General features: G+C 34.2%; 1 protein-coding gene across 1 annotated transcript; it reads left to right on the forward strand.

Moving 5' to 3' along the window:
- The first annotated feature begins 28,658 nt into the window (after nt 1-28,658).
- On the forward strand, nt 28,659-31,818 carry LOC149151116 (peroxidase A2-like). The gene is made up of 4 exons (XM_089437974.1): nt 28,659-28,975; nt 29,066-29,257; nt 29,400-29,565; nt 31,084-31,818. Exons 1-4 carry the CDS (start codon nt 28,733-28,735, stop codon nt 31,581-31,583), a joined length of 1,101 nt encoding a protein of 366 aa, XP_089294100.1. The 5' UTR covers nt 28,659-28,732; the 3' UTR covers nt 31,584-31,818.
- The last annotated feature ends 40,271 nt before the right edge of the window (nt 31,819-72,089 follow it).

A 72,089-nucleotide genomic window follows, 5' to 3' on the forward strand; every position in this document is an offset into this window, starting at 1 on the left:
CATCTTTAGCTTTTTCTCAACTCTTAAAAATTGAAAATGCAAGTTGTGTCAAAGCATCATAAAATTTATTTTAATCGGAATAACGTCATTGTTCCCTCGTTGGTCTTTAGGTTGAGAAATGGAGTCTACCAATCAAGGATCCTAGTCCCTTCTCCTCTTAGGGGGATGTTGGTGCTCCACACATGGCCACATTGTCCCTTCCAGGACTCACAATTGGCCTGCCCGTATGGATTTTCTCAACCTCTATCATTCAAAACACCACAATTCCTCAGCAATCAAATCAGCAACCAGATGATACTGAAGTTTCTCCCCCACCTTCTACATCGTTTGCTTTTCCCTCTCCTTCTTCCTCTTCGCTTGGTGAAGCTAGTAACACTAAAAACCAAGTAACTGAGAAGAATAAGAAAGGAAAGGAGAGGAGGAAGAAGAATCCAACCATGAAAGGGGGCTACCGTGCATCATTTGGTGAAAATCCACACATAGCACCTTCCAAACCTAAATCTCCATGTGTCATTTGCAAGGGAGACCACTATCATCGAGATTGTCCTTACATCCCATGGATCTTAAGGGACTGGTCTCCCCGCTTTCACAGTCCGGTGTCTTCAACCGCTAACGATCATGTTGAGAGTACACGTCAACTAGTGAAAGCGAAGTCAATGGACAAAATGGAAGATCCAAATTTCCTTGTAGACTGTGTGAAGGCGATCATGCCCTCCACCGTTGTCCCTTCCTAGACAAAGCTAAAAGAGTCTTGGATAATCGTCCTACATCACCGCAGTGACTTCCTCCTGAATACAAGAAACTCTTGCCAAGTCCATCGCTAGTTGAAAATCCGACTAACACACCATTTTTGTCGGTCGAAGCACCTATCATTGAAGATAAACCCTTTGAGTCCACACTGGACCAAAGTCAACAGGTCGAGACGGCAGTCGACCCAATCTTGCCTTCAGAGGGTCCACCTTCAGATGATATGGTCACCAAAGAGAATGAGAACAACACCGTTCAAATTCTCTTCGTAAACACTGACTTCGATGAACATGGGGGAAATCTAACCATTCCTTTACCGCAGGAAGGAAGTTCGTCAGAGATGTATCTGGCCGTTTATTCGGTCCCACCTCCAAGCAACCTAGTCATTTCCTTCGATTGGAATCTACTAGGCAGACCTCGTCTACCATCTAATGTACCATTCCAAATCATAATACAAGCTTACAGAATGATCATGGTTGGCACTATCATAGATGAAGGGGCTTCTGTGAGTATCCTTTCCTCAACTGCTTGGAAAGCACTTGGTTCGCCATCCCTTCTATCTGAGATTTGAAATCTGACAAGCTTCAACAAAGGAACCAGTCGACCATTAGGGATCCTTCCAAATTTTCCTATAACTTTGAGAAGGAAAACCATTAATCTAAACGTGATGGTAGTCCAAGGACCTCTAGATTACAATCTACTCCTTGGGCATGACTATATTTATAGCATGGGAGCCATCGTCTCCTCACTCTTCCGAGTGATGTGTTTTCCACATGAAGGCATAGTGGTCTAGTTCGTTTACCAGCCTTCATTCCCTAGTTCAAACACAGTTATTAGTCAAATTCCATCCCTAACTGGTCTTTTTGCACAAGGAATGTCTCATCAATCTCCAGTCCGTCCACCTGATGAGCGCGAGTGATTCGGTGATTGTGACTGAAACCCAGGAGGCATGCGCCTTGGTCTGCTTCGGCAGGAAAACCCTGGATATAAGGTAGGTTTCCGCGTAGGAATATGACTAGTTTGACAATCCTGTCCATTTAGGAAAATGGATCAGACTGGAAAAGGATTCCCCCATCAAAGGTTAGGTGATTGTAGCTAGAATCACCTTCGTCCATTTCGATGGACAGAGCTGAGGAAGCGTTTCATCTTCCGCGCGGATGGAACAATCTTGCTAATGCAAGAACTTCCGAAAGGCAACCTGGAAGCTCTATTTCATTATACCTGGGGTCATGCAATCCTTTTTGCATGCAAGTGAAAAGCGACCATTTATTTTCGTATTTTGTAGGCTCTCAACCCTTTAGACTCGTAGGTTGGTCGTTCCTAGCTTGCATAATGAAAGGCTTAGGAGAAAAGTTGTGCATGGCGCAAGCTCTCTAAAAAATGATCCTACTGATGAGACATCCTTATTATATGACTGGCACGAGCAATTTTATGTGAAGTTCAAGCTCGTTAAAAAATAAACATCGCCATGAGAAATTTTATACAAAGTTCAAGCTCATCAAAAAATAAACCTAGCAATGAGCAAATGTTTCCATAGAGTTCAAGCTCATTAAAAAATGAACCCCACCTTCAATAAATAACCATTCGCATGACTATCAGCGTTTTAACCTTGGTTGTGTTCTTACCATCACCTCCACTCTTTTTTAGTCGATCATACACCTCCATTTGATTGTTTACCCTTTTTAGGAACAGCTGCGACGAGTGATTTTATTAGCTACCCTCTTTCCACTACCATGATTGAGAAGTTCCAAGCCTTTCCTGGAACCAATTGCTATCCAAAAACATCACTCGTTCCTCAAAAAACGAGTCTCCTTTAAGCTCTTTTCATCTGACTAGTAAAATATGAAAATATTGTTGAGCAATTGGCCTCTCCAACTCGTTAAAGTGACTGGAAGTGCTATCCCTCCTCTAGATTTTAATCTTTATGGACCTGAGGGATTATTACACAAAAAGATCGAGCGCTTGTCTTGTTCGACTCATTAAAACAATTGAAAAGTCATCCCTTTCGTATTATTTTACACTTTTTCAGACTTAAGGGATTATATTACGAAAAAGAACCACTGGAGTTGCCTTTACGTCCCTTTTTAGACTCTCTAAAATTGAAAAGGACCGAGTTATCTTTATCATTAAACTCGTTAAAATAATAGCGACAAACTTGTCCATGCAGACAAGATCAAGTTTCACTGTCGCTAGGCTCATTAAAACATAGCAACGCGTTTGCCCGAAGGGAAAATTATAGAACAAGCATATGTTATCCTCCTCAAGCTTGACAAAAATAAAGAGGTACTGGTCACCAATGACTGGAGAAAAAGGGAAGAAAACTTGAATAGCTTCATTGGTAGCAGGTCGCTCTTGAACATGACACTTTCACTCCGTCACCATGATTGAGTCGGGTTGGGTTATTCCGTTCACCGGTCATATGACCATTGGTCCACCGTACCATCCACCTTGGGGTTAACGCTACCAATCCATTTCAGTGTCATCGATATGTTCAAGAGACGTCGCTCAGAGAATTCACCAACCTAGCCAACGTCTCATCCGCTGCAATACCTTCACTCTCCATTTTTAATGACCGCCACCCTGAACCTTGTATCATCAGATCATTTTCACCTCCGCAAAATCATTTTCTCTGTTTCGTGTCGTAGATGTGGGATTCATTAAGGCCCTCCTACGACGGGTCACTTCTTGTTGACATCAGCTCATTATCCAAGAAGTTGACTTAGGGACAACCCTTTCAGTACTTTGAAGCTTGCATGCCTCAATGGAAAGTTTCTCACTTCTGGCGACAGGTTTACATCAATGGCCTTCGACCGAAAGATTTTACGTGGTGTTTGACATCAGCTCATGTATTCACACCACGTGAATTGTACTACAGTACCTTGAGGGTCATCATCATTATCGGTGATTCCTCTCGCGCCTGTTAACAGCTTACATCATTGGCTGGTAATCAGGCGATGTCTTTCCGTGTTCGACATCAGAACATCTTTTCACATGGATCGACTTGTACTTCAAGCAAAGATTGAGCGAGTTTGAAGACCCCGGATCTAGTTTCATCCATCCAGGCTGCGATATATTCAGGAAAATAAAGACATCAAATGTACATCACAGCTGCATAGATAATCATCCAAACTAAAGGATGATGGCTCTACCAGAATCATCAGTCTGCCACACAGACAATTGCCTGTCTTATGTACATGAATATGAATTTATAAAGCTGAGCATGGGAATGCCCACCTCAGCTAGATCATGAAAATATTGTCAAGATAATGTATTGTATTGTATCTTATTACAGGTCACCTTCTAGTTCTAAAAACCTCGAATCCTCATTATAAAGCATTTCGCCCAACATCAAAAGGATTTACGACCTCATGCTTTAGGGGGCAACTGTTATAGACATATTTGGGCACTGCAACCCCAATCACATATGTCCATAAAACAAGGGCTTCTAAACCCCTAAAAGTGTTGTTTCATACCCTAAAAGAACAAGGTCGGCTAATTACATCATCTCCCAAAAGTTCTCCGTGAAAAACTACTCAGAACTGGTCAAAGCAGGACCATACAGACTACTCCATGCATAGGGTGCGATGCATCTCACCTATTACACATGGGGAGTGCAATGCATACTGGAAATCCCTTCTGTAGGGTGCGATGAGTGAGAGCAGACAAATGGCAAAAGCAATTTGCTAGGTGGAAACCCATAGAATCTTCTAGAAACTGCTCATATGACACTTGCCTCTCTGAATTCACCCAGGGATGAGTAAGAGATCTGAAATCTCCAAGTGGAACCAAGAACTATCAGTGAAATGACACTAATCAAAATCCCAGAAGCTGACTCGCTCTCCTGTAAACATCTATATATGGATCCCTCATCCAAGAGATACAAAGGTTGGAATTTTGTAATTTGCAAGGAAGTGTTGTTGGTTTCTCTTTGAAGACATTTTTGGGTGATCTTGCTTTGTATGAGGTGAATAGGGCTTTCATGTTGGGAGGATGGCACTGGGTCAGACCAATGGGTTGTAATCCTCTCTTCTACTATTTCTATCAATAAAGCTATTTGATTTTTCCTCCATATTCTTCTATATCTCTGAATCTTGTATTGATATATGCATTTGTATGGTTAATATACATCTGATCCTATATTGTTTATGGTTATATATCTCTATGCTTTAATGGTATTATGCTTCTTTGACTCTATAGGTGTTATTTGAAGCGGGACAAGCGAGAAAAAGAGTGGCGAAAGCTTCATCAAACGAAAGAGGAAACAAGCAAGGAGACTAGCGAAAGGCTGAGGTTGTTGCTCTCTGCTTCTCTCTCATCTATCTTTCATAAAGTAAAACACAAGTAACTTTAATCTGTTTGTTTCTAAGATAGCTACTCGTCTTAGTGGGACTAGTAGCTCTAAATGGACACTAGTTTTCCTTATAACAATGTACAAAACTAAATTTCCGTTGTAGATAGATTTATAAATCCAAACTTTACATCCAATTGTTTATAGACTAATGTTTTGTAACTTGAATATTTACTAAACACATGGTTTTGTATATACACTTGTATTGAAAATAATTCTTCCTGGGTGGAACATGAAACAATTTTCATGTGTTTTTATTCATGTACTTTTGTATGAAAGGCTTACCTTTTGCAACATTCTCTAAAACTACAAACTATGAGCCTAAGAGAAAATGAAAGCATTGGAGTAAAAACCCTCTATGCCTACAATAACAACTTACTTGGTACACAAAGGAACCAAATGTTGTTGTTAAACCAAAGGAAAATATAATATGGATTAATGTCTAAGAATATTGGAAAAAACACTCACATACCTTAGTAATGGAGATAACATTACTCATTTCCCCCTTTATAACAATTATTTACACTGGAATGACAAATGTACCTTTTCCTAATTTATAACTTATACTTCTCCTTATGCACATATAATAACTTAAAATTGTTGATAAATTGTGTTATATTTTCATTATTTCTAGTTGAGATTTTATGAGAGACCATCTTTTACAACATTCTCCAACTCTTACACAACTTGCAAGAAAAAAAATGGATTTCACTTAACTTGCAACTAGGGTCTAATTTCAAGCATCATAAAATAAAACAAACTCTAGGAAATGGGACTCATGGGACAGGAGCACCCATAGTGGTGTATCCTCTCCTTTTCTCTCTCTTCCCTCATCTCCTCTCTCCCTCATTCCATCTTCATCTCTCCCTTGTCACTCCATATCTCTCTCCACCTATATATCTCAATGTCTTTGTTCTTCCCTCCCTCTCTTTCCCCCTTCAAGTCCATCTCTCTCTCTCCCTCCCTCTCTCCCCCCTCCTCTCTCTCTTCCTTCCTCTCTCTCCCTGTCTCTCCCACCTCTATGTCTCTCTCCCTAACTCTATTCCCCCTCCATCTCACCCTCTCTCTTAAATATGATCTCATCATATTGTATTTAAGAAAGTATCTAAACTATAAAAAAAACATAATTGTTGGGTTGTGTTATATTCTTTCCACGACTATCCCACGTAGTTAACCGGGGGGTTAGAAGGGGGGTGAATCCCCCCCTTCGTTGTGCTAATTACGTAGCGAGGGGGGGGACACAGGGGGTTTGAAGGGTGCAGGGAACCCAACTTTATGGGGTCCGGGGCAGCGCCCAGGAAAATTTTGTTTTTGGACCCATATTAGGTTGGGCGGACCTACCTATGGTTTTGTGCATGTTTTTTCGCACATGGTTTTGGATGCGATGGTTTTCGGTCCATGGTTTTGAACGCGATGGTTTTTGGTCCATGGTATCGGATGCTTTGGTGTGTATAAATATGTATTGTAACATTGAAAGGAACATAATGAAAAATCAAGCTGGTAGTCCCAGTTTTGGGATCCAGGGGAGAATCTCTGTGTATATGTGTTTTATGTGTTATGCTCTCGCATTGTTTATTTTCTGTGTTTTAGAATTCTTATGCAGGTAATTTCTATATGGGGTTAAAGCCTACATTTGGTATCAGAGTTGTTTTGGCTTCAAGGGGATGCCTTTGTTGCTGAGGGGTTTTGCTCGGGCTTGTGGTAGACCCTAATCAGTGGGAGATCTGCGAGATCGATTTTGGTGGTGAAAGAAGATGGCGAGCAGTGGAAAGATAGAGATCGAGAAATTTAATGGTCAGAGTTTTGAGTTGTGGAAACTCAATATGGAGGATCTGTTGGTGGATAAATATTAGTGGATCATGATAGATCCGGGTACTAAACCAACAGGAGTGTCTGATGAAGAATGGAAGAAGTTAGATCGGAAGGCAAAGAGCACAATACGATTGTGTGTCTCAAATTCAGTATTGCTAAATGTATCAGGGGAAGCTACAACTAAGGCTTTGTGGACAAGTTAGGGACTTTATACCAATCTAAGTCTCTGGTGAATAAACTGTTCCCGCGGAAAAAACTGTATAACCTAAGGATGAAAGATGGAGACTCAGTGACAGAGCATCTGAACGCATTTAATACTATGGTAAGTCAGTTATTATCTATTGATATTAAAATTTTAGATGAAGATAAGTACATCAGTTTGTTTTGTTCTCTACCAGATTTGTGGGATAGTCTGGTTATTGCAAGAGGTAACAATACAACTACCTTGCAGTTTGTTGAAATAGTCTCATCCTTGTTGATGGAGGAGATGAGATGGAAAAATATGGAGAGCTAGAATGGTGATGCCTTGTCTGTACGAGGATGGTCCCAGAACAGAAACAAAAATAAGTCATCGAGTGGGAGATCTAAATCTAGAGGCAGATCTAAATCTCTAGGAAAACCTGTAAAGGTGGTGTGCTGGAAATGCGGAAAGGAAGGGCACTACAAAAGGGACTGTAAATTTAAAGCTCCTGATAAAGGAAAGGGATCTGATGATGCTCCTTCTGCAGAGGTAAAAACCACCTCAGATGAAGGTGGGGATGTGTACTTGGCTTCTTCAAGTACACACGTAGATCATGAGGCATGGTTGATTGACTCAGGTGCATATTTTCACTTCATTCCCCATAGAGAGTGGTTCTGCGAGTATGATAAATACGATGGTGGTGATGTCTTCTTAAGGGATGATAAGAAAACTAGAATCGTTGGTCATGGAAAAGTAAATTTTAAGTTGCAAGGTGGAAGGGTTAGAACACTTCTAGGTGTTCTGCATATTCCTGCATTGGCCAAAAATCTGATTTCTGTAAGCAAGCTAGATGATGCAGGTGTAAAATCAGTGTTCAAGATGGATACCTTCAAGATGGTTCGGGGAGCACTAGTATTGATGTGGGGAGTTCGGATTGGAACTCTATACAAGCTACAAGGTAGCACTATTGTTGATGGGTGCAACAGCTCTGTGGTTCCTGAAAGTGAAGCAGAAAATCTGGTGGTCTCTGGAGAGAAGACCATGTTGTGGCATCAAAGGCTTGGAAATATTGGAGAGAAGGGCCTTCAAATACTTCACGGTAAATGTATGGTAGAAGGTATGAGTAATAGCTCTTTTGATTTTGATTTTTGTGAAAATTTTGTATATGGGAAGCAGAATCGGGTGAGTTTCCCCTCTGGTGGTAAGAGGGTGAAACAGATATTAGAGCTTCTGCATAGTGATGTGTTTGGACCTATGAAGGTTCCATCACTGGGTAAGTTTGTGTACTATGTATCATTTATAGATGACTTCTAAAGGAATATATGGATATATTTCCTTAAGAAGAAATCTGAAGTCTTTGACAGGTTTAAAGAATTTAAGGCTTTGGTGGAAACCAAGATAGGGAAGAAGATAAAGGTACTGAGGACAGATAATGGTGGAGAGTTTTGCAGTAAGGAATTTGAAGAATTCTGTAAGAAATGTGGTATAGCACAACAAAAGACTACTCCATATACACCTCAGCAAAATGGAGTTATAGAAAGAATGAACAAGACATTGATGGAAAGGACAAGAAGCATGCTCAGTGGTGCTAGGTTAGGACAAGAATTATGGGCAGAGGTGGTGGAGACTGCATGTTACCTGGTCAACAGATCACCTTCATCAGCATTGGAAGATAAGTCTCCACAAGGGGTATGGACTGGTAAGAAACTTTCTCTTTCACATTTGAGGGTATTTGGATGTGATGCATATGTACATGTTCCAAAGGAGAAAAGAACCAAGTTGGATAGTAAATCTGAAAAGTGCATCTTTATTGGGTATAAGGATGGTTTAAAGGGTTATAACTCTTTGGAACCCAGTAACAAGGAAGGTTGTGTATAGTCGAGATGTGGTGTTCAAAGAGGTGAAAGATGTTATTAAACATGAAGTCCAACCAAAGGAACCTGAGAAGATAGAGTTTGAGCTAAAGGAGGAAGAATTAGACTCTACAGCAGAGGAGGAATCAAAATATGAAGAGCCACAAACTCCTGGTGTGAGAAGATCAGTTTGAGAAAGAAGACAACCATAAAGGTATAGTCCATCTGCTTTCTGTTCAAATTTTTCTTTATCTATTACTGATGATGATCCTAGAACTATGAAGGAAGTAGTAGATTCAGAGGATGGAAAACTCTGGAAAGAGGCCATGGTTGATGAAATAGCATATTTGCACAAAAATAAGGCTTGGGATCTGGTAGAGTTTCTAGAGGAAGGAAACCCATTGGCAGAAAATGGGTGTTCAAGAAGAAGACAAATGCAGAATTAAAGGTGGAGAAATACCAATCTCGGTTGGTAGCAAAAGGTTATTCCCAGGTGCCGGGAATTGATTTTGGTGATATTTTTTCTCCTATTTCCAAGGTAACTTCTATTAGATTTTGAGGTAGAACAGATGGATGTGAAGACAACATTTCTTCATGGGGATCTGGAAGAGGAGATCTACATGAAGCAACCTGAAGGTTTTGCGGTGAAAGGTAAGAAATAACTGGTATGAAATTTAAAGAAGTCTCTGTATGGGTTAAAACAATCACCAAGGATGTGGTATCAGAAATTTGATACATTTATACGGGGACTTGGCTTCACCAAAAGAAAAGCAGATCACTTTGTGTATTTTAAATTAATTGGTGACCATGTTATTTATCTAGTCTTGTATGTGGATGATATGTTGCTGGTTGGAAATGACAAAGAAATTATCCAGGATTTGAAGACCCATTTGTCCTCCAAATTTGACATGAAAGATCTTAGTGCTGCAAACTATATTTTGGGCATGGAAATTAAAAGAGATTGGACAAAGAGGAAGCTCTGGTTAAACCAAAGGAAGTATGTCGAGACAATACTGAAGAGGTGTAATATGCAGGATAGTAAAACGGTGAAGATTCCTATTCCTGTAGGTGTAAAGTTATCTGCTGAACAGTGTCCCAAGACACAAGAAGAGGAAGAGGACATGTCCTATGTTCCATATGCTAGTGCATTCAGTAACCTGATGTATGCGATGGTTTGTACTAGACCAGACATTGCACATGCAGTGGGAGTATTGAGCAGGTTTATGTCAAAACCAGGGAAGGAGCACTGGACAGCAGTGAAGCGGGTTTTTAGGTATTTGTGTGGCACTAGTGATTATGGTTTGTGCTACCAAGGAAGACCAGAATTGGACAGAGTGTTGGATATTAGTGGCTTTGTTGATGCAGACTGGGTTGGAGATCTGGATCAGAGAAGATCTACAAGTGGGTATGTGTTTAACCTATTTGGAGGTGTAGTCAGTTGGATGAGTAAGAAACAATTAGTAGTGGCACTATCAACTACAGAGGCAGAATACATAGTGGCCACTCATGCAAATAAGGAAGCAGTTTGGTTGCAGAGATTGTGTTCAAGTGTAGGGTTAGTACAGGGAGCTATAAGGATAAACTGTGACAGCCAAAGTGCAATTTTCTTGGTAAAGAAACCTGCATATCATTCAAAGACAAAGCACATTGATGTTCAATATCGCTTTGTGAGGGATATGATAGAAGACAAAAAGGTGTTGCTGGTAAAGGTGGACACTTTGAAGAATACTGCAGATGCATTGACAAAATATGTGAGCTCTGAGAAGTTCTCTTGATGTAGAGAAATAATGAGCATTGCAGGGCTGGATAAATGACTAAGCTCTCTTGTGGCCCCCTGTGGAAAGAAAACAACAAGTGGGAGAATTTTGGGTTGTGTTATATTCTTTCCACGACTAGCCCATGTAGTTAATCGAGGGGTTAGAAGAGGGGCGAAGCCCCCCCTTCGTTGTGCCAATTGCGTAGCGCGGGGGGGGGTCACAGAGGGTTTGAGGGGTGCAGGTAACCCCACTCTATGGGGTCTGGGGCAGCGCCCCAGAAAATTTTGTTTTTGGACCCTATATTAGGTTGGGCGGACCTACCTATGGTTTTGTGCATGATTTTTCGCACATGGTTTTGGACGCGATGGTTTTCGGTCCATGGTTTTGGACGTGATGGTTTTCAGTCTATGGTATTGGATGTTTTGGCATGTATAAATATGTATTGTAACATTGAAAGGAACATAATGAAAAATCTAGCTGGTAGTCCCAGTTTTGGGATCCAGGGGAAAATCTCTGTGTATATGTGTTTTATGTGTTATGCTCTCGCATTGTTTATTTTCTGTGTTTTAGAATTCATATGCAGGTAATTTCTGTACAGGGTTAAAACCTACAATAATTGGTTGTAAAATATTAAACCTATATTTTGGATCAATCATCATGTCAAAGAAAATACAATAATAAAAACTTAAAAGAATCATGCACTATTTGTCCTCTATCATTATTAGTCACTTTTCTTTCTCTATTGGCTAGCATCCTTGGTTAAGATGCATCTATCCTAGTTCTTTATATTATTATCTATATTATATAAATTCCACAAATGTATATATAACATCATTCTCATATTTAATTTATTAAAACCTCGATTTAATTTCTATGGGAATGTCTTTAGTAGTCATGAGGATGGAGGATATATCTCAAAAGTAATCATAACCTTTTTGCTTTTAGATTTAATTTAAAAAAATTATAAAATTAAATTAAAATAAAGTATTTGTAAAATATTTTGAGTTTGAAATAAGTTATGGCTTTTGGACATGTAGTATTGATAAGCCATGGTATTGGCCCATGGTATTGTAACGGAAAAATTAAAAGCCTAGATCCATGCAATAATAATCAAAATCCTAGATGGCCCATGGTATTGATAAACCATGGTATTAGCCCATGGTATTATGATTTTCTTCCCTCCTCTCCCGCTCTCCCTCCTCTCTTCCTCCCTCTCTCTATCTTTCTCTTGGGTATTGGCCCATGATATTGTAAAAAAAAATATTTCTCTTGGGTATTGGCCCATGACATTGTAAAAAAGTATATTAGAAGTTAATAATATCCATAGTAAATATTCATGACTAAAAATCTTGTCATATCTTAAATATTAAGTTTTTACCAACTTATTAATTAAATTTATAGATGGTTATGTAATCATTATTTTAATTTATATGGTAGAATTGATGTTAATTTATAAGTACTACTTATGAGTTATATATTTTAATGTGATACGTATATTATATTTTATTTTATCTAAAAAATTATTCGTAATTTTATTAATAAAAAACAAAATTACAATATATAAAAAAATAAAAATAAAAAAAAAATAATATATATATATATATATATATATATATATATATATATATATTATAATAATAATGAATTTAAAATACATCTAACATATCACATCTCACATCTAACACTCACCCATCCACCCTAAACTCGGTTGTAGAGTTATCTTGGTAACCAGGAAAAATTAACTCTAAATCTTATAAATGATATTCTACCTAATTACCTATTCATAATCTAAAATTAAAAATTTATAATTTAAAGGGAGAGAAGAAAAAGAAAGAAAAGAATTTATTTTATTTTTTTAAATAAAAATGATTAAAATAACTTTTTTGAAAATAAATGATTTAGTTATTAAATTTTATTGAAATTTAAAATTTAGTGAATTAAACTAGTCTACCAAACATCCAAAGGATGAAGTTAAGATAGATTTAATATAACATTCTTGTATTCTATAATGGATCTCCTTACTTTTAAATGGGCTTCATCCTAACAAATATCATGGACTATGTAATACCATAAAAGTGTAAACCACAATCTATAAACTTATCAAATGAATAACTCAAATTTACATATAATTATTATTTTATAATTTTTAATTTTTAATATTTACCAAATAAATATAACATTATATTACATATCACTTTACATAATATTTTACACCACCACTCTAAAATGCTTTTTTGGCACAATAATTAAAGTAAGTCGGTATAACATTTTTTAACCATTCTTATTTATCAAAACCTCTTGTTAGATTACTATTTACTATTTTCATCGTCTTATTTGTGGATGAGTTTAAAAGTATATAAGAGATGATAACAGTGATAGAAAATTATTTAGTTAAAATTATTTTTAAAATAAAATTATAATTTAAATAAATTTAATAGTTAAAATATATTTTTTAAATAAAATTTTAAGTTTAAGTTTAAATTTAAAAGACAAAATTTGTACACAGTTATAGATTTTATCTTTAATTATAAAATTATAATGTACATTTTATAAATTTATTATATTCTTAAAAATATTAAATCGAAGTAAATTTTAATAATACCATTTTATTTATAAATATATTATTCTCTTTTATATTTCTATAAATTAATAATAAAATTACATTGTACGAGAGAATATTCAAATTCGAATATCTTAAACAATTCGAAAGGAAACATTTCACTAATAAATAAATTAATCTTCTTTTCAGTGGTGCAGGATGCATAATGACGATCCATCATCTCAACGTTATATAACATACCAAAATCAATTGAGTGCATGCAACAATTAATTTAAAGTCATCTCAACTATATGTATAATGATTAATGTCGAATTTCGATCACCGACCACCCTCATAAGTAAATACTAGTTGCCTTCGTGCTTCTGGTCTACTATGATATCGATTCTTAGAAGCAGCGAATAGAGTTATCATGGCATATTACATGGAGTGCATAGGGATACTTTCCACTGCATATTACACGGGTTGCATGTGTGTTAATTGGATTTCTTAGTGTACAAGTGATTTTTATATATAGTCACTCTCAAATGTATAGTCTTTCTCAAGATTGGATTATATGACTTGTCGAGACCAAACTTACATTGTCACTCTGAGATATATATAGTCTTTCTCAAGATTGGACTACATGAGGAGTAAACCTCTCCACATAACCATTGACAAAACTCCCTTTAGACTCTTTCCTAAGATTGGATCACATGATCTGTCGGGATCAAACCTCCCCACCTAACCATTGAACCACATCATTAGAACTTTCTACCAAAATATATAACTCCCTCTAGACTCTTTGCCAAGATTGGACCACATGACCTGTCGGGACCAAGCCTCCCCACCTAACCACTGAACCACATCATAGAACTTTCTACCAAAATACATAACTCTCTCTAGACTTCAATTTATCTTCGAACTTATTTTTATTTTTGTCCTCAAAACAACCTCTTACAAGGAAGACATCCTTGGTTATATCTTTCATGGATTTTCACCTCATTTATTTTAATTAAAAAATGTATATTTTTCTTGTCAAGTGGTTTGAGTTCATTAGAGATTACATCAGGCTTACCTGTGGCTTGAGAAACCGCAACCCAAGGGCATCTAAGTCATCAAAATCACCCGAGGATCGCATCCGGCCTAGGCCACACCAGCCCTTAACATGACTGGCTTTTTTCCCACTGAGTTTCAAACCAGCAACCTTCACATCACGAAGTGACTTAATAGTACACCCCCATCACCATCTATTCTACGCCATGTGGAATAAAAAGGTGTAATTACATTCTCAAATATGAATATAGATCGAGTAAATTTCTCATTAGATACAATTATGCTATTTGATGATTTTGAAAAAAACATCCTAGAGTAATAAATGTATCTTCTTCAAACATCCTACTATCAATAGAGGCTAACTCACTCACTATGAGGTTAAACATATTAAGGTACTATACTATAGAGCCATTATCATTCAACCCGAGGTACAATATTTTCTACAAAAAATGTTTGTTTTCTAAGAACTTTAACTAACACAATGCCCATAAATTCTCTCATAGCTCCTTAGCATTAGCTTCTCCTAAGAAATTCAGCAACATTGAATCTAGAAGGCATAGCCAAATTGTACTCTTTGCGTTCCTATCCAACTTTTTTTTTTTTTCGAATACAACAACCCACTAATCTTTGTCCACAAGAATATCTTCCATATTCAACTTCATAACTCGAAACTCTTGTCATCAAATTTATCTATCCCTATTCTTGAACTTCTAATCATTTTCCTTCATACATGATAATCTTGCTTGTGCAAAGCTCCAGAGACAATGTGTGCATAATCTAAAAGTGGAAGAAAAATGGCACATCCACACATAGTATACACAAGATTAACAATAGAAAATGATTAACCAAGAAAACCAACCTAGCTTAAATTTTTACGTATGCATTTAATTGTATTTACTTAACCATTCATTGCATAATATTTAGGTATTCTACATCGTCAATTTACATAATATGCTAACCAGGATTATATTACAACCCTAATCCCTTAACCATGGGTTGAAACTGCCCAAAAAATTCATACATATACCTATAATGGCCTCCAAAAAATAGGGAGCTAGAAGAAATTATCTAGGGTATTGACCTTAGACCCAACCAAACCTATCAAGATGTAAAATCTATAACTACAAAGAATGCAACACATCCAACACCAAGCTAAGGTGATGACAACCCCAACTCCTTAGAAAGAAACTATGCAAGTGAAGGAGAGGAGAGCTAAAAACAAGGTAGTGATGATATGGAAAAACTAGCAAAGGTAAGAGACCAAAAACAATGACACTAGGGAACAACTAGTGAAGGTCAAAGGTCACATGAGGGGAAAACTAGTGAAGGTAAGAGGTGAAAAGCAAGGCTACTAAGGTAAAGCTATCAAAGATAAGAGGCAAGAGGTACCAATGCTTATGTAAAACTAGTGAAGGTATAGGTGAGAGGAGGAATATGTTGAAATCAGTGGTCCCATGGATGAAATCTAAAGGATGTGATAATAAAGATCAATGTATAATGTAATAGCAGTAAGGAATAACTAGTGAAGGTTGTAGGTGAGAAAAATTAACATAAGGGAAAAAATAGTGAAGGTAAGAGTGATGCCATTATTGTCATTGATGGCAAAGGAGCAGCAAAAGAACGACAAAGGCATAGAAGGACAAAGGTATATTGCAGGGATATTTGATAGCAAGAGATGAGAGCAACAAAGGCAAAGAAATAGCAGGAACAAAAAAGGAAAAGGAGCAGCAACAAGGAAAGGAGCAACAACAAGCATGTACACCTATGATCAAGGAAAAGAACTAGCAAAAGAGCATCAAAATATGGGATCACAATGGAGTAGCAAGGCAAAGAAGTAGGAAAATAATGTTGATGCTTTATGAGATGGTCGAACATTGATGCTTTCATGTGTATTGTATTGGGATAATTTGAAGACTGGTTAGTTGAAGAAAATTGTTGTGATGCAAGGAAAGACTCCATGACAGCAAAGTCAAGGAAAGACTCCATGACAGCAAAGTCAAGGCAAGACTCCATGACAACAAAGTCAAGGCAAGACTCCATGACAGCAAAGTCAAGGCAAGACTCCATGACAACAAAGGCAAGGTTGTTGAGACAATGACATGAAGATTTTGTGATACAAGTCCAAGGAAAAGGAAAATATTATTTTGATGGGTTAATGGAAAAAGGTGTTATTGATCATGAGAAATGAATGCTCAATTATATAGTCATATGTTATTCCTATAATATTACATGATTTTGGCATTATGTTGATGAATTTAATCATTATGTGTGGATGAAAAATAATATTAGGTGGAGCATTTATTTTTTGTATTATAATATTCAAAATATGAAGAGCTTGGAAACAAATGAGTGGAAGGCAAAGAATCAAGCATGTTCACTTCATATTCTTATGAGGAATACAAACAACCAACAAACTATCTTTATAAAAAAATGTGATTTTGGAATAAAAACAAGTGTTAGAGAGTTGGAGAATGTGTGAGGTCTAATTGAGGTGTTATGCATTAGTTACCTGGTACATATGGAGCTAATGTGAAGTAGATTTGAAGGGAAGAAGAGGCATAAATGAAGATGGAGATATGCAGAATTTATGACCAGGTAAACCAACACATTGTTGTTTCTTGTTTGCTTAAAGGGATTGTAGTCTCCTTTCAAGTTGTGGCTTGATAAATATCCAGTTGGAGTTGGTTTAGGTAGGAGCCTCCTGTGGGTTGTATCCTGTAGAAAACATATGGAAGTTTGAGCTTCCTTGCATGTTTTAGCTTGTAGAAAAATTGAGGCAGCAGCCTCTTGTAGGTTGGAGCCTATAGAAAATCAGATGTAATAAGGAAGTAGAAGCTTGCCTTTACATCACAACAATAATAAAATCGTGATTTTCTCTATTTATGGGTTTCCACTTAAATCTGGTGTCAATATGTGTTGTTGTTATGTGTTGATGTGATGTTTTGGTTTGCTTATTAATTTTTGTTCACATGTTCAATCTGTTGGTCATTATTTGTTAAGTTGCTCATGTAATGTTTCAGTTAATGAGTTTAATAAAAAGAATTTTAATTTCCATGAATGGACTACATTGGTTCACCCCCCCCCCCCCCCCCCCCTCAATTTAGTCAAATTTTCATCAAAGAGGTGAGAGGTGGGGACTTTAAGGTAAAGCTAGAAAAGGTAAGAGGAAAGAGGGGAAATGCTTGTGAAAAACTAGCAAAGGCAGAGGTAAGAGGAAGAAAATGTTGAAGGGCTAGTCAAACAATTGATCCCATAGTCGCAATCCATAAGGTGTGATAACCATGACCAATGTCTAAGAGAATAACTAGTGAAGGCCAAAAGGGAGTAGAGTTGACACAAAGGGAAAACTAGTGAAGGTAAGAGGTGAGAAACATGGCTGCTAAGGTATATCCACCAAAAGGTAAGAGGCAAGAGGTGGCAATTCTTATGCAAAACTAGCAAAGCTAGAGATGAGAGGAAAAATATTTTGAGGGCTAGACAAGCAAGTGATCCCATAGATGTACTCTATAAGATGTGATAACCATGACCATTGTCTAAGGGAATAACTAGTTAAGGTTGAAAGTGAGCAGAGATGTCACAAAGTGAAATCTAGTGAAGGTAAGAGGTGAGAGGTAAGGCTGATAAGGTAAATCTAGCAAAGGTAAGAGGCATGACATGGAAACATTTATGAAAAACTAGTGAAGGGAAAGGTGAGAGAAGGAATAGTCAAAGAAGTGATCTCATAGATACAAACTATATAAAATGAAAAAACCATTACCAATGTATGAGGGAATGCGAGACATGGTGATCAATTCCAAACAGGGAGAAATCATCTCAAGTTGGTCCCTACTCAAAGCAAAGACCTAGACGGAGCCAATCATCTGACGTGGTGACTAATAAAGGAGGAAACCAATGAAGGAGAAGAAAGGAGATAAGATATGGGAGTGAAATGATTACACCAAATGAATTAATGAAGGTGGGTTGGAGAAAAATGATATGGATGAGGCAAAGAAAAAGGAGAATCAAATGAACTAATGGCATCTTGAGGTAAATGATACTAATAACAAAATTCCCAAGTTGGCCCCACAAAGGTCCCACAGTAAAGAAGGGCACAAGAAGCTAAGTTAGAAGGAAGGAAGGACTACCCCATGAAGGTCAAGGTAGGAGAATAAAGCAGAGAGGATCAAGAATATGAGCAACCCAGCAAGGTGCATAGAAGGATGCTCAATACATTTGAGAAGAAAACGCAAGCTCGTCTAGAAGAAAATTTTGGCCTAGTGGAAGTTATAGTTTAATGAAGAAGAGGAAGAGTCTCAAAGAAGCCTACATTCTTCATGGAAGAAATCATTAAGGGATGGTGTTGGCGAAGAGTTTTTTTGTAGGGACCCAGGGTTCAACCACAACGTGCCAACAAAATAGTTCGTCATATTCTAATGCAATGATGGCATTTTCATTCTTCTGTGAGGGAGAAACATCTCACTCGAGGCATACCGAGACTTCAAGTGTTATGTGGCGAATTTAGACAGTAACAGGATTCATTTAATTAAGTAAATAGTACACCAACTCCATAATCATTAATATATCTTCAATTATCTCTTACACAAGAATAATTAGACATACAATAGAGAATTAACAAAGAACTTTAGAAAAAATTTAAAATACCATACTATACATTATCATTCATAAGTGCACATAGGTAGAAGTATGCAACATTATTATGTTATTATCTTTCATGGGACTAATCCATTACAATGTAAATCTACAAAATCTATGCAAGGTCTAATCAAGACTCCTTCATGACCAACCGGATAAGGAAAATTTACTTCAAAATACATAAAGGGGCTTCAGTTTGTTTTCCGACAGCATGTCAGCTTGTTTCTCTCTATCTCCCTTACAACTTGATCTATGTGGCTTTATATAGATTTATCCTTCTGCTAGCATACACGCTCGCTTGATTTGGTCCTGCTTAACCCCTTTAATGAGATCCAACTGCTTTGGTCACTTTCAATTTATTCTTTCAAAATTGACATATCGATCCTTATTCCATGGCCTTGGTGAGTCCCGATGCAATTGCTCTTTTCATCACTTGCTGGTTTCTATTCTTCATTTGTCGCTTTCTAGTTCATTTATCCATTTTTCTTACGTTGCTTGTCTCTGCAGCGCTTTTCTGGAAAATTTGATCAAAACTTATTCAAAAAATGAAGAACCCAATAAATGGACCTTAAGAGTAGCCTCTGGGAGGGAAGATAAAGAAGCAATATCTTGATAAAAAGAATAGCCATGTCTTCATGGAAGAAAAGTAGCTCACCCATGAAGGGGTGATGGGATAGCCATTATTGCATCCAATCAAAGAAAATCGAGGATGGATTTTTGGTCTAAGTCAATTGGAAGTACCAAAAAATGGATGTCCACTATTTTGGGGCCAACTGTCAAAGTGGCCTCAACAAATTTACAAGGTCAAATCTAGGATTTTTTAAATCCTTGAAGGGTTCATGGTGTAGGAAAGAAGCATTCAGTACCAAGGGCATTATAGGGAAGAGTTGTTCTAACATTAACAGAAGTTCTTAGATGGACAATGACTTGTTTCATTGTGAAGTCATCATGATGAATAATGATAAAGAGTAAGTTTACCATATGGGGTTCTAATCCTCTAAGGAAGGACTATAGTAGAGATCATAGGAGAGAGTGAAGGGTTTTGATCTTTGGCAATTCTAAGGGAAAATTCAAAAAACACCTTAATCATGAATATGATCCCTCTAGTTAAGATGTGTTCGAAGAAGTTCAAGTAATACATCCTTGAGACATGAGAGGATAATCTTTAAATAAATAAGTGGAAGAGGAGGTAAGTGGGTGAGGATGAAAAAGACTAAAATACTTTAAAGGAGCTTCTTGCTAGATTTAAGAAATAATTTAGACAACTCTAATTAAGTAAAAAAATAAATGATTATTAACCTTTATAAAATTAAAAAGAACATTAACATCAATCTTTAAGTTCAAAGATAAAAAAAAGGTATGCTGAACTAATAAGTCCTAATTTTAAAATAACTCATAAAACAATACATAAAAAAAAAACAAAAAAACTTACATAACTAGATCTTACACTAAATAACAAATAATGATAAATTAATTCTCTGAATAAATTAAAATGTTAATGTCTCTCTCTCAATGGGTTGCTGCTTTAAATGAAGTAGATTGAAATGTGATTTATAATGCTTGAAAATAAATAAAAGCTTTTATTAAGTTTCTTTTAATGGCATATAGATTCAATATTTTAATGAAGTAAGATGTGAATATTAATTTCAACAATGTTAAAATTAATTTGAAATTTGATTAAAAATAGAATAAAAATATTTCTAGCTATATGAGGTGGTGAGAGGCAGAGGCACTACATACGGTGTAAGTCTTTGTTGTTTTGAAAAGTCGACCGTCGGTCACAAGGAATAGAGTTAGTTGTTTGGGAGTCATCATCGCTCTGGTAACAAAGTTGGTTCGTGAGTTTGGCTAAAATTCCAAATTCAAATTTGTTTTTGGGAAAGTGTGAGGTGATATTATTTAATAAAAATGTGTCGGGTGCTTTTCTAATGCTTTCCTAATGGTGAAAATAATTTCTTTGAGTTTGTTTTTTAATGGAAAGTAAATTGTGTGTGGGTTAAAGGAGAGATAAGGATTTTAAACTATTTTTTTTTGAAGTGGGGAAAGGAGTTTAAGAAAATAAGTTGTTGGTAAAAAAACTATGGTGTGGTAAAAATGTGTGGTGAAAGTAGATTTTATATTTGGTGTTTGGATCAAGGATTATTTGGTATTTATTTGAGATCCGGTGCATTTTTGGAGACATTTAAAAATACCATTGATTCTTATTTGAATAAATTTATTAATGGAGGAAATTATGTGAACTAGAAATTCAAGTTGTTGACAATTCTAGAGGGTTATAATCTATGGCCAATTGTGAGTGGGGATGAGCCCAAACCCACTATTGCAGCTTCTGTTCCAGATTGGAACAGGAGACGAAAGCAAACGTGTTGTTGTGTATGTCTGTAAAGGACAATATAATTCCTCACATTAGAGATTGCAAGACATCAAAAGAAATGTGGGATGTGCTCAAAGATTTGTATGAAACAAAAATACAAACCAGATCTTATTTTTGAAGACTAAGTTTTTGTCTATAAAAATGGAAGCAAATGAAAATATAAGCAATTTCATGTCTCATGTCAAAGATTTAAGTGATAAGTTAGGAGATATTTGATCCAGGTGGATATTGGTGGCCACCTGCCTATTCCACTTGGACCCCCACCATTGTTTCTCTTAGTTTTCTTAATTGTAGCACAACTTACTCTTTTTGGCAGTTTTTCGAGTCCTAAACTTATGGAGCCGTTGTGAGGGCCTAAAAGACATATTTTAGGAAAACGAAGACACAGGAAGAGTGCAAGACCAATTTATGAATCTTATTTTTTCCTTTTCTTGGAGATCTTCAAAATGAGGTGTTATGATAGTCGAACGAAGATCGTACACCACAGTTATGACCCCGGGAAGTTGACGTTCCAACTAACACCAATGGGGCCCACAAGCTTTTGATGCTTCATCTACTAGGGTTAGTTTATTGGATGTTTAGGGTTTCCCATTGTTTCTTAATGATAAAAAATCATCTGAGCCTCATTGTAACATAGTTTAGAAGGCATGTAGCCACCACATCACTTCTCAGAGATAAGCTACCATCACCCGAACTAGTTTATTTCCATTTTGCATGTAACAATTTTCAGTACTTTTTTATTAACGAATCAAAGTCTTGTTTTCGTTGTAGCTTTGTGTTTCTATTTATGTTTGTATTTCGTTTCATTCCTACATAAATCTAGATCAATATTGGTGAAATGGTGTCTAGTACTGACTTGGTCACCATCGTATTAAATGACTTAGTGCAAGATTATCAATTTTTTGTTTCATGTCTTTCAACTAGGGGGAAGCCTCCTACATTTGATGAATTGACAGGAATTCTTCTACAAGAGGAAGAGGGTGGAGAGTTTTAATTTGGGCTCTAATAGTTTATATTTAGCATTTTTAGCCAAGGGGAAACAGTCATACAGAGGCAAGCCATGGGACAAGAACAAAGGAGGCAAATTTCAAGAAAAAAAAAAGGCATGGCACAATCTAAATTTCCAACTCATGATAAGAAAAATGATGATTTTTATTATTTAGAAAACCTAGGCATCACTCTAAAGATTGTTATAAAAGAAAGTATAATAAGTCTAAACAAATAAACATAAGGCATAATGGAAATTTTGTGGACAAAGACACCTCATCAATGATGGATTTAAAAATATTAGATTGTTTGTTTCTGATGTTGCATCGTCTACGAAAACCGATGATGTGAATGCTTGGTTCATTGATTCTGGTGCATCACTTCATATGGCTTGTAATAATGATTGGGTTGATGGATATTATGAGAACATTGATGGAACATATGTTTATCTAGGAGATAAAAAATCACTTAAAGTTCAAGGTTATGGAGTAATAGATGTGAATTTTCCCAATGGACAAGAGAGATGGATCCATAATGTAATGTATGTTCCTTCTATCAAAAAGAATTTAATTTATGTTTCTACTATTGCCGACCAAGATTTGAAGGTGGAATTTGTTAAATCACAATGTGTTGCTAAAGACATTCAAAATCACTACAAGTTTATTGCCATAGGTACCAGAGTTGGATGGTTGTACAAGTTGGATGTGAATGAGATAGTCATCAAGTGTTGTCATCTACAGTAATGTCAATAGTAGAGTTATGGAATCAAAGGTATGGGAATTTAAATCACAATGATTTAATGTTACTTCAAAAGAACACAATTGTTGAAGGTCTTCATGTTATGAAGAATGATCATGTTGAATATGAAGCATGTGTACTTGGAAAGCAACATAGAGAAGAATTTCTTGTACATAAAGAGAAAACACAAAGGGAAATACTTGAATTGATTCATATTGATGTATGTGGACCTATGAAAACTAGATCTCTTGGTGGAGCATGGTATTTTCTTTTCCTTTTTTATGATAGATCTAGGTATACATGGGTCTATTTCATAAGAAAGAAGAGTGATGTTTTTTAGTACTTTAAAGAGTTCAAAAATATGGTGGAAAAACAAATTAGCAAGTGCATCAAAATTCTCAGATCTGATCAGGGGAGAATATAAATCAAGAGAATTTAATCAATATTGTAAAAGCAATGGGATTCTACAAAAATTTACAATGCCACATACACCTCGGCAAAATGGAGTTGTTGAGAGGAAAAACATAACACTAGTAGAATGTGCACATAGTATGCTTCAAGGTAAAAATGTTTATAATGGTTTTTGGGATGAAGCCATTAATACTATTATTTATTTGAAAAATAGGAGTCTAACCAAAATTTTAGATCTCAAAACACCTTTTGAAGCATTTTATGGGTGTAAACCAAAAGTGAGTCATTTAAGATTTTTATGATGCAAGGCATTTGCTCATATTCCAAAAGATGAAAGAATAAAACTTGATGCAAAGTCAATTAAGTGCACATTTATTGGTTATTGTGATGATAAAAATGTATGCAAGTTGTTTGATCCCAGTGCCCATAGATTGCTTTCAAGTAGGGATTTGGTGTTTCATGAAAATGCAGATGAAGGTGATAAAATGAATAATACTGTTGTATGGCATAATATTGATGATTATGTAAAAATAGATACAATTGTTGAACAACAATAAAAATAAGCATAGAAACATGTACAAGTTCAAGAGCAAGGAGCATCAAGAAGTCATGACACTCCAATAAGAGGTGAAGAGACTCCACAAAGCAAAAAGAAAGATGAAAGCAATACAACTCCAACAAGGTCATCATGTAAAATTCAGGAACCTATAAGTTATAAAGATTATGCATTAATGTCTCTTGTAATGAATGTTGTAGAACCTTCTAGTTATGAAGAGGATAAAGAATATAAAGAATTGAGAGATGTAATTAATGAAGAATATAACTCTATAATGAAGCATGACACATGAGAATTAACCGAATTTCCTAAAATAAAGTTCCTATAGGATGCAAATGGTTGTATAAATCCAAGTTTGATTTTTATGGAAGTATTGATTAGTATAAAGTTAGATTGGTTGCAAAAGGTTATTCACAAAAAGAGAGAATTGATTATGATTATATTTTTGCAACTATAGCTAAGTTGAACATAATTATAATCATGATTACATTAGCTACAAAACATAATTGTAAAATGCATCAATTAGATTTCAAATCCGCCTTTTTAAATGTTGAGTTAAAAGAAGAAGTTTATTTGGTTCAATCTGAAGGGTTTTTAAAATAGGGACAGACGCATTCAATTTGTAGGTTAAAGAAAGCTTTATATGGTTTGAAATAAGCACCAAGATCTTCGTATATGAAAATTGATTCTTTCTTTTACGAGAAAGGTTTCATGAGAAGCAAAAATTATCCTAACCTATACATCAAGAAAGATGAATATGGGAATGTTGTTTTGATATCTATATATGTTGATGATCTTCTCTTAACAGGAAATGCATCCAAGTTTATTGAAGAAATTAAAAGTCAATTGTCACAGGTATTTGAGATGAAGGATCTCAGTGAATTTCATTATTGTTTAGGTCTTGAATTTTTTAGGGAATCTAGTAAGACACTAAGCACACAAAGCAAATATATAAGGGAAATCCTTAAAAGGTTCAATATGATTGAATGCAAGGCAGTATCTACTCCTTTAGAACAAAATACTAAATTGTATAGTGATGATGGAACTAAAGAGGTGAAAGGAACCTTGTATCACAAATTGGTGGGAAGTTTGAACTACCTCACCACTACCAGGCTAGATATAGCATATTTTGTCAGCATACTTAGTCAGTTCATGATTAAGCCTTGTGAAAGCCACTGGAAAGCAGCAAAGAAATTCCTTCGATATCTAAAAGGAACACTTAATTTTTGTATTATGTATACTAATGAATTTGATGTTGAGTTGGCAGGTTATTCTGATTCTGATTGGGCTGGAAATCCATATGACAGGAAATCTACCACTATATAGTACATGTTCAATATAGGCTTAAGAGCAAAAACAACCAATTATTTCCTTGTCATCCACTGAAGTTGAGTATAAAGCATTAAGTAGTGCTACCTGAGAAGCAATATGGTTTAGAAGGATACTTGAAGATGTCGGAGAAACACAACAAATGTGACAATCAAAGCATTATCAAATTGCAAAACGATCATGTATATCATGCAAGGTCAAAGCATATAGAAACACAACATCATTTTGTAAGAGAAAAAGTGCAATCAAAAGAAATTGACTTAACATATTGTAATACAGATGAAAATGTGGCTGGCATATTCACCAAGCCTCTTAGAAAGGCTAAATTTGAAATTTGTAGAAGTAAGTTGTGTGTTGTAGAAAATCAAATTATGTTGTAAGTCTAGCTGAGACTTAAACCAACAGGCAAGTTAACATTTAGGTCGTGATTAAGGGGAGGTGTTAGAATAATCACAATCATTGTTCTATAGTCGGCAAAGTATTTTTGGTAGAAATTAATAGTCGGTGATTGTAGGTAGAAAATAATTGACAGTGGGTGGAATCACTATAGACCCTTCGACGTCTTTGTGTATAAATTGCAATGTCTAGAAATGAAATCTTCAAGCTTTTTCTTTGAGTATTCATCTTTGATTGCATCACCATCTTACCTAACTTAGGCATGTGATTTGTGGGCTGTATGTGTTAAAATTGGGCTTATCCACACTAGTGACATTGCACTTTTATCTGGCTTTGTCATATGATTTGTGGGCTTTGTGTAAAAATTGGGGGTTATAGTACAAGCCTCTTATCTAACTTCGTCATGTGATTCTCTAACTTGGGCATGTGATTTGTAGGCTTTGTGTGCTAAAATTGGGGTTATCCATATTAGTGAGACATCACACTCTTATTTAACTTCATCATGTGATTTGTGGCCTTTGTGTGTAAAAATTTGGGATTAAAGTGCAAGCCATGCTCTTACTCTATAATCTCATGGTGTATCTAAATGCCCCCCACACGGGATTTCCTGTGTGTAAAAACTAGAGCTATAGTGGAGGTTGTGCTCATTAACCTCAAAGTGTATCCACATAGTACTAACATGAGCTACTGAGACAATGCAAAGAGTGCCTTAATAACACCCTATTGCCAAGGTGTCCCATGGCTCCAAGCTAGACCCTCCTAAAAATTAAACTTTACCCAAAGATAAAAAAAACTCCTCACTTTTCACTAATAAATCCAAGCCATTTGACCAACCTTATATATATATATATATATATATATATGCGGTAATCACTAATTCTCTAATTCATATATACAACTAAAAAACACAAATCAACATTAAATTTAATATTAACTTTAACATTTTTAAACTAATATTTAATTTGATTCTTATTTATTAATTTATTAAGGCCCATACTTAAATTACTCTTTTCATATGTTAGGTGGGGATGAATACAAGTATATATCCATCTTTTCATAGGTTAGGTGGGGATGAATATAAGAACGGGGCATATATCCATCATACTAGGCTGTCGGTGGAAAAACTGGTTTTTATGGGCCCACGGTAACGACAATATAAAGCGATTTTAAAAAACTTCGTTTTTAAGAAATTACTCTCTCAAACTTCATTCGCATCAGTTTTAAAAAAAAGTTTAATAAGAGAATACATAAACTTCAATTAAGAAAATTTCATAGAAATTGTTAGTGAACAGACTATTTATTACATTTATGGAATTTGGATTATCAAGTTACAGATATCAATTAGTTAGTCAGACAAGTAAGGTTTTTTTTCCAAAAGTGTCAAACAGATTTGACTTTGTGATTTCTCAACTAACGAAATATTTAACAACAAAAAGTAAATTAACTAAATTAACCCTTAAAACTCAAATTATCAAATTACAAGTTATAAATAAAGTTAAACAATTAACCTTAATTCGCAGAATCTAAAACCAAAATAAAAATAACTCTGGAAAAAAAGACATGATAATCGCCTTCTTAAATTCTAAAACCGTTTCCAAATACACGACTAACCACTGTAGCGACGTCCACAGTCAAAAAGTCCATCATGTGACCACATCATCTCATTCAAAGGATGTTGCTTTTACTCAGTCAAAAAGCCCATCGTCTGACCATCTTTCATCTAGAGCCCATCGTTTCACTATGTTTCATCTTAAGAATGTTGTTTTTCTCTTTCAAGGTGATATTAGTCTATGTAATAACCAGGGTCCAGAACAAACCTCTCTTATCTGTGCGTTGATCATTCTTATTATCCATTTTTAAAACTACATAAAATGATGAAAAATATTTATATTTTTTATACAGCTGGAAATTTAATATAATTGGGTGGTCAAAGAAGCAGTCGGGTAATTACTATTAGCTGTTATTGTTTAATGTAATGAGACTCGTCACATTTATTCAAGGAAAACCACTCTACTTGATATTATTTCAAGAAAAATCACTCCACTTAATATTATTTGTTGGTAGTCCATTAAAGAGTGGGCTTTGTCACATGCCAAAAGTCTTCGGTCATCAACCTATTTCCTTATTCTAGAAAAATAAGCATTGGGCTTTGTCAGATGCTAAAAGTTTTAGGCCATCAACCTATTTCCTTATTCTAGAAAGTAAGCTTTGTCAAATGCCAAAAATCTTAGACCATCAACCTATTTCCTTATTCTACAAAAATAAGCACTAGACTTTGTGCCAAAAGTCTTAGATCATCAACCTATTTCCTTATTCTAGAAAAATAAACCCTAGACTTTGTGCCAAAAGTCTTAAGCCAACAATAAACCCTTAACCTAAAAAAAACATGACATTTTAATACTTTTAAATTTTGAAAAATTTCATTATTTATAATATATAAAGTTAAAATAAATTCCAAAAAAAATTACAAAACCTATATGTCTATATGCTCAATATCGTCCCACAGGACCAGGCTGACAGCCCAGAGGACCGGGCTGGCAGCCGGTATCACAGCCCAGGACATTTTTAACTCCATATGGACCAGAATATTATATATCCAGCTTTATTGGTGTGAGATTCATAATAACTACTCATCATCACAACATAATCTAATATAAAAAGCCAATTTAAACATATATAAAATCAATTTAAATAAATCTCAAATCTCTGTATTCATTAATGTAGAATCTTGATGACCGACAATGCTATAGTTGCTTTCGAGCTTGACAGTACTGGCCCACTAAGACACTGACTCGTGGAAAAAAACAGCCACTGGAGTTGTCATGGCATATCGGTTGGATTACATTGATACTTTCCATCGCATGGTTTATGGATTGACCGATGCTCGGCGCCGGCCCATTGACCGAGACGCCGGCGCACAGGTGATCATTGACTTTTAGCAGAATACGTAGCCCATTGTTAGCAGTTTTGTGAGGTATATTATACCGTAAACTCTGCACAATGTTTCAAGGATAGTGTCATGTCGTTTCCAGTGAAAGGAATCATCATGGCTTTTGGATGGTGTTCAACTCATATTACATGGATTGCATTTGCATTTGCATTCCTTCAATGCACCAGTGCTCAGCTGAGCCCTACCTTTTACCAGAGTACATGCCCCAACGTTACCAATATAGTGGGGCAGGTCATCCAGCAAGCTCTGCAAAATGATTCAAGGATTGCGGCCTCTCTCCTTCGTTTGCACTTTCATGACTGCTTTGTTAATGTAAGTAGCAATATGTCTCTTTATTGAATAGATTTGTATTCAGTACAGAGATTTATAATACTGACACTTCATTCTCTCATTGATTTCAAGGGCTGTGATGGATCTGTTCTTTTAGATGACACGGCCAATTTTACAGGGGAAAAGACAGCAGGTCCCAACAACAATTCCCTCAGGGGCTTTGATGTTGTGGACAACATCAAGTCTGCACTAGAGAGTGCATGCAACGCAACAGTTTCTTGCGCCGACATTCTTGCCATTGCTGCAGAGCAGTCTGTAGTATTGGTCTGTATAGAGATTACAGTCATTTATTTGATTTTATTTGAGTTAATGTTTTACTTTCTGATATCTCCGATTTTCTGAATTAGATTTCACTACTTGAAAGTTGAAACCCTAACATGATCACCATAACAATTAAATGGTGCAGTCTGGCGGTCCATCGTGGACTATACAGTTGGGAAGACGGGACAGCACCACTGCCAACGCAACTCTTGCAAACACGGCCATCCCTGCACCAACTGACAACCTCTCTGTAATCACAACAAAGTTTCAGGATGTGGGACTCTCGCTAACGGATGTAGTTGCTTTGTCAGGTATTCCTCAACTTGTGTTTCAACAAATTTTGCTTTGAACGGATGGAGATGATTTTTACATATATTTTAATGGTGTTTGGAATTTAAGGGCAAGTAGACCCACTAGTGTGTAGGGTTTTAGAATTTTTGTTTTTCAATTAAAAGATTACATAGATCGATGAAACAAAAGTATTAATAATTTTTTATATTTTTCATTATTTTTAACTTAAAAAAGAATTATATTAAGATTTTATTTTAATTCTAGCCGTGAATTAATTTTATGCTTGTTTATTTTTCAATATAATTTCTAGAATTTTTAATTTAATTATCAATAATTATTAAGTGAATGAGAAAGATTTAACCTCTATTAAATATTCTAAAATATTCTTAATAGTAGCTACATATTAAAGATTGAAATTTATCTTAAAAATAGTTATGTCATTTCTACACTTTCAATTAAATTGATTAATTATCATATGAACAAGTTTCATATGAAATGAATGAGTTATGACTTTTAGAGCATGTGTTATTTATAAGTCAAGGCATTGGGCTATAGTACTGTAACAAATTTTATTTACAAATATAAAATCTCTAGAGGTAAGAATCTTGTAACATATTATTATAAACATATATATGTTTAGCTGATATATTAATTTTTGTGATATTTTTCTTATAATTAATAATAATTTAAAATAAAGTTATAATTTAGTTATTTTGTATATTTTTAATTTTAAAGTTTTGTAATAGATTGATGTTTATGGGTGTTTATTGAAGATTTAACTCATTTAATTTATATAGCTAAGCTAATTTTATTTCAAGTATTTCAACAATACCACATACTCTTCATAGCCTTAAGGGTTAGTTCAAATGGCCCCTAGTTAGCACTTTTGTTATTGGGAGATTCATTGGTTCAAACTCTGTGACACTCTGGCAGTTAGGCTCCATGTTTTAGTTAGCTTCCAGGTCATGTTCCATGTTTGAGTTAGCTGAATTCACCAATCTATGGAAACCATGAAACACATAAAAATAAAAATTTTAAAAACAAAAATAAAAGCTTTTCATAACCATTATTATAAAATAATAATAAAAAAATGTAAAATAATAACAATAATAATAAATAAGATTAAAAAAAATTCACTCGTCAATAAGATATTTTCTTTGGTATAAGGCTAATCTAATTCAATAAACTCCAGATGTGATTCAATTGTTAAGTGAGAAAGTTTGGTCCCCACAATTCTTGTGGTCTAATGGTTTGGTCCCCACAATTAATGTGGTCCAATTCATGACACAACTTTAAGTAAAAATCACACAAGAGAATTTTTGCCAACCAATTTAGAACCATCCAGTATAATTCAGCATCTACAATATAATTCATCCTCAAAACAAGATAAAAACACATATTTGAAAAAAAACTTAAATAGATTTATTTGATCGTGTTACATTCATTTCATAGATTCAATGCCTTCTCCTTTGTTACAGTCATTTCACAGATTCAAAGTCTTTGTGTGCATCTATAAATTTGGTATTTACTGGATCCAGGGGCGCACACAATCGGGCGAGCTCGCTGCACAGTGTTCAGCAGCAGACTTTACAATTTCAGCGGAACGGGCAATCCGGATCCGACGCTGAATTCATCTTATCTATCCACCCTGCAAAGCACGTGCCCACTGAATGGTAACGGGAGCGTCCTAACACCACTTGATCCGGGCACTCCAAACACCTTCGACAACAACTATTACATAAATCTCCAAAATGAAATGGGACTGCTCCAGTCAGATCAAGAACTGCTTAACACAACGGGAGCCAGCACCATTTCTATCGTGAATGACTACACCAGTAGTCAGACTGATTTTTTCTCCAATTTCTCCAACTCGATGATCAACATGGGAAACATAAGTCCTCTAACGGGAACAAGCGGAGAAATCCGCCTGAACTGCAGTAAGGTCAATAGCAATCAGAATCTGGTTAGAGAATCGTGGGCTCAATATGTTTCTAATTTGCTCAACATCATAGAGCAGTATCAATCTGCTTCAGAGTGAAAAGCTTTCAGGCGGAGCTCTGTGCAACATTTAGGGCATGTCGGTAGAGTCTAAAAACATATTATCATGGAAAACGTATAGCTATATTTAGTTCACATTAATTTACTCTTTGTAAAGTTAAATACAGTATGTCACAGAGCTTTATTACTGGATTTGGCAAAAACCCGTAAGAACTTGTTTATGCACTAATAGGATCGATTGGAGTGGAATTTATTGAAAAAAGTTATATGTAAATTCTGCATGTCTTGATTTTTAATATATTTTATTTTTAGGTGGTGTTTAATGTTAATTTTTATGTGTAAGTGTTTTTTTATCAAGTTGTTTGTGATAGGATGTTTTAATTTTTAATATATTTTATTTTTAGGTGGTGTTTAATGTTAATTTTTATGTACAAGTGTTTTTTTGTTTGTGATAGGGATGTCTGAATTTTTAATATATTTTATTTTTAAGTGGTGTTTAATGTTATGTACAAGTGTGTTTTTTTGTCAAGTTGTTTGTGATAGGGATGTTTTAATTTTTAATATATCTCATTTTTAGGTGGTGTTTAATGTTAATCTTTATATATAAGTGTTTTTTTTTTGTCAAATTGTTTGTCATTTTCTAAGCTTGACCTACCCCATTAGGTTTGATCTTGGGTCACCTTGCCCCCATTAGGTTTGATCTTCGGTAACTTTGCTGACAAGACTCTTGAATTTATGATTGCCCTATTAGGTTTGATCTTGGGTCACCTTGCTGACGAGACTCTTAAACTTATGACTGCCCCATTAGGTTTGATCTTGGGTCACCTTGCTGACGAGACTCTTGAGTTTATGACTGCCCCATTAGGTTTGATCCTATTATGACTGCCCCCTATTAGGTTTGATCATGGGTCACCTTGCTGACGAGACTCTTGAATTTATGGCTGCCCCATTAGATTTGATCTTGGGTCACCTTGCTGATGAGACTCTTGAATTTATGATTGCCCCATTAGGTTTGATCCTGGGTCACCTTGTTGACGAGACTCTTGAATTTATGACTGCTCCATTCGGTTTGATCCTGGGTCATCTTGCTGACGAGGCTCATCCTCAAGCGGTTGTGCTAGTGGAATTTATGAAATTGTGCTAATGGAATTTATGAAATTTATATACACAGTTGTGCTAGTGGAATTTATGAAATTTATATAATTTTTTCAATTGAGGGATGTCTTAATTTGTAATATATCTCATTTTTAGGTGGTGTTTAATGTTAATCTTTATGTACAAGTATTTTTTTTGGTTGTTTGAGATCTTCTAGGCTTGACCTATCCCATTAGATTTGATCCTAGGTCATTGATCCTCAACCCGCTGTGTTAGTAAGACTTGATAATCTTTATGTTTTTACAAGTTAATTCAAATTATTATGTTCAATTAGAAATTTATATTTTGTTTATTTATTTATAATATAAAATAGAGGTGAAAAAAAAGTGTGATATAATTATTAAATAAATATGAATGAATAAGATATAATAAATATGAATAAGAGATTTATAATTAATAAATAAATATATGCGAAGGAGAGTTTTGTTTAATTCAATATTTATATTTTATTTATTTTTAATATGAAAAGGGTAAATATTGAGGTTATAAGAATAAGATTAATATAATAAAAAAATTGTGTTAATATAACACATGATTAATATAATAAAAAAATTGTGTTGAAAAATGTGGTTTATATAGTTTTTTAAAACTGAGGTAATAAGTAAAAGATTGATATAATAAAAAAAAGTGTTGGAAAAAGTGGCTTATGTGGTTTTTAAAAACTGAGGTAATAAGTATAAGATTAATATAAAAATAAAAAAATTGTGTTAAAACATGTGGTTTTTTTAAATAATGTTTAAAATCAATGAAATTTAGTTAATAATATAAAATAAAATATATATTCATAATTACACTAAATATATAAATATTTATATAAATAAAATTTGATTTAAAATAAAGATAATTATTAATATATATATATATATATATATATATATATATATATATATATATATATATATATATATATATATATATATATATATATATATGATTTGGTATAAGTGTAGAACGGAGATTCAAAGTCGTGAATTAGATCAATTTGGTTTATCTTTTTTATTTTTTTTAATGTCATATATGGAATGCTATAAGATTGTTGATAAAGGCCTTTCTATACACGTAATTATGAGTAGGTTTTATTTCTACTACTTTAATTTAGGTTCTTCATTTCTATATATTTGATATATCATTATTATTTTCCATCGTTTATAGACGTTGCTATATATCAATTTATTGTTATTATTTTTCTCTAGAAACTAACCTAAAACCATAAGCCAAATGTAAAATTTTAAATCAAGAACATCCAATTACCAACCATTGTATTTAGTAATATTTAAAAATAATGTGAATTAAGAGAATTAGATAATATTAAATTGAGCATAGAGGGTTATTTGAAATTCTCTTCCAAAAGACTCCTCTATTGATATTTTGAGAAATGCATGAAAATCATTTAATGAGTTTTGTATTTATACATAGTGTCTTATAACACTAAAAACATAATACTACAATAACAACTTTCATTGAAATTTACAAAAATTTAAGAATATATGTTATGACTAGAAAAAATATTTATAATTTACACTTGAAAAAATAATTTATATTTTAAAAAATTTGAGATTTATTAATATTAAATAAATTCATAATAAAAAAAATTCAACTTGTATATCAATAATGATGTAACATCTCACACATATATATAATTTAAAAAAAATATACATTTATTATCAATAAAATAAACTTAAATATATAATTTACTTTATATTAAATAATAATAAAATAAACTTAAATATATAACATGCTTTATATTATATAATAAACAAATTAAACTTATTACATAAATATATCATATAAGTACTCTTTTTTAAGAATGGTAATAATAATGCATTTAAAAATTTTATATAATTTTTTTTATAAATTTGAATAAAAAAAAACAATATTAAATCTAAACTATATTAAAATATTACTATAATTATTATTAAATAAAATTTTTTTTATTAAATTCAAATTACTATATTATTAAAGAAAAAAAATAAAAATAAAAAAAATAAAAATTTAATAACTTTTAAATTAAAATATTTTTTCCCAAATATAATATAATTTAATTTAATTTAATTTAATTGAACTTTATACCTTTATCACACTCACTTGAGACTTTTGAACTTGAAACTTTTATCACATTCACTTGAGACTTGACTGAACCAAACTTAGGTACAAATTGTTCGGGCATTGGGTTGAGTTTTGAAATTCATCATCCCAAGGTCATGAATATTGGACTTTGCTATAAACTTTATTCTGTCCTTGTATTGTAAAACCTTGTGAATGGAGGAAGCGCTTTATTTTGAGGTAACATAAAGAGGACAGGGAAGGCATATTTAAATTTATTTTTTAAATCTGAATGTGACACATGTATTAAAGAAAAAGGAATTATTATGAAGGGTGTCGAGAATAAACTTTGATATATGAGTTGAAAGCACCACGCTCACATCACAAGGCACTTTCTTAGGTAATATGTGTAAAAATGTCTTGCAAAGAGAATGTTGGTTTTCCATATGTGTAAAAGTGCCATCCAAAGAGAATGTTGGTTTTCCATTATTTTAGTAGTGTAAGGGAAGTTTTAATTTTTTATATAATGTAATTATTAGTAATAGTTTAATTAGTTTGTAAATTTGTTTTGAAAATTATAGAAATTTTGGTAAGATTGTGGTAAAATTTGGTATGGATTTTTGTAAATCTAAGTTATAGTTGTCAAATTTTAAGATTTTGAGTGTCTCAAAGATTTTTGATGGTGTTAAATTTATTTCCACCATAAAAAATATGATTCAAAAATTGCTACTGCAAGATTTTTTGAAAATTTTTGGCCAAATTCCAACCACTTTTAACCATCCGAACATTACGCATCAGTATATGACATGATAAGAAAAAATAAAAATAAAAAATCCATATTTGACTTGCTCACTTAAGTTTGTTTCAAGGAGGTGTATATAAGGAGTGCATTTACTAAATTTATGGGTTTGGAATGGTATAAACAATTTTATTTTTACAAAGCGTTGGAAAATAGGATCGAGGGTTTGAAACATTTGAAATGTTTTGGAAGTCAACTTAATTCATTTGTGCCACTATGTTCGATCATTGCTTGCAACATGATGTGTAAGTTTTCGATCCAATTCTCGTAGAGTTAGGCACACTAAGGCTAGGCAGCCCCGCTTACACTACGTACCACATTACAATGAAAGTGCTTAGAAGTTTCCAAAATTTATTTTGAGGGGAAATGGAGTTATCAGCTAATCTTTTTAGTAGAGACAGAAGAATGCTGAAAGTTGTTAAACATGAAAGTTAATATGCGTTTGTTACAAGAATAATTACCCATTATAAGCTATGTTTTGAATTTTTTTGGTTGTAGTTTTAACTTTTGGTATTTCTCATTAAAGAATAAAGTAAGCCTAGGTTAATGATTCAATTTATACAAAGGTGTAAGTTATGATGTTATTTAGAAGAGTAATAATGGGTATATTTTCCAATGTATTTGTTTAGTGTTAGTGTTCTATTGTTAGTATTGAGATTATTGTTAGTATTGAGATTATTAGGTGTGAGAGTAAATTAAAGTAAAAGTTGTTTCGGTAATTATGGTATTCGTAATTTAAGGTATTGTAATGATTTATTTTTACAAAAGTGAGTAAAAAGAAGAGAACAAAAATTATTGTAATAAAAAGGTTTTATTCTCTTTCTAATTGTTTTACCATGAATGGGGTTTTCCACATAAATTATGTGTCTACTTTATGAGTTAATTTATTTTCAATTTATTTTTTTGTTGTCTTTTTTTTATCAACTATTGATATCATAGCTATAGGGTGTTATTGATAATGGTGTAAGCTTGGCCTCTTAGTAGTATGGAGACTAATACAATAAGTGATATGGATACAATGAAAGGGGTCAATTTCGCCTTATGGAAATCACAAATGGAGGATACATTGATTCTAAAGTATCAGTATTTGCTAATTGAAGGAGTGGTAAAGAAACCTCCAACAATAATAGATGAAGCCTAGAAGTTATTGGACAAGAAATTCATGACTACTATTTGGCATTACCTGGGAAAGAATGTCTACTTTAATATAGCAGGTGAGAAAATAGTAGAAGGGTTGGGGAAGAAGCTGCATGATTTGAATTAGAAAAATATGACATCAAATAATGTTTTCTTAATGAAGAAGCTATATAACCTCAAGATGAAGGAGGGCTTTAGTTGCAGAGCATTTGAGCAAATTTGATATAATTACTAGTCAACTTGCCTCTGTCAAAATTGTTTTCGATGATGAAATAAAAGTCATCTTACTTATGTGTTCCATGTTAAAACAATGTAAACTTTGAAATGGGAACTGTACTGAGTACCCATTTTTTTGAGGTAGCAAAAACTCATCTGATTTTGAAAAGTATTGATTCAGAATACACCTTTTTTTGGAGCATATTTTTGACACTTCAAATTTTTTTATTTATCAAATATGAACAAATTTTTTAAAATGTTGGTGATTTTCATGTTAATTTTAAAAAGTGTTGATGCAACATCAACCACTTCTTTTATAGGATTTATTTTTAACACTTTAACTTTTCTAATGTATTAATCATGGATGATTTTTTTTAATGTTGGTGATTTTTATGCAGATTTTGAAAGCATCAATAATTTTCTTTTAAGGCATATTTTTGACACTTTAAATTTTCTTATGTCTTAAGTATGCACAATTTTCTTTTTAAATGTTGATTATTTAACCATTTTTTAAGTTGTCTTATTCCTCTTCTTGTTTTTCGTCCTAACATGTTTGTTTTTCAAGAGTTTTCTAAACATGTGATTTTTGTTTTTCTTTGCAATGTTTTTTTATATTGATTTTTTTAACAAAAAAAAAATAACATTAATATTTTGAGGTTAGGATTTTTTATATATTTATATATCGTTAATTAATACTTCAATACACATAAAATAATTGTCACTAAAAAATAATAATTTTAAACACTGGACAAAAAATATACATTTTGCATATCTTTTCACTAAAAATGACATGTCAAATAAAAAAAATAAAAAAATGAAAAAATAGGAAATTTTATGATATTTTTATGAATTTTATAACAAAAAGTGATAAAATTTGAAGTTTTTTTTCCAAAAAAATATTATAAACTTTTAAGTAAAAAATAACAACAACAAAAAAATGTTAAAAAATTAAATAAAACATATAATTAAAAACAAAAAAGCTTAAAATAATTTTTAAAAATAAAATAAAATAAAATGCAATTAACATATAAAAATATTAAAAAATAATAATTAAACAAAAATACATTTAAAAAAATATTTAAATAAATAAATAAAATTAAAAACTATGCCCCAACGTGCGGAGGGCCCCCTGCCCTGGGCTCGTCTAGCCACATGGGGGTGGGGTTGCATGGTTGCAGCTCCACCCCCCTACCCACCCCGGCAATCGCATGGGCCCAGGGCAGGGGAGGTTTGATTCTCATAATCGAGCCTCCCTCGCCCTAGGCCCATGTGTCGCTGGGGTGAGCGGGTGTGCAAGGCTGCAACCAAATCGGGCATCCCCCGCCCTGGCCACATAGAGCCATAATTTTAATTTATTTTTTTTATAGTTTATATATATATATATATATATATATATATATATATATATATATATATTATTAATCTTTTTAATTTTTTTAAACCTTTTTTTTTTTTTTTTTGTAATTTAATTTTAATGTTAGAGATTTCCGGAATAATATTCTGTAACATGTGTGATTTGTCCAACGTTTCAGATGGTGACTCCACCCATCATCAAGGGCTCTTTGTGGTCCTCATGATGGATGGAATCACCATTTGAAAAGTTGGACACATGTTACATAGTATTATTGTGGAAATCTCTAACAATATGACAAAGTGCGGAAGTCTCTAATAACACTTCATTTTAATGTTTTTTAATTGATTTTTATGTTTTTTTAAGCAAGTTTAAAGTTTTTTATATTTAATTTTGAAGGTTTTTTCTTTTAATTTAATTGTAATTTTTTATGTTTTATTTATTTTTTTTTGTGTTTTTTAATTTTTTCTGAAATCTTAATATATTTTAATTTTAATTTTTTAAACTAATTTTGTGATTTATTTTTTCGTAATGCTTTATTTTTATTTAAAAAAATGGGCATGTTTTTATTTGTTTGTTATGTTTTTAATTTTATTATAATGTATTAGTTGTTTATTTTAATGTTTATTTTTATTGTTTTTATTTATTTATATTATTTTTTTATAAAATATATATATATAGAGGGTTAATCTTTTAAAAAAAAAATCTTTTAAAAAACTATATATATATATATATATATATATATATATATATATATATATATATATATTCAATTCTTTTTCTTTTTCTTTTTAATTTTGTGTGTTAATTTTGTTTTTTTTTTTACATTTTTATGTTTGACTTTTATTATTATTATTATTTATTTTTTATTTTGCCATATTTAAAAAATATATATATGTCTTAATATAATTTTTATTTAGTTGTTATTATTTTTTAAATTGTTTTATGTTTTAATATATATTTTTGTTTGTTTTTTGTTTTTTCAATATTTAGATTTTTTTCTTTTGTATTTTTCATTTTTATTTATTTAAATATTTATTTATTATTTTGTTTCATTTTATTTTTCTGGAGGGTCCATGTCAATCCTAAAAAAATGATGTTATTCCAACATTAACAATTTTTGTTTTCACGATGTTTTTCACACAAAAAAATTGGTTTTTATTGGCTTTTACTCCAATATTTTTAAAATGTTGAAAAAATACCCCATATATATATATATATATATATATATATATTCCAGTATCAACACTTTTCGTTTTAGGTGTTGTTTTTCATGTTTTTTTGGGTTTTCTTACTGGAGTTCTCATTTTGAGTTTACAGTTCCCGTTTCAAAGTTTACATTGTTGTTAGACAACTGGAAGAATTTGATAGTAGCTATGAGCACTACAACACCTGTTGCGGCCCTGAAGTTTGATGATGTTAGCAGAAGTTTAATGAATGAGGAGTTGCAATGCAAATCAATTGTGGAAAACTAGGGAGGAGAAGCGCTAACCTTAGTTGATCATGGAAGGAAAATTGAATGTAGCAAACAAGGGTGTTCAAAATCAAGAGGAAAATTGAAATCAAGAACATGAAGAATTACTTGTTTTCACTATGGAAAACCAAAACATAAGAAAAATGATTATTGGTTTTGGAAGAAGTAATAGAAGGAACAAAAATCAATCACCACAAATGAAGGTGAGATCATTGTTGTAGCTTCTAAAAGTGATGTCTTATTTACTATTTCAGTAGAAGAAGTCTATTTATATACTACCAACAATGGCATTGATTGGGTACTTGACTCTGAGGCATCTCACCATGTGACCCAATGCAAAAATAATTTTATTGTGTATGAAGTGGGTGAGTCATGGTAGAGTAAATTTAGGAAATAATCATTTTTGTAATATTATTGGAGTGGGAGATGTTTGAATCAAGACAATGGATGGATAAGGTATCTTGTTGAAACAGGTTAGGCATGTTCCAGAGATGCGTATGAGCTTTATCTCTATGGGAAGATTGAATGATGAAGGCTACTCCACAACATTTGAGAAAGACAACTAGAAAATTAGTAAAGCATCATTGGTGTTTGCTAAAGGATTCAAGACAGGAACCTTGTATAGAATGAGGGAAACAAAGAAGATATTAGATGCAACTAATATTGCAAAATAAGGAAACTCAATGGATTTATGGCATAAGCACCTGGGCCACATGAGTAAAAAGGGCTTAAAAGTTATTGTTCGTAAAAATCCACTCCCAGGTTTGAAATCCTATGAACTTGATCTTTGTGAGCACTATATTTATGGTAGAAAACAAAGAGTTTCTTTTATGAGAGGTGGTCGTGAAAGAAAATTAATTTTATTAGAAGTAATATACTTTTATGAGTTTGGGCCAATGAATGTTAAGTATTTAGGAGGAGCCTCATATTTTGTCACATTAATAAATGATGCATCTAGGAAGGTTTGAGCCTACCCTATGAAAAGTAAAGGTGAGGTGTTTGAGATATTTCAAAATTTTCATATTGTTATTGAAAGAGAGACTAAAAAATTGCCGAAGTGTTTGAAGATAGGAAATGGTGGAGAGTATTGGTCTAGTGCGTTCAAGAATTATTGTAATAGGTTTGGAATTAAACATGAGAAGAGAATCCCTGGTACTTCCAAACAAAACGGTACTATAGAAAGGATGAATCACACTATCATGGAAAAGGTGAGAAGTATGTTGTCAAATTTTGGATTGAAAAACCATTTTTATGTAGAAGAAATAAGGAAATCTATTATCTCATTAATTACTCACCTTCTATAGCCTTAGATGACGATATTCCTGAAGAAGTTTGGACTATGTTGATGGCCAAAATTGAACATGTCCAACATTAAGGAAATCACCCGGTTAGGGCCCCAATATAACCTCAACCTAAATCTAACCTAAACTAAATGGATAAACTAATCTAAACTAACCTAAATGCATAAAATATCTCTAAATCTAGATTTTACCTAGTGGTTTATTTTATCATTTTCTAGTACTAATGGGCCAAAGGATATACTTGTCTAATTGCAACTACTTGAAGAAAGTAATCTTTGGACTGGATGAAATTTGGGCTCAGCCAAGCCACTAGGAAGTTTTCTCCCGCGTAAAGAAACTTTTGTTTTAAATGAATTAAAATAAATCTAAATGTAGTCCTAACTAATAATGGAAATGACAAATAAAACTATCCTAACCTGACAAATAGAAAGCGTGTAACAGTTTTATAAATGGGGATTTAACATGAAATTTTTTATTAATGTCAAGCTACATAAATAGTCCTGATAGCTGATATTATTTAATCTCATGAATGCTCTATTTGAAGAAATATTACAGGCTAAAAATTGATCAAGGAAAAGTCTTTATAGCATGGAAATAGTACACATGCAAGTGATTGTTAAATAAATGTATATTAATAAATATGTAAGTAAATATTTACTAGGCATTCAATCATACATGATCACATTAAAGAATAGTTGATTTTTAATCATATAAATAGATAGCTAGTAATATGAAAAGGCACATGCATAATTCACAACAATGCGAAAATATACAAGTCGTGGAAGAAATATGTCAACACCAAAAGTCTATGATTGCATTCAAATGAATAATAGTATTCAGATTAAATACATTACATAAAACCTTATTGTCCTAAGTGCTTCTTCAAGATGAAAAAGTCTTCCTAGGCTCTAAAACTCTGCCATCAAAAGATGGATCTACAATAGTGTACAATCTTTGTCCTTTGATATAGAAAAATAAAAGTCTAGAAACCATCCCCAAAACTCAAGCTTGAGTTTCTATCCTCTACACAAAAATTCCCCTTTACAATAGTGAAAAGAGTTTCTTTGTTTACAGAAAATAGAACCCCTCTCTCATTATCAGAGTTATTATTTATAATTTTGCAATTTAACTCTCAAAATAGGGACTTGATTCAAGGCAGATTCTTGAATAATTTTTTTTTTCTTTTTTTTTGCAATTTAACTCTCAAAATAGGGACTTGATTCAAGGCAGATTCTTGATGATTTTTTTATTATTTTTTGGGAGTTGTAGAATCCTTTTTTTAACTTTGAAATTTTCATTAATCAACATTGAGCCTCCAGCTAGTAATTACTCTCCAAAATCCTGCCAAAACAATAATAAAATTATTATTAAAATAATTATATCAAAATTGAAAGAAAAACCCAAAATTGAAACATTTGAAAACAAACATTCAATAAAATCCAAATTAATTAATAAATAAAAACTAAATCTAAGCTCTCAATTGCGTCTTGTGATATTCCTGGAAAATTTATAATCTAGCGACAAGACCCCAACAACAATGTGTTCTGTCTATATAACGTTTTCCTAAAAACTCACTCAGAAAACATTGTTTGTTGCAAATTTGCAACCCCATTTTCTGCTAAATTTTAGGAGTGTTTATTGCATGGATTTGGTCAAATAGATTTTTCTAGATCATTCTCCTATTTCCAATATTTTCAATTAGTCCTCCTAGGTCTAATTTTGTTCTCTAGATCTCGAGATATGGATTTTTTAAGTTGGAGTCTTGTAGTCTTTGATAGAAACCTTGAACACTATTGAGACAAGCAGTGAATTAGTATTGTAACTTATGACCAATTTTTACTTTTCTTTTAACATTCATTGATTCATGCTTAAATTAACCAGCAACACATCACAATGTATTAGTAGCAAATAGAGTATATATAACCACGACCATGTTGAAAATGTAACTAGGTTCAGTCTTCATTTATTGTACTGGGTCATGACTTGATGATGTACTTGATGACTTGTAGTGTAATTGGAATCATTCTTGAAGTTTAGCTCTATTAATTTTAAGGGTCTATTCCCAAGGAACTTTTTTGAAAGCCCTAATTCTAGGGTCCAGTGATTTATTTGATCACATTTAGAAAAGGGAAAGCCACAATGACAACATTTTGGTGCAAGTTAATTCTTGATGGTATCTGCATTTGGAAAGGCCAAAAAAATTTTAGAATATCGTTTGCGTGGGACCTATGCATTCCAAAGTGGACAAGTTGTATATTGGTTTGGTCACACTATGGCAAGGAAAGTAAACTACAGGCAGAGGGTGAGGTCACATGCTTGTGACAATAATATCACAATTGTTTGTTGACAATCTTTGTGAGGATATTTTTTGGTATAAGAAGCATTGGTAGTTATCAATCTTGTGTAAGACCTGTGCACTGCAAGGTGAATACTAAGGAATAAAAACTTGTTAATTTTAGAAAGATAATAGTGCAAAGGGAGGATCACTAGGAAGAATATTTTGAGTTGTTGCATGAAAAGAACATGGCATCCGGAATAGCAGGTATGTAACCCTGAGGTATATATGGCATATTTTGTTAAGGGTCTGACATGAATTGTTGTAGGGTAAATCAAGTGTATGAATCTAGGACTCATGGAAAGTATGAAAGGTTAAATTTTATGAGTTAAATATGGATCCTTTGGTCTAGGGTTAGTACTTGAAAACCCTAAGATTCCATCCTCTAACCCTAGATTGACAAATCAACATCATGCTTTTTGTTATTTTATAGTTTGCTTGGGTCTACTTTTCAATGAGTTCTGTTGGTACAAGAAATAAAGGAAGAAGGATGTGTATATCCTCAGTTTTGACAACCATGGTGGAAGGAGGGAACTGTAAGGAGCCATGGGAACTCTAATGATATATTCATAGTATAATCATGCAATTGTGGATGCCTAGAAGAAAAGAAATTGACAAATGACTTTGCATCCTATTAAATTAAAGTAGGGCATGTAGTTGCATTGGTAGAAAGAATGACATCATGGTTTGTAGCATGCAACATTTGAATATTTTCAAATGTATGTTTTGGCAGTTATCTAGCCGATATTGAAAGATTATGTTGCAGTGTTGTGAAATGATCATGTATGAATGCTCCCTAGTGATGTCATGGAGTGACTTCTTCTAGGAAGAATGACCATGATGATATCATCATTATAGTCTATATGTTTTTGGAGCAGGTATCTTAGGAGCTTGTTGGTTCAGTTGCAGCATAATGAGATGAAATGCAGGATTATATGAATGGGTGAAGCATGATATTCCGCTAAAGACTCTGATGATGAGTGAAGGAAGACCATGATGTTGATAATGACATGATACTCTCTACACGATCCTGCCATGTGAAGAATGTGTAACAATCATGATATGATTATGTTGGGTTGTTGCCTTGGCACTTGGTCTGAAGGAGCTGTTGTATACCACAATGACTGATGTGATAGCAGGTTGCATATGGATTGATGATCATGCCCCTGTCAATCACTTTCCTGATGTTTAGAGGGAGCTATGTTCCAACTCAATGATGATTGGTTTGAGACACGACATATGTAGACTAATGACGTGGAAAGTGATGGTGTACCATGTTTTGATGATGATATTGCATATAGAGGGCTCTATGATGTTCAGAGAAAGATCACACATGTGATGATGATGATAAAGCCCTAAGAGCTACTATCATAGTAGTTGATGATGGACATCTCTCCCTAGTTGAGAGGGAGCTCCTCCCTGGTTGAGAGGGAGTGACAGATATGTTTCTCTGCTTCATGTGTCATGTACTAGACCAGGACTAACAGCCATAAGTCTTAGTGAAGGCCATGAGGAGAGAATGGAATCTGAAGGATTGGGTGAGCATATCAGACATATAATCCTTGAGGATTTGGAATCCAAGATAGGAAGTAGCCTGGTGACCGACACTCTTTGAGGATCTGACAAGGTATCTAAGACAAGAGTGGTCAAAGAGGATCGATATTCTTTGAGGATTGGGAATCCAAGATAATAATAGTCCTAGAGGGACATACTTGGTGAACATTCAGGTGGGGTATGTTCCCTGAGAGGTAGTGTGTGTGTCCCATGTAAAGCCTCCCAACATTGTGCTCTGATCTATTGAGAGATAGAGCTTGTTATTCAAGGCCTTGCTATGTTGACAATGCTTATACATTGATCATAATGTTGATGCTTAAGATGGCTTACCAATTCAACTCTTCTTATGGGAACCTTCCAATGGAAGTATTTTCCTTGTACGTGTTGTCAGTAATGAATACCTCCCTAGTTAAGAGGGACTGCTGAAAATGTAACTAGTTTTAGTCTTCATTTATTGTACCGGGTCATGACTTGATGATGTACTTTTCAAAAGAAAATGTAATTATTGATGTACTTGTCAAAAGGAAAAAAGAAAAGAAATTATTTGTAAAAGAAAATTATTATTATTGTAAGTGGGTTTCTTTCCCATCTTGTTGTGGTCTTATGTAAAATCACCCCTTGTGTGCTCTAGGGGTCTTTTTGACAAGTCAAAGGGTCAAGGTCATGATGCACTAGCCTTTGGAGGGCTCATGTATAAAAGAAGGAAAATTATTATTGTAAAATTTAATGTCTAGAAGCCTCTAAGTGATGGGTCGGAAAACCAGCTACAAGTCAACATAGAGAAGCTCAATTCATCCTCCATGAAATCCTATATAAGGAGACTCATCATCCTCATTTGAGGACAAATCCAAGAAAGAAGAATCAATCTGATCCAGCAAAAAGAAGATTTTTCTAGCGAATTTTCTGTAAGAAGTGGAGTAAAATTTTAGAGGCTAGTGAAGGAAGGAAGATGTTATTTTTTTGTTTTCATTGCTCACATGTGTGAGTTCTTGGAGAGGCCTAGGGTTTACTCAATATGATCTTTGCAAATAACTAATTTGTGGTTCTTTTGGCTCATCACTTGGTTTGGCTTAGGTGTAAGTCTTGGAAGTCTTCATTGGACATATTCTATAAGAAGAGATATTTTATGGGTTCCCCTCTTGGGAAATTCCCTGGCTTAGAGCCTACTTTTGGTGTTCTTGTGTTTTCTTGATCTTCTTGTTGGAATTTTTATTGATGTTAATCAGAACTAAAGAATGAAGTTAATATCCTTAATGCACAAGAAAATGTCAAATATATAAGAGAAATCAATTTAAAATAAGGCCTACTTGTATGCCTTAGATTTCTCAACAGAACATTTGAGCAGTAATACGAATCAACATGTACCATGAGATCAGCATTGCATATACCATAAACCATCAAGACACTTTGCAACAATAGATCAATAATCATATCACACATGGACACAATATGTAAGGTGGAAAACCAAAGGGTAAAAACTGATGTAGGAAAAGAGCCTTCGTCATCATCTCTTCTATTATTATAAAAGATTTTTTACAATGATATTAGTGGCCACCACTAGTGTGCAAGCCTCTACTCACATAGTAATGTGATCCACCTCTCAATTGAAAGCCACCACTCCCATAAACCATGCAGGACACCACCTATTAAGGGCCACCACCCTCACTAGTTTTCCAACCACCATTGGAAGGAATCCTATACTCTATGAGCAAGTTCTCCAAACTCTATTGGAAGGAAGCCACTACTCCCTTGGAAAGCCACTAGTCACTTGAAAACCTCTTCTGACAACACTGAAGGCCCCAACCTTCAACCCCTCATTGACCTCGTTTCAAAATCTTTCATACTGGGCCCATACACTCAAATCAACAAAGCAGTGAGCCTCTTTTCATCAATTTTCAAACTAGACTCACACTAACTCTAATCTCAATCACAACTAACACAAATTATACTCTCATAAATATCAACCAACATACTCATCAAACAAACTCTCATTACATGAGTAGCATACCATCACACTAAAATCAACTCTCAATAATAACAAGCCGCATACATACAATTTATAGCTCTCACACAGTTAGCCATATCAACACACAAGGCCTCTCACATACAACTCTACTCATAGTGAAACTAGTAGCATATACAAAACTCCTGCAACACATCAAATATCCTACTTACACTCTCTCAAAAACATCTCCATCAGCAATATAATAGATCTAAATGTTAGAACTCAACCATGTAACAATGGAGAAACCATATAAAACAATGCTACTATCATACAAATGAAATCGCTACCCTTGCAAACACAAATGCATCAGTCACATAATTCTTCCTTATACACGTTAGATATCCCTGCAATACACCATTAGCTCTAGTAAACAAACACTCTGATCCAAAACTTTCTTCCTTTAATCAACCTCTACTAAATCCTCTGCATACGCTGTCTCTATCAACAGGATCGAACTCTTCCTCTATAATATCAATCAATAATGTTGGCATTTCATGCACCTTACTAATCTCTGCATTATCTTACCATTTACCTTTGTGTATTCACCTACTTCAGGAGCTTGACCTCTTGCCTCTTCATAGACCTATACTCTCCATTATGTACAATGTGTAACCTCACATTGATTGATTTCATCATCTATTTAAACAATTTGATCCATTATCTCCACTACTCAAATAATCAATGTATTCACACTTTCATCACTCACAAGTCAAATAATTCATCTATATATTAAGTTAATTGAAGCATCTAAATAGTACCACTAGAAAAAACCTTGGTCACAACCCCTGGAAATCATTGGAATGCACATAGGATGAGAAGAACTCCACTAAAAAACAGTAACTTGGGTATCCCCTTTGGGAAAAGCGTTAAATGAAGGGGTAATGTAGGTTTCATGAACAAAACCTAAGTTACTAACATAGCTTTTGCTTCCATTACCTATGTTACCCTGAATTTAGGTCAAAAACTTAGCTTAAGCAACTCCAACTCCTCTTAAACCTGATCCTCTGCACCTGCAACCATATCCCAATCATGTAGATCCATTGCACCCTCATTTCAAGCCTCTAAACATATCCAGGCCCTATAAAATATTCTCCAACTCCTCTGCATCAACAAGAGCATCATCATGAGAGCCAAACACTTTTGCATCAAGTCAAATTCATGAGGGCCTAGTTGACCAATCACTTCAGCATGGATAAACATCTCTGCATTAAGTCAACACATCTGCATCAAAAACACTGACAACTCATGTCTAGTAGATCCTCATACTGATGATAAATAATGAGATCCACCATCATCAAGTTGACATCAATGATAAGACCAATAGTGCTAAGTCTCTGTTGACATCAATGCTAACGTTGCAATGCCAACATGCTTCCCCTTTAACTTTGATGTCAACCTCAACCTGATTTTGAAACTCTGAGGTTGATCTCTATACACTCTCCAGTTTCCATCCCCCAAAAAATATAATGCACAGCTATAACAATTACGTAGTTGAAACATGTTTCTCTACATCCCATGTATAGTGCTACAACACACTGTGACTCACACTCTAATGAATGACCAACTCTATGGAGACACAAGCAATGATAATTATGATCATAAGAAATTACTTATAAGGCTAATTCATAGCTTTCAACTCATGATTGCAAAAATATAAATATGCCACAAGACAAATCAGTGAAATCATAGCTCCCTAAAGCATATTATACCTCTAATGGAAAATTTTGATCCTGCAGACCTTAAAGTGCAAGAGAACACACAATCAAACATGCTACTACTACTACAATTAATGCACATATTCATCATGTTTGCATATTTCTACTCATAAAAACATATACCTCATCATTTCCATATTCTACTATGCTCTCCTGATGAGGCTATGAAGGCCTCACATGCATTTTTACAGTCTAAGAGATCTATCATGCAAAAACAGACTGCAATAGGGGCTAATCTCACTTACTCATAATATGATGAGAAAGATTTCTTCTTCGAATTCTTATTTTTGTTGACTCCTCCCTTCAACACATACACATTATCTAGTGTCTTGACTCCTTTGGCGATCACTCTCTTTGACCCTTCTTTCCAAATGAAACAACCTTTTGATTTGAAGACCACTTCCTTGCCTCCATTAATCATTTGGATCACACTCAATATATTATGCTTCAAACATTGGTCTTCTTTTCACCAAAGTTGGACTTTCCTCTTACCACCACTCTTGTTGGTTCATTACCTTAAAAAAAAACACGGCTACTCTTGGTTCTCTTTAGAGAGAGAAATATTCTCTTGTCTCCTGACATATGGTGGGATCATCCACTGTCAATGTACCACCTATCATTAGCATCATGCAAGCAAAGAGCAATCCCATGATATCCTAGTTGATCCTCTTTTTTCTTCCATACAGTCCTTGGTTTCTTCCTTTTTTGAGCACTCTCCTTAGTCTTTATTCCATGTTTACTCTGACTTTGTTGCTCCTTTTGACTGGATGGCCTGAATAATATGAACATCTTACAATCTTTGGCCATGTGCCCGAAATTGTGGCACACGTAACACTCTACATGACCAATATATGAGGCCAATGGATATGATCTTTTGTTGCTCATGTTGGGTCTCCATATCCTCGTGTTAGATTTGCAATCATTGGCCTTGTGGCCAAAAAGGTTACAAGCATAAAAATAACCATTAAACAAACTTGTATATATGAATGCAGGTCCTCTTCTTAGTTGATCAACATGTTGCATATATGTGTATAATATGCACCTACAGGTAGTTGTCACATGTCCAAAATTGTGACTATTGAAGCTATCGATCTTGTCCATTAGAGGGGAAAAGGAGTTTTGACTCCTCCTCTGAATTCTGCTACTATCAACCCTAGGAGTGAATGAACTTATGGATTTTAATGCTCATCTTGGTTCTCTTCTTGGATATTTTTGATAGATATGTTATCTTTCCTTTGTCATTGTTGGTCCCATTCTTCATTGCAGGCTTCTTTGGTACTTTATTGTTTCTCTTACCTAGTTGTGAACTAGATTCCCTCAATCCAAGATTGGATTTGATCATAGGATATATTTTGCTCTAAAACATACTATCCAATATCTTGGAGCTCTTATCTTGCTTCAATTGATCATTTTCCTGCTCTAATTGTTTCCTGAACAAAACCACTTTGCTGGAAAATGCAATATGGAAACTTATTACTTTAGATTTTCCTTAACCCTAATACTTGTTTGTGAACTTTATTCTTCTTCTTGTATTTCTTTTTGTTATGTCTTCGTCATCAAACAAATATCAAGAGAAACATAATAAATACAATGGATACAAATATTAGGCTCTAAGCTAGGGAAAAACCCCTCCAAGGGGAAAACCCAAAAAACTCTCCTCTTCTTATAGAATCTTCAGATTAGACAAAAAATACCAAAACTTTAGACCAATTCCTCCTCATAGAACCAAGTCAGCCCTCCAAATATACCTTCCAATAGGATCACAATCAAACTAGGTTTACGAGAGACAAGCCCTTCCAAAACTACACCAATCTCAGAATTTCGGCCCCTCCACAATTGTGACTATTGAAGTTCTCAATCTTGTCCACTAAAGGGGAAAAGGAGTTTTGAATCCTCCTCTGAATTATTCTACTATCAACCATAGGAAAGAATGACCATATGGATTTGAATGCTCATCTTGGTTCTCTTCTTGGCTATTGTTGATAGATATGTTCTCTTTCCTTTGTCATTGTTGGTCCCATTCTTCATTGCAGGCTTCTTTGGTACTTCATTGTTGCTCTTGCCTAGTTGTGAACTAGATTCTCCAAATCCAATATTGGATTTTCTCATAGGATATATTTGTCTCTAAATCATACTATACAAGATCTTGGTGCTCTTATCTCACTTCAATGGTTCATTTTCTTTCTCTAATTGTTTCCTGAACGAAACCACTTTGTTGGAAAATGCAATATGGCAACTTATTACTTTAGATTTTCCTTAACCCTAATACTTGTTTGTGAACTTTATTTGTCTTCTTGTATTTATTTTTATTATGTCTTCATCATCCAACAAATATCAAGAGAAAATTAATAAATCCAATGGATACAGATATTAGGCTCTAAGCTAAGGCAAAACCCCTCCAAGGGGAAAACCCAAAAACCTCTCCTCTTCTTATAGAATCTTTAGATGAGACAAAAAATACCAAAAATTTAGATCAACTCCTCCTTCTAGCACCCAGTCAACCCTCCAAAGATACCTTCCAGTAGGATCACAGTCAAACTAGGTTGACCAGTGACAAGCCCTTCCAAAACTGCACCAATCTCAAAATTTCGGCCCCTCCTACAACATAATTTTGGACATGTAGTCACCGTTGAAATTTTGGCCCATGTAACTGCTCCAGAAGCTTGCACATGTGAGAGAAAGTTTCCCAAAAACTTTCCTTTTTCCTTTGCTAAGGTTTTATCTTGATTCATTGACCTTTTCTTCTCTTTCCTTAACCTTTGCTCCTCTTTCTTTGTCCTTCTTAATGCAGATCGAACTTGTTGGTGATGAGTGCCAAATGAGGTCGAATATGTCTCTATATATAGCCTTTCCAAGAGGTCAAATATCCCCTCTCTAGGATGAGTTGTCTCTTTTAGGTCCGACTTGTGCTCTTGAGGGTTCCAGGACCTTCTAGACTCAAAATAAATTATTTTACAAATTACATCTTTCCCGGATGGGTCTTATAAACATGATGTTGACTCTCTTGACTCATGAAAATATATTATATGACCTAACAAACACTATAAGCACAAAGAACATAGTTTTACCTGGAAGACCATCAAGAAAGAGCAGGAAACTTGTGCTTTAAAATAATAACTTTTTATTTTCTTCTTTTGTTTGTTACATAGAATACATGTTGAAATGAGTACAACAACAATTATGAAGACCGAAACTAGTTACATTCTTCAACACTCCCTATTAACTAGGGAGATATTCATAAGTGTACAACCAGTACAACATAATTCTTAAACTTAAGAGTTATCATAAGAAGAGTCAGATTGATAAGCCAATTGTAAGCATCATCATTATTACCAACATTTTCTTTGAGGCATAACTAGACAAGCTCATCTTCATTCAAGAGCCTTATGCTGGGAGGCTTTATGTGTGATACCTCACTACCTCTACAAGGCACATACCCCATACGGATGTTCGTAAGGTATGTCCTTTTAGGACTATTATTCTCTTGGATCTCCATTCTTGAGTCCTTAAAGGATATCGGTCCTCTTTGACCACTCTTCTCTTGGATACCTGTCCCATTCTCAAAGAGTGTCAGTACGTTTCTTTTCGTAGGTTCTATATTCTTAAGGAAACTGCATATTCTTATCCAATCCTACACCATTCTCTCTTCATTACCTAAAGAAGAGAATGCACATGTGATGTCCAACATCACTCACTCTCAACCAGAGAGGATATCCCTATTCTCCCTAGAGAATAGACCCTTGCTCCTATTTAAGGAGACTCCTTAACTCGTCAAATCTAGAGGATATTCCTAACTTCATTTCTAATTGTTAAGTCATATCCACAAGATTTCTAGCTTGTCTTTATAAGAGTATCAGCTACCGGTTCTCCATAGCTACTTGTCTCCCTCTTTTCTTCGCATCTCATCTTATTGAGCCTGCTTCCTTTCGAGGTATCATGGATCCATATTTACTCTTTGATCTTGTGACATGATCCAAGTCATCGCTCTTTATTATCACTTTCATCTTTGACATCATAGATGCAGGCATTGTATTAATCCTTTTCAAACTTCAAGTTTATCATAGCTTCCTCATAAAAGTGATCTCCCTTGACCTTCAAGTTATCTTCTTGTATTGCTACCTTTAAATCCCAAGATGGGCGCATATTGGCTTTACAATTTACACATACCATATATTGAGCTTTCCTCAACATTCTTCATATATTCCATCCATATAGTTTAACTTGCCTCAACTATCAACATGTATTCCTTCAACATCCCTCCAGGTAGCAAAATAATATGTCAACCAGATAACCAATAATTAAAAATATACTTACCTCCACATGATGAACTTCTCATCCAAACATCAAAATCCTTATGATCCATCTCCACTCAAATCTTCCTTCATGCATCAGAGTTCCCAAGGATCAAAATTTATTACCAAGTTAGAACTTTTATTTCAGAGATTATACTGGATGTTAATAATTATTCTTACATATTCTAGAGAAAACCTTAATTCTTTATTCATCCTTGAGTAAGTCAAATTCTATGTTCAAGCATCATATGTCCATATACTAAGAATATTTTATGACCAACTATTTTACAGGATTGTACACACATGAAAGCTATCAAAGTTTACTTCCAATATGCATTTATATGATTTCATACAATCATCTAGCTATGAGCCTTCAACGAGACCCATTGAATTCCTTCATCCCTTGAGAGTATCGTCTCCATACTTATATGGAATGTATACTAACATTTTTCATAATACTTCTTTCAACAACCTTCCAAGATGATGGTTCTTACAGGATCATGATGATCCATCTTAGAAATATGACTACCTTTAACATAATGTTAGAAAATGTATGGATGAACAATATGCAAAATGGTCTACCCATTTACCTTTAAAGACTCAATGATTCCTACAAAGAAATTTAACCAAGTAAACTCTAAATATGCTACTATCATATGCTTCTCTCTATGATGCTATACAAAATCAAAAAATTCTAAAGAAAAAATGCATGCTATTCTAAAGGAAATATCAATATTCATATAGAACCTGACAAACAGGGTGCCTTCTTCAATAGTAAAGATATTTCACATCTTCTTTCTTCAGCTTCTTCTCGGGTTCTCCCATCTCCTCAGCTACATGAGCATTGTTCTTTTCCTTTCTTTTATTATTTTGTAATCTAGGAAAATCCCTCTTATAATTTCCATACTCATTAAAATTGAAGCATTGGACCTTGGACATATCTTTCTTCTCGAACTTCGCAAACTTTCCCTTCTTCAGCTTCTTGACCCTAGCTAGAAAGGCTTGAGATTGTTCATCTGATCCAATTTCATATTTTACCTTGATCATATATTCTTCCAAAATGTATTTAGCCCACAACTCATCAAAAGGAGTTGAATCTTTCTTAGAGTAAATGCTTGTTGCAAAGTTGCTCAATTATGGTGGCAATGCATTTAATACATAGATGGTCATTTCAGAATCAAGATTGTCTCTCCAAGTCCCTGTAAGTGATCTCTTAATTAAGAGATCTTCATCAGAAAGGATTTCATTTCCTTATCCTTTTATTTTTTCATTTTATATAACCTATTCCTCAAATACATATTTTGTTTTGATGTACTCACAGAGTAAAATTTCACTAGCTTGTCATACATAACCTTGGAAGTTTTCAAATTTGCAACAAATGGAACAAGAGGGTCCTTAATGGGTTCAACTATGATCCTGCGTGCCCTTACTTCTCCTTTCTTGTACTTCGCTAGTTCTTGAGTCTTGTCTTTGCTAGGTTCAATAATTTCCCCAATAACATATTCCATTACCTCATGTTCAGTAAGTTCTAGGTCAATCCTTTTCTTCCATGCTATGAAATTGGATGCTCCAACGAGCTTATTTCTCTCCTTCAGAAAGAACCCATATGACCTATATATTTAGACATAGAGAAATAACATCATACTTACTTGATAACCAAGATTGTTTTCTTTCTTGATGATGTCTCCAACTTCCTTGATACCTTCAAGATCTTTTAAGAAACTTCAATAATGTTCTTGAAAGATGTTTCCTAGGATTCCTCCAACAACAGCTTCCAAGATCCTTTGATGATTCCTTCAAATATGCCTTCCAAATAGATCTCCTTCCAAGAGAGATCAATAACCTTCTTGTAATATTCCTTTCAAGCCTTCCTTTAATGAGAACTTGGTGTAGTCTTGATCTTATTCAGTGTAGAAACCCTTCTTCTAGATCAATAGGTCATCTACCTATTTTCTTGTGTCCTTCCACAAATTATTCCCCTTGACAATCAACCTATTTTTGTGTCCTTCCAGCGGACTTCTCTTGTTCACCTTAGCTACGCTTCCATGTTGGAAAATGCAATATGGAAGCTTATTACTTTAGATTTTCCTTAACCTTAATACTTGTTTGTGAACTTTATTTTTCTTCTTGTATTTGGTTTTTTTTTTATGTCTTATTCATCAAACAAATATCAAGAGAAAAATAATAAAGAAAATGGACATGGATATTAGGCTCCAAGCCATGGAAAAGCACCCCCAATGGGAAAACCCAAAAAATTCTTTTCTTCTTATAGAATCTTCAAATGAGACAACAAAGACTCAAAATTTAGACCAATTCCTCCTCCTAGCACCAATTCATCCCTCCACAGAGACCTCCCAATGGGATCACGGTCAAACTAGGTTTACTAGAGACATGCCCTTCCAAAATTGTACTAGTCTCAAAATTCTGCTCCTCCTACAACAGAATTTTGGACCTGCAGTCACCATAGAAATTTCGTCCCCTAAAACTTCTCCATAAAATTGCATGTGTGAGAGGTATTTTCCCATAAAATTTCATTTTTCCTTCACTAGGGTTTCTTCTTGATTCCTTAACCTTTTCTTCTCTTTTCTTTGCCTTCACTCCTCTTTCTTCATATTTCGTATTGCAAATCGAACTTGTTGGTGATGAGTTCCAAATGAGGTCAAAGATGTCTCTATATATAGTCTTTCCAAAAGGTTGAATAGCCCCTCTCTAGGTTGACTTGTCTCTTTTAGGGTTAACTTGAGCTCTTGAGGGTTCCAAGACCTTCTAAACTCAAAATAAATTATTTTACAAATTACATCTTGCGTGAATGGATCTTATAAACATGATGTTAACTCTCTTGACTCATGACAATATATCATATGACCTAAGAAACCCTAGAAGCATGAAGAACATGCTTTTACCTAGAAGACAATCAATAAAGAGCATGAAACCCATGCTTTAAAATAATAACTTTATTTTCTTCTTTTGTTTGTTACATAGAGTACATATTGAAATGAGTACAACAACAATTATGAAGATCAAAACTAGTTACATTCTTCAACACACTTCACCTCACATATCTTCAATTCAACCTCCTTTCTCTTTTTGTTGGTTGGTCAATACATCCTTTATTCTTTTGGCCTCCTGTAACTGAATCTTCAAGCTAATGATCTCCTCTCTAAGTGCATTCTCCTTTTCGTAAATAATCTGCAAAATATTTAGCGTACTCACTTCAATAGATAATTTCTCAATCATTATCATTTCCAACTCATATTATGTTTTAAGGAGCATATAATGATTCTCTTATTCACTATGCAAATCATCAAATCTATCAAAATCATAACTCAAAAGTAAATCATCCATATTTTTACCTTCAGATATATTCTCTTGTAGCACAATAGGTTCACATGAGGCTTCATTTTATGATTTTTCATCATGCTCTATTGCACCATTCGCACTAGGGGATTTATTCTTTGAGATAAGTCTCATCCTTCTTCAAGCCCTTCTTCTTTATTTTCTTTTTGCTTATCTTCTCTAGCTCTCCATTACTATTGCTAATACCTTCAAACAAGATCACCAATCTGTCCCAAATCTCTTTAGCATATTTTAGATTTGTTAACTTCTTCAAATCTATATTGTCAATATTTGCGTAAATTATGCATCTTGTTAAAGCATACTTTTGCATCACCTTTACTGCACTAGAGTTATCTCCAAATCCTTCACAAACAATGTGAAAAATGTTAGATCCATGAGATAATAACAAATATTTGATCTTATCTTTCCATAACTTTAAATTTTACGTTGTGAGTGGAGACACTCTTAGAGAATTCATTCTAAAAAAAGAAAAATTCCAACACTCCCTGGATTTGATCTTCAGCGATCAGGCAACAATCAAGAGCCCCACTCTGATACCACTTGTTAGAAACCTTGAACACTACTGATTGGGGGGGGTGTGGTTGGGGTGAATTAGTAGTGTAAATTATGACCAATTTATACCAATTTTTACTTTTCTTTTCAAAACCATTGGTTCATGCATAAATTAACCAGCAACACATCGCAATGTATTAGCAACAAATAGAATATGTATAACCATGACCACGTACGCATCTATATTAATGAATATGTACTATGATATCAAAAATGCATAAACCATAAATCATCAAGACACATAGCAACAACACATCAATAATCATATCACATAAGGAGACCAGATGTAAGGTGGAAACCCAAAGGGTAAAAACCATCATTGACATAGATTATTCATCATTATCTCTTCTATTATTATAAAATTTCTTTTACAATGATATCACTAGTCACTTCCAATGTGCAAGCATCTACTCACATAGTAATTTTAGCCACCACTTACATAAACCATGCAGGCCACCACCTGTTGAGGACCAACACCCTCACTAGGTTTACAACCACCACTAGAAGGAAGCCTTTACTCCCTAAGAAATTTCTCCAACATTTACTAGAAGGAAGTCACTACTCCCTTGGCAAGACACCACTCGCTTGCAAGCCTCTACTTGCAACACTGAAGGCCCCAAGCTTGAAACCCTCATGGACCTCATTTCAAAATATTTCATATTGGGCCCATATACTCAAATAAAAAAAACAATGAGCCTCTTTTCATCAATTTAAATAGGACTCACATTGACTTTATGATCAATCATAAGTAACACAACTTCCTCTCTCATAAAATCTCAACCAACATACTCATCAAATAAACTCTCATTGCATAAATAGCATACCATCACACTCAAGTAAACTCTCAACAATAACCAATAGTATACATACAATATATGGCTCTCATATAGTCAACCATATCAACAATCAAGACCTTTGACATACAATGTTTCTCATAGTGCAACTAGCAACATATACAAAACTATTGCAACACCTCCACACATAAAATATCTTGCGTACACACTCTAAAAATCATCTCCATCAACAACATAATATATCTAAATTTAAGAACTCATCCATGTAACAATGGAGCAGCCATAGAAAACAATGCTACATCCATACAAATGAAATCTCTTCCCCTACAAACACAAATGCATCAGTCACATAAATTGTTATGAAAACAGCTCAAAAAAAGATAGAAAAGATAGATCAACGCCTTAGAAATAAGCCTCTTCGAGGGGGAAACCTCCTTTACATTACACAAATGAACAATTCTTAGATGATACAAATGATAAGACCTCCTTTCTATATATAGGAGTCTAAGGGGTCATAATATAATCAGAGCCGACATAACAACAATAATGTAAGGGCATAATAATAACAATAGTGGGCTTCTATGGGGCACAATAGTAACAATATGGGAACTACATGGGTACAACAATATAATAAGGGGGTTGTACTAATAACAATAAGGGGTTACACTAGTAGTATAGGGGCATAACATGCCCCTCTCCTTCAAAAAGTGTTGTCCACAACGCTTGAGTAGTTCTTGATGCTTCTGTATAAAATTCTTGTCCTCCCATGTGGAATCTTCAGCGAGTAAGTTCTTCCACTTGATGAGATACTCTGAAATTGATCGATTTTGTAGTTGTCGGGTTCTTGTTTCCGTGATTGCTCTAGGTTCCAATATTATTTTTCCTTCCTCTTCAATTTCTCGCAATATTGTTTGAATTGGGATCTTCTGCAACTTTTGAATGAGTGGCCACACTTCTTCGTCCTTCTTCCACTCATCCCTTGCTTCGTTTATCCAATCTGGTTGGATAATAGAAATAGCACAAAACAATGCTTCGACATCCTCATCCTTTCTTGAGAGTGCATCTACAACAAAAATTGTGCTTCCCTTTTCTATAGATGATGTCAAAATCATAACCCAACATATTTGTGACCCATTTTTTCTGTTCTTCTAAAGATAATATTTGTTCTAAAAAGTATTTAAGACTATCATCATCCATTTTTACCTTGAAGTTTCTTCCCATTGGGTAAGGTCGCCATTTCTTAAGTGCATGTAGTATTGCCAACATTTCCTTCTCATATATAGCTTGCTTGATATGTAGCTATAAAAATACCCAATCACCTACATCAAAACATTTTTCACTGTGTTATCCTTTAAAAGTTGGAGAACTTGTTGTTGATGCTTGATGTGACCTTTCACTGCTTGAACCCTTTTCTTCATGATATGTCCTTCTATCTTTAGAGTTTTAGGAGTGGTAATTTCTTCCAATGCTTTACAAGATATGGTTGAATTCATTTCTTGATGCTCGATGTGATCTTTCACTTCTTGAACATTTTTCTTCTTGATATGTCCTTCTATCTTGATAGTTTGAGGAGTGGTAATTCCAGCTAATGAATTACAAGATATGGTTGGATTCATTTCTTCTTTCTCTATGTGATCTTTCACTTCTTGAACCTTTTTCTTCTTGATATGTCCTTCTATCTTGAGAGTTTGAGAAGTGATAATTCTTGCCAATGCTTTACAAGATATGGTCAGATTCATTTCTTCTTTCTCTGGGGTTGGTTCCTGGTGTATATCCTCTTCTTTTGATTTGTCTTGATCCTTTTCTTCCTCCTCTTCATAATCTATGTAAAATAATTTCTTCTTAGCACACTTATGACCTTTAGTGCATTTGCTATCATAATTGTAACAAAGCCCTTTTTCTCTTTTTTCTTCCAAATGTTGTGGTGTCACCCTTGTAGATTGTGGAAGGCTAAGAGAAACAACACTTCCATGTTTATAGTTGTGAGGGGTAGAATTCCTTGTTTCCATGATTTTGCTTTCCACTTCTCTTGCCAACCTGAATGCCTTCTCCAGTGAATCAGGTTCCCAAAGACGAACCTCATGTTGAATGTTATCCTTTAAAGTCCCTATGGAGACATCAACCCTCTGCTTCTCTGGAATATCATTTTCCCTTATATTCAATTTTTTGAAAGTCCTCAATGTGCTCTGCCATTGAACACTTTTGTTTGAGATTTATCAATTGGCTAAAGAAGGTGTTTCTCTTTCTATCCTCATAATGTGCTATCATTTCCTCTGTGAAAATTGACCACGTGACAAGTGGTTTACGAGAACAAAGCCCTTTATACCATAAAAATTGATTCAGTTCTAAATAATTAGATGCAATACATACCTGTTGTAACAGTGGTACATCATGTAGATCAAAATATTTCTCCATCTGTAGTATCCAATTTACCAGATCCTTGCCATCAAACTTCCTCATCTTGTTTTTTCTTGATTTTAGGAGCTCAATCTTGAAACGCTGTAACTCTGTAATTTTGGATCTTCCAATTCTGAAATCGTGACCTGAAGTATTCCTCTGTGTCCTCTTTCCAATGCCACCAGTCAAATCGAAATTGGATCCTCCAAGAAAGTGTTATGCACAATCTCCCAAGATGACCGGATTATACACCTTCTCAGAAGAGCGAACTTGTATGAAGTGCCACGTGTCACTGTTTTGACCTTTGGATCTGAAAAATATACACAGGAAACTACAGTCTATCCTCTTTCTGCAACTTCTTACGAAAATTCAATATGCTGCTCAGAGCTAAAGTTATAACGATTTTCCCAACGTGACCTGTTTGGAATGTAATTCGGGGGTCTACAAAAACCCTAACTTCCACAGATTATATATCTAAAAATATAGCGAGATAGGATCCAAAATTCAAAGCCGAGGTTCAGACCGATTTCGTCTCAAATGGGTTTTTTTTTTAGCTTCTAAAACTTCATAGCGAAAGAGTTATAGCGAAAATTCCATGATGACCTATTTTAGAGGAAATTCTAGAGCTTGCAAAAACCCTAAATTCCTTAGATCATATCTCCGAAAATATAGTACGAAAAGATCTAAAATTCGGACATGAGGTTTTGACCGATTTCTTTTCAAATGGGTTTTTTTTGTCGCTTCTGAAACTTCATAGCGAAAACATTATAGCAAAAAATGTTATGAAACCATCTCACAAAAGATAGAAAAGATAGATCAACGCCTTAGAAATAAGCCTCTTCGAGGGGGAAACCTACTTTACATTACACAAATGAACAATTATTTGATGATACAAATGACAAGACCTCCTTTCTATATATAGGATTCTAAGGGGTCATAATATAATCAGAACTGACATAACAATAATAATGTAAGGGCACAATAATAACAATAGTGGGCTTCTATGGGGCACAATAATAAAAACATGGGGACTACATGAGTACAACAATATAATAAAGGGGTTGTACTAATAACAATAAGGGGTTACACTAGTAGTATAGGGGCCTAACATAAATATTCTTTGTGCACATTGGATCTCCTTGCAATACACCATTAGCTCTAGCAAACAAACACTCTGATCCAAAATTTTCTACCTCTAATCAACCTCTGTTTAAGCCTCTAAATACTTTGTCTTTGTCAACAAGATCAAACTATGCCTCTACAATATTAGTCACTAATGTTGGCATCTTCATGCACCATACTGATATTTTCATTCTCTTACCATTTAACTTTGTGTATTCAATTGCTTTAGGAGTTTGAAATCTTGCCTCTTCATACATCTCTGCTCTCCATTATGTGCACTATGTAACCTCACAATGATCAATTTTCTCATCTATTTAAACAATTTGATCCACTATTCCACTACTAAATTGAGCAATTCATTCACACTATAATCACTCGCAAGTCAATCAATCTAGTTGTATATTAATTATATTGAAGCATCTAAGCAATACCACTAGTAAAAAACTTGGTTATAACTCCTGGACATCACCGGAATGCACATAAAATGAGGAAACCTCCACTCAGAAATAGTAACGCGAGTCTCTCCTTCAATAAAAGTGTTACATGAAGGGGTAACATGGGTCTTATGAACAAAACCTAAGTTACTAATGTAATTTTCCCTTCTATTACATGTGTTACCCTGAATTTAGGCGAAAAACTCAATGAAACCTGCTCCAACTCTTCCTGAACCTAATCCTGCTCTACACTTGCAACCATCGTCCAAGCTTGTAGATCCATTACACCCTCATGTCGAGCCTATAAACATCGAAAAGCCCTATAAAACCTTCTCAAACTCCTATGCATCAACAAGAACATCGTCATGAGAGCCAAAGACCTTTGCATCAAGAAAAAATCATGAGGGCCTAGTTGGATAACCACCTCAACATGGATCAACATATTTGTATCAAGTCAAAATCTCTGCATCAAAATCAATGACATCTCATGTCTAGTAGATCCTCGTATTGGCCACAAACCATGAGAGCCACCATAATCAGGTTCAAATCAATGATGATACAAATAGTGCTAAGTCCCTGAAGACATCAATGCCAACACTACAATGCCAACATGCTCCCCCTTTGGCATTGATATCAACCTCAACCCGATCTCCAAAATTTGAGGTTGATCTTCATACACTCTCCAAATTTTCTCCCCCTTTAACATCAATGGAAAAGGGAAATACCAAAACTAAAAACAATGCCAACACCATGAAGGGATGAGAGAAGTGCTCCCCTTGAAATACTCAACACAGTGTTGACTACAAAATGAGCATACCCCCTTGAAACATGTAATGGGGTTGCAACCATCTTCTCCATACTATTGTGTATCAACATTAGCTGTTGTAAATACCTCCTTGAAGTAAGAAGGAGTCCACCAACTAGACCAAACACCATACACCTCATGGAAAAATGATACATAATGAAATTACATGGCTAATAGATGAGATACAAGGCTTAACCAATAAAAATACATGGTTGTACCAACTCAAGCCTCTCCTAAAAACATGAATGACACCAAAACCAATTAGCTAACTATATCAAATGATGAATGTAACAAAGTTACAGGGTTGATCTTGCTCACATGAGAGCATACATGGCTGATATAAATTGTCTAATGCAATGTGTTGTACCTTGGGAGACAATTCCTAGCTGAGTAGAAATTAGTGCCCAAGACATTCATTAAAGCTTACAAATTTATTATTTGTTTGTCTCATCATTTTGCAAACCCCAAAATATTAAATTTTAAACCCTTTAACCTTCAATACATGTAATACAACTTTGAATGGCCTTTAACTGTTGGATACAAATGGATTGAAATTTGTGAGAAGTGTTGGTGAAAGCTTCAGAATAAAAGGTTATCTTTGCATAATCTTTTATCATATACTCATAGACAAGTGTGTTTGATGAGAAATGAAACTTTGAAAGAAGAGCATTATTTTTAAGGATTTTTAACCTCTAAATTTATAGAGAATTATAACCATTAACAGTAAATAAAGAACAAACCACCTCAATTCTTTAAATGAAGAAATACATACATAATATGACACAGTGAAAACAAATCATACCCAACAATTTCTAGAATCATTGAAAGCTTTCTTTATCATTAAATTGAATATCAAAGTACAAAGTGGTCCTCTCTGAGGTATTGCAAAAATCTGGAACCCTTTTTCATCTTGTTGAGGTACATTTATACAAACTTTTCAAAAATACAGTTATGAGAACGGTCAGCCTCCTAACTACCTAACTATTCGAACATTACATTGAAACATAAAAATTACATGGCTTAAAAATAATACAACTTCTAAAAGTGAAAATTTCATCTCAAATCAATCTGAAATTGTGGAGCAGTAGAGAGTTCTTCTTCTATAGCAGCAGCGTCTGGCGACATCCATTCCTTGGTCTTCCCCTGATTTTTGTACTTGTATTTGGGGAATTCATAAACTTAAAATGTGTTATCCTGAAGTTTGTGATTCTATTATATGTAGGCTTCTCAATAAACAGAGTCTTCATCATCCAAACAAGTTAAAATTCTTTATGAGGATAGTTGACAATTGTGGCTCCCTTTAAGACTGCGTTCTTTTAATTAATAGAAATTATTTTACTTTTTTCTTCCACCAATAATGTTTCACACAATTCCGAGGATAGCAAATTGTTTTGTTGATCCCAACAAGTTGACAAACGAACCCTTGTTCTTTTATCAAAATTGATATCAAAACTCATCACTGCTTCCTTAATCTCCATCAATTTCTTCTTTGTTGCTTTCCTATTGGAATTTTTCAATATCATTTTGTTTATCTCCATCACATGCTTTTTCCTGTCTTCTATTCCAAACTCTTTCATTTCCTGTGTAAACTTTGAGTTTAAGAAGTCAATTAAATTCTTAGCAAACTGGGCTCTATTCTGCAACTTCTTCTTATTATTGAGGATGACTTCTTCTAAGTCTCTAACAATAATCTTCTCCTCTTCAATGATAACTAGGAATTGCCAGACACTCTTTACAGTATTGATTATGTCATTCCACAAGATTTCTCTTGCTTGTACCAGGGACATATTTCATTTCATTTTTTCCTTCAATTCTTTAATTTCTTGCTAAGAAGCTTGGAAATCCCCTCTGTGTTTTTCTACATTCTCCTTGGTCATAAACAACTCTTTCTTAGTTGCTTTGATGATTTTCATAGCATTTTCCAAAACTGTCTGCCTCTTCTTTAAATCATTTTCAGAAATGTGCAACTCAGTCCTAACCTGAGTTAGCTTCTCAGCGGGATCATCTGAATTTGTTGCCACAACAATTATGCCTACATGTGAATCAATATTTTGTTGTAAAGAAAGATTCATTTCCTTCAATTTCATTATTTCCTCATCCCTTTGTAGAAGCTCTTGGAGCAGTAATTATTTTTCTTTCTCAATCCCTGCTACCTATGAAGCCATGGGATGCTCTACTGAGGGCAACTTCAACTTTTTCTTCAGTGATTGAATCTTTATCTCAACACTCTGCAGTAACTTATGAACTGCAGACCTATCTTCTGGATTTACATCAATCTTAACAATTATTTTTTCAGCTCTTCATTTTGGATATTAAGATCTATGGAGTTTTATTTCTCCAACTTCGGCTAGTTTACCACTTTCTCTAACATATTTTCATCTTTAGAAGTAGCTGAAGCAGATTTATATAAATCATGAAAAATTAATTGCCCATTTTTCATATGTAGATTAATTTTATCAAGCAATGGAATCCTCTTTGCATCCATTGTTAAATTAACAGTCTTGAACCCTGCTGAAAATGTTACTGACTTTTTTTAGGGATGAGAGAGAGAAAATTTTAGTTGCTTTTTCTCTAAATCCATAGTTGATAGTAGCCTTGTCTGATATTCAAAAGATACCTGAGCTTATGATTGTGATTCCATGTTTTCTCTAATTTTCTTGTTTCTTTCCTCCACCTACAAAAACATATGTTTAGTCATGGAAACTGAATCTTGAGAAGATTCCCCTGAAACTAGAGAAGAAGGAGTACAAAAAGTTTCCCCTAACTACAATTGTATACTGGGTGATGTCGATGCACCAGTCTCTTCATACATCTTTTCCCTTTTTTCTGCTTTTTCTTCATCTTCCTCTTCCTCTAGATCAACTACCTCTGACTTGCCTCTCTTTAGGTTCTTTTAAGTAGAAAGAGGGGTCTCAATCTCTATATTTCCCAAGGGAGCTGACTACCCTCCATTTGCCAGTTTTTCAATTTCTGGTTTTGATTCATGCAAAAAAGGAGCATATCCATTTTCTATTCTTTTGTTTGAAATCATATGATATGGATCATAAGCCCATTTCTCTTCTAGTAATAAATTCATCCCTTCTAACAGTTTATGGACTTCATCTGCTGCTTTCCTAATATTTATAATGAATGGTCCAATAGTCCTAGGCAACCTAAAAAGGAGTCCCTTCTTTGCAGGTACAAAATGTACCTGATCCACATTTAGACTTTGTCTAATGAATTCAAGAGAAAACATCCTCATGTGAACAAAAGTTGGTAATCTGTAGGGCTCAACCTTAGCTCCATACAACCTTATTTCAACATAATCCTGGAAAGAAAACCAATCTCCAACCTTTAGATCTTTACTCACTTGAAGGAAATATTGGGCTTTAGGGGGTAAAGCTAGTGCAAGTGAACTATTGATGATTGAATATACAACAGAAAGGAAAGAAGATAGAGACTAGGACAGACCCTCATTTCTAGGATCAATTCTTACTATATCATTCCATAAGAACATTGATTGTCTATGCTTGAGGGTGTCCATAATATTCAACCCTAGATGCATGAATTTCTCAACATTTGAATATAGGAATAAATATGTTACAAGTGAAGGAAACCTAAAACAACTTGTAAGAGTGAAATTCATGAACTGGACATTAATTTATTTTTCCCAATAGGTTGGTATATCTAATACAACTCCAATTTTCATCATTAAAGCAAGCATTCCTAAATTTTCTTTGTCAACTACTATAATGTCCTCTTTCTCTAAAATTCTCGCCAACACCTGAAGAACTGGTCTTACATATTTGGCAAAATTATCAAAGAGAAAATGAGTGGAATCTACAGGGAATTGTTTTCCATTAGTCATTAAACACAACTTAATTATAGTAGATCATGGTTTAGATAATTCTTCAAAATAAGTAGTCAATGATTCTTTGGAGAAAGAGAAGTAAGACTTTGCAGAAGGATAGCACAATGCTTGCTGAATCAAAAGAGAGGACACCTGAAAAACACTTTCTCCCAACCTATTTATCACAAAACACCTTTGAGGATACATTGTTGAAACTAGCCAATGAATAAATTCAGGAAACATGTATGTTTGAGGGAAAAAGGCTGCCAACACACCAAATTTTACCATTGCAGCATAAATTGGGGAATTGGACTGGTTTAACTGGACATGTTGGTAGAATTCATGATGGTTGATAGGGAAAGAAACATCAAATACATCTCTTTCAATATCCATGAGTGGAATGTGAGAGGATGAAATGGATAAAACAATTTTCTTGGCCATTTTTAAAAGATAAACAATTGATTATGGAAAAATACATGGTACTGGTGACGAGGTTGACTCAAACGTGAGCTAGACTTTGAATTTCTTGGCAACGAACAACAAGACAATGTACTGAGAAAAATCCAAGAGAAGGTTTTTATAGCGGAATGAAAAATTATAAGAGGGAAAACAACATTAAATCCCATCATGGGAAATGACTGAATTAAATGGAGGATTTGACAGTTTTGAGGATAGTTGGACAAAGGAACGTGACATGGCAAATGAAATTAGAATTAGTTGTATCGCTTGATGTCGTTGTTAGAGCTAACAGCGCGCAGTAAAATAAAAGACAAACACAGCATATAAAATCATAGATAAATGACACAGTGGTTTAACGTGGTTCACCCAACCAATCTGGGCTACGTCCACCAAACACAGGCATCGGCAATCTTTATTATCAAACAAGAGATTACAAAAATAATCAATTTCCTCACAAACTCTCACACGTCCCAATCTGTATGGACATCTATTTTATAGCTTAGAGAATCTAACTGTCTCATAAATCCTCTTACAACAAATATAGGATGCATTAACTCTCTCCCAACAAAATAGAGCTAATATAGCAACAAAATCTTATTGTTGTCACCTATTGAGATTTTTTCCCAATTTATGAAAACCGAAAATCTCAACAATCTCCACCTTGACAACAATTAGCCTGATACCCTGTTCATTTATTATTTTATCTTTTCTGCAAGCCAAGAGAAGCTAAACACCAACGTAGCTTCTCTAACAAAACTAGTTTCATGAACATGTCTACACAGTTTTCCTTTTTATGCACCTTTTCAAGAGAGACTCCCCTTTCAGTGATAACCTGTCTTACAAAATGGTACTTTATTGGTATATGCTTTGATTTACTATGATAGGCCGGATTCTTATATTGCACTTTGACTATCACAAAGTAACTTGATGTTGTCCTGTAACCTACCAAACTCACCAAGCAAACCTTTCAGCCAAATCGCTTCTTTGCAAGCATGAGAAGTAGCAATGTATTCTGCTTCAGTAGTGGATAAAGCAACAATGTTCTGTATCTTTGACATCCAGCTAATAGCTCCACCTACAAGAGTAAAGACATACCCTGAAGTTGACCTTCTCTTATCCAAATCACCTGCAAAATCGGAATCAACATACCCGCAAACAAATTCACTACTCTTATTGTAAGTAATACAATAACTACTTGTGCCTCTCAAATACTGAAGCACCCATTTCACTGCTTACCAGTGTTCTTTACCCGGATTTGGCATATACCTGCTGACAACCCCAACTGCATGTGAAATATTTGGTCGAGTACAAACCATCGCATACATCAAACATCCTACTATATTGGCATATGGAATTCGAGACATATATTCCTTTTCTTCATCTGTATTAGGACATAAACTGGAAGAAAGCTTAAAATGGGAAGCTAAAGGGACTGACACAGGCTTCACATTGTTCATACCAAACCTCGAGAGTATTTTCTCAATATACTTCTGTTGTGATAGCCACAGCTTACCATTGCTCCTGTCTCTGAAAATCTCCATGCCCAAAATCTGTCTTGCTGCTCCCAGATCTTTCATATCAAATGTCCTTGCCATCTGAGTCTTCAACCTATTGATTTCTTCTATGCTTTTGCTTGCTAAAAGCATATCGTCAACATACAACACTAAGATAATGAACATGCCATTACTTAATTGCTTAAAGTAAACACAATGATCATATTCACTTCTTATATATTTTTGACTCAACATGAAAGAATCAAATTTCTTGTACCATTGTCGAGGCGACTGCTTCAGACCATACAATGATTTCTTGAGCCTGCAGACAAACTTCTTATTGTGATGCTGAACAAATCCTTCCGGTTGTTCCATATAAATTTATTCATCTAAATCTCCATGTAAAAACGCAGTCTTAACATCTAGTTGCTATAATTCTAAATCAAGCAAAGCGACTAATGCTAACACAATTCGAATTGAAACTATTTTAACAACTGGTGAAAATATCTCATGAAAGTCAATGCCTGCTTTCTAAGAAAACCCTTTTGCAACCAGCCTCGCTTTGTATCTGTCCTCTGTATCATTCACACCCCGTTTCACCTTGAAAACCCATTTACATCCCACAGTTTTCCTGTCTTTCGGAAGTTCAACCAGATCCCATGTGCCATTCTTACCTAAGGCCATCATTTCGTCCTTCATAGCTGCTTTCCATTTGTCACTTTTCGAACCTTCTATAGCTTCCTGATAGCACAGAGGTTCATCGTTATTAGTGGTAAATGCAACTGAAGTAACATAATCATCATACCTTTTCGGAGGGCGTTTGATTCTTGTAGACCTCCTTAAGGATGTTTCTGGTGCTTCCACAATTGGCTGACTACCATCTGTAGGAATTTCTTCATGATCACCAGCTGAGACCTGTTCATGATCTACATCTGAACCCTATTCATAACCTAATTCCAGGGAAAATTTTAAGAACCCCCCCTAAATTTATAAATATAATAAATGGGCGAATCTCCATGGTATATAGGAAAAATGGAAGGCGATTTTATCAATAATATAATATGTATATTTAATTTTTGGGCGAATCTCTTACCAGGCATGGCGAATATTTTACTCAATTATAAAATCTTGTAAGATCTTGGTGAGTCTTTCACTAAATAATAAAACTTTGTAAAGTCCTAGTGAATATTAGAATAGGCTACATGTTGGTTTAATTCCCCCATTTAAATAGGCTACATTCCAGGTGAATACCATGGGTCAATACCATGTGCCATTTTTGTGAATACCATGGGTCAATACCATGTGCCATTTTTGTTTTTATTAATTCTAATATTAGGGTTAATAATGGTTTTTTTCATGGTATTAATAACAATCTAGTCCATGGTATTTGTCCCATAGTATTTTGGCCATAGGTTTCACCTAAATATAACCCATTTTTTGAGTGTTCTTAAATATAAGGTGACTTACCTTTTGAGTAAGTATAAAAAGACGTTTTATTTATTTACCATACCTCCACTTTACTTATATTTTTATTTGTTTACACCCTTACATGTATATAAGGTGACTTATGGAGTAAATATAAAAAAATGTTTTATTTTTTTACCATACCTCTCGTTTATTTATATTTTTATTAACTTACCATACCTCTTTTACAAATATGGTATTTGGCCCATAGGATTCACTTAAATAAAACCTCTTTCTTGAGCCTTCATAAATAGAAGGAGGGTTATGGACTAAATATAAAAAGTTTTATTTATTTACGATACGTCTAGTTTATTTATATTTTTATTTATTTACCATACCTTTTGAGTAAGTATAAAAAGACGTTTTATTTATTTACCATACCTCCACTTTACTTATATTTTTATTTGTTTACACCCTTACATGTATATAAGGTGACTTATGGAGTAAATATAACAAATGTTTTATTTATTTACCATACCTCTCATTTATTTATATTTTTATTAATTTACCATACCTCTTTAATAAATATGGTATTTGGCCCATAGGATTCACTTAAATAAAACCTATTCTTGAAAATGGCGAATGGAAGGTTGTAAGTCCTAATTTCAAGGGCTAAATTTACCTTTTTTACCCTCTCCCTTAAAATAAGGTGGGCTATTTGAGGTGATTTGTAAAAATGTACTATGATACAAAATATTCGCCCACTAAAAATTTAAAACTCCTTAATTTCGCCAAAGGGCGAACATTCGCCCCTAAAATTATCCTTGCCTAATTCTGAAACCTTTTCATGACTAGAATTTGAACTATGGTCATCATGACTATCATTAGAAGTTCTGTCAAACTGAATGTGCTGAAAATCAAATACATCATCATGTTTCAATTTATTATCTACATCTAACTGTACAAGAGAGGATTCATCAAACTTTACATCTCTGTTGATGATGATTTTGCGGGTAGTAGGATCCCACAATCTAAATCCCTTTGTTCCATCACCATATCCAACAAAGATATACCTTTTTTATTTTGGATCTAATTTAGTTCGTTGATGTTTAGGCACTAGAGCATATGCATCACAACCAAACACTCTGAGTTTAGAATAATCACAAGGGTGACCTTTCCATACCTCTTGAGGAATCTTGCAACCTATCGCTGTCGATGGTGACCGATTTATCACATAACAAGCTGTAGCCACCGCTTCTGTCCACAATTCCTTCTGCAAATCGGCGTTACTAAGCATACTCCTTGCTCTCTCCAAAAGAGTCCTATTCATGCATTCAGCAACTCCATTTTGCTGAGGAGTATAAACAGTAGTCTTATGTCTCTCGATCCCTGCATCCTTGCAATAGTTTTCAAACTCTTTGGAAGTAAACTCACCACCATTGTCAGTTCTTAAACATTTTATAGTTCTACCAGTGAGGTTTTCGACCAATGCTCTAAACTGCTTGAAAACTGTAAAAACATCAGACTTCCTTTTCAACATGTAGACCCACACTTTCCTAGAAAAGTCATCAATAAATGATACAAAATATGACGAGCCACCATACGAGGTTGTAGGTGCTAGACCCCAAACATCTGAATGGATATAATCAAGTATTCCTTTACTAGTATGTTTGCCTGTTTTAAACTTTTACTTACTTTGTTTTCCAAACAGACAATGTTTACAGAAATCTAACTTTCCAGACCTTAGTTTAGGAAGTAACTTGTGATCAGCCAAAATCTTTAACCCTCTTTTGCTCATATGGCCCAACCTTTGATGCCATAGGCGAACGGAACTACTGTCATGTTCAGACACCGTAGACAGATGATCTGACCCTGTTCTTCCTTCTAACTGAAATAGATTTCCTACCTTCTTAGCTTTCATTACTAGTAAAATACATTTGTAAATTTTCATTACTCCACCTTGAATTACAGTTTTATATCCATTTGTGTCAAGTGCTCCTAGTGAAATTAGATTTTTCCTTAAATCTGGTACATGTCTTACATCAGTTAACATTTTAATTGTCCCATCAAACATTTGCAGCTGTATACTACCTATTCCCACAATATTAGATGTGACATCATTACCCATGTACACGAATCCATCATTAATTGATCTATACGTCTTAAACCATTCTCTATGAATACACATGTGGTTTGAAGCACCAGAATCTAACAACCAATGTTGATCATGATTTGACAAATTCACTGATAACACTTCCTCGCTCATACCTGAACCAGATGCCGAACCTGTATCTGTCGTGTTTGCTTCCTTCTTCTCTGTCGATGAAGCTTCTTTAGAAGCTTGTTGTTGCTTCCAGCAATCCTTCTTCAAATGCCCCAATTTGCCACAAAACCAGCACTTTACTTTACTCTTCTTCCCTTTCGATTTTGAACGCGAGTCGTTGTGCTTACCAGAGCGTCTTTCTCTAGAACGACCTCTAGCCATCATTGCCTCTGATGTAGAGGTGTCAGCATTCGACCGCT

Source organism: Pinus tabuliformis, chromosome 9 (assembly GCF_031772625.1).
Source record: "Pinus tabuliformis cultivar Carrire ecotype Pingquan chromosome 9, CPIR1, whole genome shotgun sequence".
NCBI classification, from domain to species: domain Eukaryota; kingdom Viridiplantae; phylum Streptophyta; class Pinopsida; order Pinales; family Pinaceae; genus Pinus; species Pinus tabuliformis.

What these genes read in the sequence shown, in the direction of transcription:
- LOC149151116 (XM_089437974.1), top strand. Translation starts at nt 28,733, where the DNA reads ATGTCGTTTCCAGTGAAAGGAATCATCATGGCTTTTGGATGGTGTTCA. An exon ending in CAGAGCAGTCTGTAGTATTG is followed by an intron (nt 29,258 to 29,399) that starts GTCTGTATAGAG and finishes TAAATGGTGCAG; the next exon opens with TCTGGCGGTCCATCGTGGAC. An exon ending in GGATGTAGTTGCTTTGTCAG is followed by an intron (nt 29,566 to 31,083) that starts GTATTCCTCAAC and finishes TACTGGATCCAG; the next exon opens with GGGCGCACACAATCGGGCGA.